The sequence below is a fragment of the Haliotis rufescens genome, unplaced genomic scaffold (genome assembly GCF_023055435.1).
Source record: "Haliotis rufescens isolate VD_foot unplaced genomic scaffold, xgHalRufe1.0.p SCAF_9, whole genome shotgun sequence".
NCBI classification, from domain to species: Eukaryota; Metazoa; Mollusca; class Gastropoda; order Lepetellida; family Haliotidae; genus Haliotis; species Haliotis rufescens.
In genome coordinates this window covers 36,032,635-36,102,026 of record NW_025964383.1, presented here as the reverse complement: position 1 = coordinate 36,102,026, position 69,392 = coordinate 36,032,635, and the positions used below count along the sequence as shown (strand labels likewise).

At 40.0% G+C, this 69,392-nt stretch overlaps 2 protein-coding genes across 4 annotated transcripts; one reads left to right on the top strand and one right to left on the bottom strand.

Annotated features, from left to right (window-relative positions):
• The first annotated feature begins 16,472 nt into the window (after positions 1–16,472).
• LOC124113159 lies at positions 16,473–17,651 on the top strand. The gene is made up of 2 exons (XM_046473411.2): positions 16,473–16,778; positions 17,071–17,651. Exons 1-2 carry the CDS (start codon positions 16,511–16,513, stop codon positions 17,283–17,285), a joined length of 483 nt encoding a protein of 160 aa, XP_046329367.2. The 5' UTR covers positions 16,473–16,510; the 3' UTR covers positions 17,286–17,651.
• A 19,024-nt stretch (positions 17,652–36,675) lies between these two features.
• Positions 36,676–64,173, bottom strand: LOC124113170 (monocarboxylate transporter 9-like). 3 transcript variants are annotated; one of them, XM_046473422.2, is made up of 8 exons: positions 64,075–64,173; positions 62,030–62,216; positions 60,313–60,382; positions 44,532–44,738; positions 43,679–43,822; positions 41,347–42,132; positions 37,834–37,884; positions 36,676–37,660 (listed from the first exon to the last, which is right to left on the bottom strand). In XM_046473422.2, exons 4-8 carry the CDS (start codon positions 44,713–44,715, stop codon positions 37,371–37,373), a joined length of 1,455 nt encoding a protein of 484 aa, XP_046329378.1. In that variant the 5' UTR covers positions 44,716–44,738; positions 60,313–60,382; positions 62,030–62,216; positions 64,075–64,173; the 3' UTR covers positions 36,676–37,370. The 3 variants fall into 3 exon arrangements, with proteins under 3 accessions (XP_046329378.1, XP_046329379.1, XP_046329380.1); XM_046473424.2 differs by having other exon boundaries at positions 37,441–37,660; positions 41,801–42,132; XM_046473423.2 differs by lacking the exon at positions 62,030–62,216 and having other exon boundaries at positions 64,075–64,167.
• Between the last annotated feature and the right edge of the window lie 5,219 nt (positions 64,174–69,392).

The window sequence follows — 69,392 nt, the reverse complement described above, 5'->3', positions numbered from 1 at the left end:
TGCCTCCAGCGTGACAGTACTTGGTGAATACGTCATGTGACAGGTCTCCAGTGTGACAGTTCTTGGTGTATACGTCATGTGACAGGCATCCAGTGCGACAGGACATTTTGTAAACATCATATGACATGCCTCCAGTGTGACAGTACTTGGTGTATACGTCATATGACATGCCTCCAGTGTGACAGTACTTGGTGTATACGTCGTATGACATGCCTCCAGTGCGGCAGTAATTGGTGAATACGTCATTTGACATGCATCCAGTGTGACAATAATTAGTGAATACTTCATGTGACAGGTCTCCAGTGTGACAGTAATTGGTGAATACGTCATGTGACATGCCTTCAGTGCGACAGTACTTGGTGTATACGTCATGTGACATGCCTCCAGTGCGACAGTACTTTGTGTAAACGTCATGTTACATGCATCCAGTGCGACAGTACTTGGTGTATAAGCCATAAGACATGCCACCAGTGAGACAGTACTTGGTGCATACGTCATGTGACAGGACTCCAGTCTGAAAGTACTTGGTGTAATCGTCATGTGACATGCATCCAGTGTGAGAGTACGTGTTGTATTCGTCACATGACAAGCCTCTTGTGTCACAGTACGTTGAACTATTATCATATCACGTCAACTTGTCCCCGGGTTATTGACACATTAAGCGATGTACAGTCTACTGAACCCTGTACACTGTCTTTCATATATTTGTAAACATCATCATTAAAAGAAGTACACGTAGATTTTGTTTGGCCGAATAGATGTACATGTGATGTTATCAATCGATGTGAATCTTCATCAGCATCAGGGGCGGTCGGGTAGCCTTGTGGTTAAATCGTTCGCTCGTCACGCCGAAGACCCGTGTTCGATTCCCGACATGGGTACAATGTGTGAAGCCCATTTCTGGTGTCCCCAACCGTGAAATTGCTTGAATATTGCTAAATGCGGCGTAAAACCATACTCACTCAGCATCAGACACAAAATTACCTTCCTCGTCAATTACTTCAGTGGAAATATGAGGAATTCTGTTGTTCGCGATGGGAAGTTGACAATCTATTCTCCCCGAGCCCCTTGTACGTTGCTGTCGTGTACTGTTACAAGTGCGTTCTGTATTTTTCTTTTAGGTGCGTTTTATCCTTCGAAAATTTGTCAAACATCTTTCTTTGATATTTGTAATCTCTGCGAAGTGTTGATTTTTTTTGTTCTCAATACTTTGAATGCGTATTTTGATTTGAGAATGATATTGGACGATAAGTAAAATCTCACCCTCGTGTCTTTTGATAACACTCGTTGATATATTTGATATCAAAAGACACTCGGGTAAGATTATTTATATATCAGTCTTCAACCGAATGTCACTCTCTCGAGCACATGCAGAATCATGATTTCTTCGACCATGTTGTGGCTGATATGACATCCCTATAATTTTGCACAATGACGTACAGTTGCGTCCGTTTTCCTTGCACAAAATACACGTTCACAATGGCCAGAGAATTAATTACTCAGCAATAGGCTGACGTCCTACACAATGCTTCAAAAAGCGAACATTGCGAAATGAATGGGTGTACTTTGTATAGGAGAAAACACTTCTCCTCGGTTTTGGTAGGCCCTCGGTATTTTACGACCCCGAGGGTTTACATTTTCTACCAAAACCGAGGAGAAGTTTCTTCTCCGGCTTATAAACCGTTTAGAACGTTCTTTAAAACATTGCGTTATAACGAAGTATTTACGAAACCTTTATAACGCGAACTGACGAATGCTCGCGCGAAAATAGGTAGCTGGCTCAAGACGAGACTTTGTTTATAGCACAGTCATGTTTCCAAAACCCTGATAATGATGAGTGTGCCTTTGCTTATCGCTTTGCTGACCCATTAACTGATGCAGAGGTCCAGAAAAAAATTGAAACATGCGTACCCATATCTTAAAAGTATAAAAATGACTGGGCGAAAGGGGGTTTAAAAAGTGGCAAGAATTGCGAAGTCAACGTTCTCTCGATGATAATATCGCCATTTCGCTGTCGGTATTGAAAGATGATCTGTTGGAAATGGACTCTGAAGATCTTAATACTGCTATGAAATACTTTGTGTTTGAAGCGAGAAAAGTTTATGCTAGGTCCTTTCCAGCTATAAAGGTGTATGGCCTATTTTCAGCAATAGACTCAGCTCTCAAACTTAACGGATCACCGTTCAATCTTATGGATGATGAGGAATTCAACGAAGTAGAAAAGGTCTAGACGCATGTACGAGAGATATTTGTAATCTCTGCGAAGTGTTGATTTTTTTTGTTCTCAATACTTTGAATGCGTATTTTGGTTTGAGAATGATATTGGACGATGAATAAAATCTCACCCTCGTGTCTTTTGATAACACTCGTTGATATATTTGATATCAAAAGACACTCGGGTGAGATTATTTATATATCAGTCTTCAAACGAATGTCAATCTCTCGAGCACATGCAGAATCATGATTTCTTCGACTATGTTGTGGCTGATATAACATCTCTAGAATTTTGCACAATGACGTACGGTTGCGTCTGTTTTACTTGCACAAAATACACGTTCACTATGGCCAGAGAATTAATGACTCAGCAATAGGCTGACGTCATCACAATGCTTCAAAAAGCGAACATGGCGAACTGAACGGGTGTACTATGCATAGGAGAAAACACTTCTCGGTTTTGGTAGAAAATGTAAACCCGAGGGGGAGGTTAAATCCCCCCAAAGGTTGTACATTTTAGGCCCTCGGGATTTTACGACCCCGAGGGTTTACATTTTCTACCAAAACCGAGGAGAAGTGTTTTCTCCGGCTTATAAACCGTTTAGAACGTTATTTAAAACAATGCGTTATAACGAAGTATTTACGAAACCTTTATAACGCGAACTGACGAATGCTCGCGCGAACATAGGTAGCTGGCTCAAGAGCTGAAACTGCACGAGATTTTCGTGATTGTGTCACGGTTATAACCACGTGGTTAGCTACCGCAGCTTACACCCGAATATGACTTGCAGGATGAGTGACGAAGACGAGACTTTGTTTATAGCACAGTCATGTTTCCAAAACACTGATAATGATGAGTGTGCCTTTGCTTATCCATTAACTGAAGCAGAGGTCCAGACAAAATTAGAAACATGCGTACCCATATCTACAAAGTATAAAAATGACTGGGCGAAAAGTGTGTTTAAAAGGTGGCAAGAAGAGCGTAGGCAACGTTCTCCCGATGATAATATCGCCATTTCGCTGTCGGTATTGAAAGATGATCTGTTGGAAATGGACTCTGAAGATCTTAATACTGCTGACCCGTGAAGATTCCGGGGTAAAATAGGTCTTCAGCAACCCATACTTGTCGTAAAAGGCGACTAACGGGATCGGGTGGTCAGGTTCGCTGACTTGGCTGATACATGTCATAGATCCCAATTGCTTAGATCGATGCTCATGATGTCAATCACTGGATTGTCTGGTCCAGACTCGATTATTTTACAGACCGCCGTCATATAGCTGGAATATTGCCGAGTGCGGCGTTAAACAAATAACAAACGAACAAATGCGTGGATCGATGCTCATGATATTAATCACTGGATTGTCTGATCCAGACTTGATTATTTACAGACCGCCGTCATATAGCTGGAATATTGCTGAGTGCGGCGTTAAACAACAAACCAACCAACAACCAAATCTTAATACTGCTATGAAATACTTTGTGTTTGAAGCGAGAAAAGTTGATTGTACGTCCTGTCCAGCTATAACGGTGTATGGCCTTTTCACAGCAATAGCCTCAGCTCTCAAACTTAACGGATCACCTTTCAATCTTATGGATGATGACGAATTCAACGAATGTAGAAAACGTCTAGACGCATGCATGAGAGAAAGATGTGCAAGTGGTTTGGGTGCAGACTGTCGGAAACCAACAGAGGTGAAATCCAGAGCCGGAGAGAATACTCTCTGGGAGAAGAAGCATTTGGCGAAGATAATCCACAACTACTCAACACCATGCTTGATCTTACTGGTGAGTACATTTACGTGCTATAAACCATATTGAAAATGCTTCAATTTAACTTTCTTTGAATAGATTCGCCGAATAAATTGTAACCCTTTAGCAAATAAGTTTGTCATTTAGTTCCATATAATATAATAATATTGCATGATACGTTACTTGCGCATTTTCTGCAAAAGACTAAAACAGGTTGGGGATACCCCTGAAATGAAGGAAATGGACCCACCTGAGTGAAACACCCCCAATTGAGTGAATACACGCACCCACTAAACCCTATAAAAAGGTGAAAAATCCACCTTGCGGCGTCTGAACAAAACGTCGCAAGATTGTGAGTCACTTTTGATCAGTACGGTACTACATTCTCCACTATGAACACGTGCCTCGGTACATGCGGTGATAAACATTTAGAAACAGACATTCACTCGTTTTACAATACTTTGACCTGTCACATAGCTATTACGCTACGATACAACTCTCAATATACACCAGAACGGCATTAATATCCCCTCTCAACACACACTAACCTGCCGGAAGCGATGGATTGGGGGAAGGTTGCTATGTGCCGTGTGCCGGGAGCCACAAAGAAGTGCCGGTAAGTAAACCCAGGAGAATTGGGTTACATAGACTGGCTGCAAGTCTCCCTCGCCGTATTACGGGACTGTGGGAATACGGGACGCCCCCAACTCACCATCTGTCTCCGGAACTCTCACGCCGACTTCTTGAGATAATTAAAATATTTTATCAATGTTCTGTACATTTTAATATAAAAATGCATTTAGTGTTTGTCAGAAGTGTTAGTTACAAACAATTCTAAGTCGATTAAATGGTTTGTTTACGATAGACGAATTTATATGACCATAGTGCCATTGCCAAACCCTTTAGTTCAGTTCTAATTGATCCACACTGCACAATATCGGGGGAAATCATCATTACATCTCTGTTCTTTTTGTAGTTTTGGTACCGTTAATGACGGAGAAAATATTGCATAAGTGAGATACACCATGTATCACGAACAATACACAATACAATCATAACTAAAAATACAACATCTGGCCGATTCAAATAACGGGGATTGCTAATTGTAACAACCTGTAAATACCTCCCATGGTCGGTGAGACGCCGTTTATGCATTTCAGATCGAAGTGCGGCGAGGGGGTTAAGAAAAGTAGAACTTGACATTAAATTAATGTACAAGCTTTTCAACTACTGCGTATATAAAATAAGATCTGGTGAAGCTACATCTTTCCCAAAGTCTAATATCAGAGTAAGATTGAAAATGAACTTCATCTTCAACATTATCACAATTACAGAATTTAAAAAAATCGTTCTTTAAGTGAAAATTTTAATGACATTTTTGTTTAAGTATTTTTAACAATCCTATTTCGTGAAAATGATATCTTAGTTATGCTTTTTTATCTACATTCGAAGGTATGTAGGTAGGTAAGCTGTCTGATAAAGACAGTGCTTTCTCACTTGATCAAATTCCGCCCCTCTTTGATGTTATTGTTAGAAATTGGGGAATTCGTAACTCGAATTGATAACGCAATCACGCGGCATACGGACGTTCATTAGGAAATGAAGGACTATTGGCTTGGTGGTGTTCATCCAGGCGTGATCACCCGCTACTAACAATATTAACCCGTGAAGCTCGAGTGTTAGAATTGGTCGTCAGCAACCCATGCATGTAGTGAAAGGCGACTAACGGGATCGGATGGTCAGGCTCCCTGACTTAGTTGATGTATGTAATCGTATCCCAATTGCGTAGATCGATGCTCATGATGTTAATCACTGGATTGTCTGGTGCTAGTTCGATTATTGACAGACGCCGTCATATAGCTAGAATACTGCTGAGTGCGGCGTTAAACAACAAACAAACAAACATATGAAGATTTGCAATCATCATTTATCACCATGCATTTAGTGTAGTCTACCGTGAGGACGAGCGCAATCTATGTGTACACAGCTTTGAAATTCCTTTTGTCGCCGACATTTGAAAGAATTACCCTATCGCATCCGCTTTACGCACTCATGCAAGAGGCTTTTGACATTCAATGTGTACAGTGTAGTACAGTGGAATATCTGCTTTGGACTTCATTTCGTCATTGATTTGAATCCAGGCGAAATGAACGTTTTACTTCTTGTGGGGCCGAAAGTTAGTCTGATTTAGACAGAAGTCCGGATTCGGAATATTATAACAGATGATAACACATGTAAATAGAAACAAAGTTCAAAGAAGTGTTATCATGAATCATAGTACATTCGGCACAATTGATATCGCCTTGTATTACAAAGGCTGATTAGTTAAAGTTCTGTCTCGACAGATTCCAGCGTGCAGGGTAATATTTGTAAATGTAATATGTGTGAAGAAAATCTGTCCACATTAGCGATAAGTGTTTCAATCAAGTTTTGGCACGTCACTCCGAAACTGCCGAGTTCGATTCCTTACATCGGGGTAATGTTTCGTTTGATGGCCATTCCTGCAGCCACCCGACGCCGTGATATAGCCGTTGAAGCGTATAACACCATGCACATGCATCAAGTGCACACCAAGAACTCAAACTATGGGGGTACATGATAACAAAGACATTTATTCATAACAGAATAATAAACACTTATAATATATCCATTGTAATCAAAAAGGTGTGTTGGGTATATACTTGCTTCACGTAGCCACGGCACGAACAAATATTAACACACTCGGGGTACAGAGACACTCAATCAACCGAGTCACCGAGTCCTACCACCCAGTCCACCTAAGTCGCCTCTAGCTTGCCACAGCTTGCCAATATTCGAATTCCTTCTACTTTTTCAGTTTGCAAAACAGTCATAGCCAGTGTATTGGGTGTAAAAAGTACAACTAACCAGGTAGACGGATTAGTTATGTCATTAGATAGTCATGTCGTGGCAACTGATGACGTCAAAGTAGTCTAGAATGCATTATGATGCAGTTTCATTGAAGCAATATCTCCTAAGTGATATCGCATCATTTCACCCAAGGAATATCACCTGTCGGATTAGAAATGACTGTTCACATTCATAAATCGGCTCTCATTTGTTAGAAGGAAATTTGCATTTGTTTGCATAAATTGTTGTAAGGTCACGGTCGCCATACATACCTGTATACACATGACCTTTATCGTATATCTTCCCCTTTCTGGTTACCAGATACTGGTCAAGTTCTCCATCTGCACACATTACACAATGTGTTTCGATAGGTGACAGGTTTTCTGGATGTCCTAATTGGGCATTTTCCGGAACTTTATAATCTGGTGGTATTTTCTTCCTGGACATTAGATAATTTGCCATTACACGTGCACCTTGTCCAGATGGTGGGTATGTCTTGCAGAAGCTGCTTCCGGAATCGTGTAAGGTTCGGGATTCAGTGGTGACCGCTAGGATAATGTCCAACTGATACCCCTTCATTTTCATATAACCGCTTCCCTTGGAGCTAATGTGCAGCAACTCTGGGTGTTCCCAGTTTTGTGTACGCAAGATTTTGTGGTTTTGCAGCAAACACAATTCAGGTGTCCTTTGTCCTTATTGAATGTCACTACAGCGCGACCGAGTTTAGCCCAGTATTCCTTCGTTCCATCATACACAGGGAAATAAACGCTGTTAACAGAGTGCCTCTGCTCCCATAAAACGACGACAGGTATTTTGCTTTGTTCTGCAGTGTCTACAAGCCTCTGGGCAACCTGCATGTTAGCAGCATGTATTACCTTCTGATGACAAAGATTTTCAGCATGTTCTGACTGGAGCTGTACTTCTTTCGGACATTCACTTGCAAACATAACTGATTGCAAATGGGGTCACAGATAAATACCTACAGTGCCCCTTGCTGCAACACCCAAAGCTAAATTGCAATTTTCATGTTCACATTGTATCTGCTGTGTGACAGTGTTCATTTGTACATGAAGTGGGTAATCTGGACCGATACTGGACTTGCTGATCATGTAGAGACCGCACTGTTTATCAACGCATATTCCACGTTGGCATGACTTGTTTTCCACTCCATCCGGTGCATTGTTCGCTCTACAGGTCTTTCGGAACTTGCTCTCTCTTCACTTTTTGGATGTTAGGGGACTCTGCAGAAGTCCTTTCCTCAGAAGCTTTCTGGTTTGTTGTCTGAACAAAATGGCAAACCGTGGTCGAGTGTCGAACAAAAGTGAACTTTCTTCGGAAGAGTTTACCAAACGGGCAGTGATAATGGCACCTGTCTTGTCTAGGAGTACAATCCAAAAAGCAGCTTAACGCCCATACATCTGCAAGGACTGTCTATGCAAACGTCTCTATGGAAAAAGCCTGAAAACTTAGTGGAACATCTCGGAGTCTCGCTCTTTTTGCATGCAAATAGTTTAAAATACGGGTTTGAAATACTATGCTCACCTTCCTTAACTATTTAGGTATAAAATGTCGTAAAAGGAGTCGCTCGATGCCCCCTTTGAAGAACTATACAGCTTCCCTCTACGGGGGGGGGGGGGGGGGGGGGGGGGGGGGGGTTGTTATCTACAGTAACGTCCCTATGGAAATAGCCTGAAAACTTAGTGGCACATCTGGGAGCCTCGCATTTTCGCATCAAAATACTTTAAAATACGGATTTAAAATACTATTTTCTCCTTCCGTAACTATTTTGGTATAAATTAACGTAAACGGAATCGCTCTGTACCCCGTTTGGAAAACTACAGGTAGGTGTGAGCCCGGATGTTCATTTTGGTGCCACTTTGGGTGCATGGGAGTTCATATTAAATCAACAAAAGACCTCAAACCATTAACAATTTACTGTCCTGCCCATAATTCATCATTAAAGTTATAACATGAATCACGTGGTTGTTGTTTGTTGAATTAATGTACTGTTTATTGTGCAAGGATGAGGGACCGCCACCGTAAACTGGTATTGCTTCATATGAAGTATATCATAAGTTTCGATGTGTTTTATGCATATTTTAAGTTGTAACTATATACACGTGTGGGCATGTGTTCTATATGAATCATGTTCATATTACATAATATGTTAATGTTTGTAATTCATGGTATTGCAGTAAAGTGTGTTAAGAAACACAACTTATACTCCTGAGAGTGACATTGTACCAGACTATTGTGTGCCCACTCCGACGTCCGCGCCTCAAATATTTAAGCCGGGGGAATTTTACAGAGGTCAGTCAGTGGTCATTTGGCTGGATGGAAGAACACGTGAGTTGAAATATGGCTTGTACAATAAGTCCTATACACTATCAGTTCCTTTCACAGTCACTGTTCATGAACGCCGTGACAATTACATCATATGTTAGTACAGATGATATATAGATATAGGTTTTTTACCTTTTCTAATCGGTGAAGATTGCGACAACTACGGAGCCAGCCGTTTTCTGTTGGTAGGCCTGCTGGTATCCACATTTTTATTTTACGGTTCCAGGCTTCAAGGACGAAATCCCCCCCCCCCCCCCCCTTCCCCTTTGCACGGGTAACCAGACTGAGAGAACTTCACTGTGATGACGAAATTCGGTTACCTCCGGTGGTGCCAAACATCGGAGGACTTCATCACGAAATTCAATCTGCTGATACGTTGTATTAAAATATTGTTCATTCCATAAAATAAAGTGGTCATTATGTATTTGGAGGCCAATATGATACGGCTGTTGTTTCTAAAAACAGAGGCACGAAACATGAAAAGGGGAATGACGAATGTTCTCAAAACTTCCAAGGCAAAGAAGTTTGGTCAATTGTACCTTGCTCCACACAGAGGACAAATGTACCATTTGTTTATGATATTGGTCACAATGTTGTACGGACATCCATCACATCCAACAGCTATCCATGTGCGAACATCACCTGTGCCAGTTTGCTGATGTAGCTCATGAAGTACCCTGTCTGCATTGTCATAGCTGTTTGGGTTTGTCAACACAGGATCGCCCTGGGGGTGCATGTCGACTTTCTATGAATGCATAGGGATCATGGGATTGTTTGAAGGAACAGGTGTCAATGAGTGGATGATCCCTATCAACATTGTCTGACAGAGTACCATCTTGTGAGAGGGACTGACCCTTCGCAACTTCATGTAGCCTGTGCTCAAGGAAGTCATACACAAGACTTGTCATGATGTGTTGACTTTCAGTGGCCATTTCATCTAATAGTGGGGAAATAACATCTTTTAGGTTCACTGAATACAACCACACATATGGTGACAACTGTGGGACTGATCGTATTTGGGAGGCTGGGTCATTTATGTAAATGATGTTTGTTTTAATGCTGCATTTAGTTTTGTAAGTTAAGGTGACACGCCAGTTCCGTTTAATCTTTTTATTGTTATAAAAAAAATGCCATGATTGACCCAACAGGTGGACACTTCAGTTTCTGTTGTGTCCCGCTATCAAGCCACTGTGAATTGATAGTATATGAACCAGATGGAGATGTGTGATTGTTGAAAACCGATGCCACTTTACTTCCGGTCATGAAATACATGAGCAGGTTGGTGCCAAATGCTAATGGGCCAATGATGTTGCTGGTCATCATGTAGCACATGTTTTCAATTATTCTAGACATGATGAAGGTTATTTTTACTCCATTAAATTGATCAGGCACTGCAAAATCGTGGCCTGTCGTGTGTTGGATGAGAGTAAGTATCAGGGGATTCCGTTGACTTAACCAATGTGTGATGTTGATGTTATTGTAAAAATCTGCTTCGCGGTATTGAGATTTTATTTTGTCCGATTCTGTTTTGAGAATTTCATGTAGATAGTCTCCAACGCTGGCAATGATGGATACGATGTTCTCCGTGTTTACATTCCATTCACGTAATCCGTTTGTGATTTTATATGCAACATCATTAAATTGATTGTTCACCGTCTGAAAAGTCATTCTTGACATATTCTGCACACCCATGACAGATATATTTTGAATCGTGAGTGAGTTGGCCTTGTTTTAAGAATGCATCAATGTTTTTTTTAGGGTGACGTCGAGATGATATTTCTGTAACTAGTGAGGTGTCTGTGGAATAGGCGTCATGAGCTTTACAGCTGCACCTGTGAATTTTTCGTTTAGGCATGATTCTTTTTTATGCTTTATATCCACATCTGTAAATAATAGAAATCTGATGAGCATGCAGCTTTAAATGTTTATTATCTGTACATATGTGTTGACGTTTATTCTGCAAATGCAGTAAATTGTGTGTTGTACTTTTATATGTTCTTTCATTAACTTGTATATATGTTTTTTCATTAAGTTGTAAATATGTTTCTGGAGTTACATTTTTATATTTCATTAAAACAAATTCAAATGCCCTTTTCATTTTTCATCCCTAAATGATTACATACGTGCAGGGTTAACTGCCTTGTCAGTGTATTCGTATTATGTCCTTTTCGCTCCAAAATCTCTGACGACGAGTGCTTTTTCGCAGTTAGCGAGTGACAGGGTCCGGCAGGTTAGTGTGTGTTGAGAGGGGATATTAATGCCGTTCTGGTGTAAATTGAGAGTTGTAGCGTAATAGCAATGTGACAGGTCGAAGTTGTTGTAAAACGAGTGAATGTCTGTTCCTAAATGTTTATCAACGCATGTACAGAGACATGTGTTCATGTCGGCATGTGTTGCATAGTGGAGAATGTAGTACCGTACTGATCAAAAGGGACTTACCATCTTGCAACGTTTTGTTCAGACGCCGCAAGGTGGATTTTTCACCTTTTTATAGGGTTTAGTGGGTGCGTGTATTCACTCAGGTTGGTCCATTTCCTTCATTTCAGGGGCATCCTCAACCTGCTCAATATAATACTCAATTTTCATAAGGAAATTAATCAACGCATTTCTGTTGGTTGTGGTTCTTTTCCACCGGTAGTGGATGTCATCAGTACTCTGTCAATGAAGGTTCTATGTTATGTTTTGATTTAATGGGTTTCCAAACGCATATATCATAGTACATTGTGATAACTAGAAAAATTGAATTGAGAAAAAAATTATATACTAAATATTGCCACATTTTAATACGTCTGTATAACCCTTAAAACAAACAGGAATTCTTTTAAATTTCTCCTGGATGATTTCCTCCTCCAAGGGCTTGCCTGTAAATGGTTGCTTTTTCGAAGCCACGATATCTACCCTGCTATATCCGGCGGCAGGGAATTGTCAGTGACAGTTTGAAATGATACTGATAACTCAGCACCAGCTGCCATCTGTATGTTGGTTTTCATCTGTTATACAAAATTATTGATTTTAGAGTATGTTTGAAGGTGGTTGATTTACATACAACAACTGGGGCTGAAGCCTACTTGGAGATCAAAGGATCTGATGCAAGTGATCCCCATCAGGTGGTCACACCTGGGTATTAATGGGTCCAAAAGGTATTTCATATGTTGTGATATATCAACTTTTGATAAATCGAAAACATATTACGTAGGTTTAATGAACCCCAAATATGCATATATTAATGCTTTAATTTTTTTCCAGCTTAACAAACGTTTTCCCATTACCAATGAAACTATTAATTTAACGAATCCCACCCATCTATCACAAACTCTGGTTTCACCAATTTCCACACACTCTCATGTTGGTACACAAACTTCTCCTGAACCACTTCCAAATTCCCAAACTTTTTGTTCTACTTCAAACCAAAAACCATCTACTTCTGTCACTAACTCACAACCAAGAACACCAACGGTTGAAACCACAACGGACACGACATCCCCCAAAAGGTCAAGCAAGAGAAGTAATCAAAAAATAATCAGTCAATAGCAAACTATTTGTCCTATTTGTGACAGTGTATGGGTGCCCTGAGGACAATAGCGCAAAGTGGATTGGTTGTGACTTTAAGAAATCCCATTGCAATTATTGGGTGCATTGTGAATGCATCGGGATTAACGTCAGGAAAGTGGCCGATTTAAAAAAAACATCACCTGTCTATGCCCAGAGCATAACAAAATTGAAAGGTGTAAATAAAAAATTATATTATTATCATGATTTTTGTTATTTTTGTCCCAGAAAAAAAATCTTTCTTTACAAGTATTACTATGAAGAAAAAGAAATTTATTATTTTGCATTATACATGTACTTGTATACATAAAAAAAATTAAAAAATCCACAAGAATCGGATCCGTACTCGCATTCCCTTCACCCGTAGTCAGCGACGCTACCAACGGAGCTAAACCTGCACATGTGAAATGCAGAACAATTAAAAGTACATAATTGTACAAGAGATTGCTAACAATAAAAAAAAAAAATACTTATACGCCGCTATGTACATAACGGCATGTCATAATTAAATTCATTCTTACCATTTTATGGTTAAGTAATTAATGTGTCTTTGTTATATTACATTTATACTACTTCAAATTACCCAGTATCCTTCGCCATTAGTACTTGAGACACGTGCTTGACCATTTCTTACCGGTTCCAATTTGGGAAGATTTCTGCAGCTCCTCAGCCATGCATCATCTGTGGGTACACCTGGAGGCATCCACATTTTCACTTTTCTGTTTATATTCTCCAATACAAAGTCACCACCTTCACCTTTACTGTGATGACCGGAGGGAAGAATTACCTCATAAGCATTAAGATAAGTTACAATTTCTGGTGGGGCTTGTAGTCTCATCATTTCATCTCGTAGAATAAGTTCTTGATAGGAGGTGTTATTCATTGCATTAAAAAGCCTTCAAAATGAATCCCGGCTGTGTGTCATTGCTTGGCTGCTGTTTCTCCTAACAGCAGAACGATATATGAATAATGGAATGGTGAGTTCCAACACAATGCCGGACAGGAATTCGACATTGGGATTTTTATGTTGCTTCAGCCAAGCATGAAATGCAGAGATAGTGCACAAATGATGCTCAGGTGCCTTTGACAGTCAGAAACTATACAAAAGTTCGTCTGTGGAACCATATAGAAAAATAAGGAGCATTTCCCAAGACTTGTGGTGGTTGGTGGCTGACTTAGCCATATTGACCGCAGCTGGTGAAGAGAAGCCAAGCAACTTTGCAACATGTTGTAGATATGGCCACCATAGAAATTTAAAAATTGACCTCACACCATTTATCTCAATGTGTCCTGCTCCAGGTACAACCAATATATGCTTATAAAGTTGCTGACTGCCATCTACAACAACATCATCATTGGGGTGCTCAATACCACAGTGCTTACTCAAAGCCTGCAAGCCCTTTTTGACAATAACCTGACAAACTGGACATTGTACCATTTAGTAAGCATTCTGCTAAATAAATTGTAGGGAGAACCATTGCATCCGACACTAACCACTTTCTACTTATAAGTCACTGTCTGAACATATCTTATCCAGAACAGTTTGAAGACTATCATATGATGCAGGATTGACCATGGCTGGATCACCCAGACTAATTTTAGGTTGAATAATTGGAAGGCCAGAGGTTAAAAAATCATAAGGATTATCCCTTTTCTTAAAGGAACCACTGGAAAATGAATGTGTACATTCATCAATATTGTAACCGACCAAACCATTTCTACATGTCAAGCTGTTAAGAACTATTTCCAATCTGCTATCCAAGAATGTATCCACTAATGAAGACAATTCATGATGAAACTTGTTACTAGCTACATCCAAAGCCTGTGCCATATCATCGCCCAAATTACATACTTGTAACCAAGCGATTGGTGATAATTGGGGACAACATTGGATGTCACTGCTGGGGTCAATTATGTACATAATGTTTGTCATGACACTGCATTTTTGGTCTATGATTTATTGATACATGCCAGGATCTACCAATCACTTGGTTATTATTAAAAAAAATGTTAAAGACCCTTTTTAGGGGCTATGGGAGGTGGTTCCGTGCCAACCTTCAACCAGGAATGGTCCCTGGTATGGTGATCTCCCTTTAGTTACTGACGATCTCAAGCCCATTTTTATATTGTGATGTCAACTCAATCTTTCTTCTTTTAAATGTGCCTCGACTAGTTTTAAATCTAATCTGTGATATGCTAGTTATCGTACTGTCCTTCGATGACAGGTTTTTATACAGTTTAAATATATGCATTATTTATGACCGACTTCTCGTCACGATATGGCTGCAATATTGCCGATGTGACGTCAAATTTTAACTCACTCACTCACTCACTCAACCAGGAATGACAACAAGAGAACATTTCTACTTTTCAACCAGTCGTGAATGTTTAAATTGTCATAAAAATTTGAAGATTTATATTGGTCTCCAACCTCGTTTATGTCATCTTCTACTTGGGAATGGATGTAGCTGCCAAGGCAACGTGACAAAGCTGTGAGTTCATACTCCTTCAGTTTCTCTGTTTCAGGAATGGAGATTAATATTTCATTTGTATACTTCGCACAGGCAGTACACAGGTAGGTTGATCTTGGATGAAGGTACTTTAGTTCTTTAAGTTTTTCTTCTACTCTTTTGGGGATTTCTTGATTTAATTAGATACACTTGGAACTCTCGATTTTTAGAAAAGATTCCGTGTTCGCTGCAACTGCATTTTCTGCCCATGTACTTTTAAGATATAAAAATGTAACATTACAATAAATAGTATTAACATTTTTTATATTTTACGCTTGTTTTCTTTTATGGCTTAATCCAAGGCAACGTAAAAGCATATGTCCAAATTACGAACGCTTCTTTCATTTCTGCGACCAACCACGGTTTCAACGTGGCATGTATTGTCTACCATAGTTTTAGTGGGCGTTGGCTCACGATTTGGGTGTTACCTCCCTTGCCGGGACTGCAGGTGGCGTGGCAGAGTAGAAAGCATGGTGGAAGGAGAGAGGGGTTGACAAAGTACATTTCAGGTATTTTTTACTTTCAATGTTGTCTTTTTGACTGATTTATCGCACAGAATGTGTCCAAATGGCGGAGGGGTACTCGGGTTCACAATAACCTGCGCAACAAACGGGGTTATGTGTGATAAGAATCGATGAATGAAAGAAGTTTTCGTAATGAACATTGACATGTATTTTATACCAACCATCATGCGCCAAGTAGTACAGACAACGCACGGAAAAAATCGCATGTTTTTATAGACACACAGGACCAGTTTATTCTGTCAGTTAGGGGTATTGATACCAGTTGGGTTCATTGTCACCATTTGGGGGTTTTCCCCGACCTGTAGGACTAAACTTTGCAGTGCGTGGTGGGAAGGAACACCGCAGTCTGAGACTACACCCGAATCCACAGATTACAGGACCACATACTGACCAGAACGGGCGCAGATATTTGCAGTACACAGATGATGTTTCTAAAACCAATCCAGGATGGATCAAACATCGTAAAATGCAAAAGAAAAAGGTCCGCGCCTATGAAAATGTCGAACACCCAGAAAGATGCTACCTTCCACTGTTTGAAAAATACAAGTCTTTTTGGTAAGTTTTCGATTTATGCCAATTTATCATATTTGCTCATAACCACGGTATTAAGAACTACGTGTAGACTATTTGTGAATAATCAGAAAATGCATGTTACTATAATTAAAAACTCTATTATAAAACGTAAAGAGATCACCTAATATAATTCTAGATTCATTAATCATTCCCGGATCTACCACATTCATGTTGACACTATGTGCAGAACTACATGTATCGATGTATATTTCAGTCCACCCTCTTCAACACGAGCAAACGCTTTCTACTTCACTCCCTTGAAGAAGACGAAGTACGGAAAATGGTATCTCAATCGCCCATCGGACAATAGCATACAGACAACAGTGAAGCGGATCTGTGCTATGGCCGGAATTACAGGGAAGAATACCAATCATTCACTCCGGTCAACTGCTGCCGACCGGCTGTACGAAGCTAACATCAGTGAGCAGCAGATGTGTGAACAAACAGGTATGTAGTGGAAGATAAATGGTATGCATGTCGGATAAAACCATTATCCAGTCTGTGCTGTATAAAAAAATAGTATGGTAATGCTAACTGATGGTAAGAAATTAATGTCTAATTATGACACGAATCTTAATTCTCAGAAGTATGATATAATCAAATTACTGATTATGTTTTATGGCTGTCAAAAGTTTAAATACCGATACGATGACACTTGCATCTCCATTTGAATTAAATTAGAATTTGCTCTTGAACAAATTTATACCGAAATAATTAAAACTGAAATTTTCACTTCCAGGGCACAGGAGTGATGCAGTGAGGGTCTACAAACGGACGAGTGATGAACAAAAGGCAATGGCTTCAGATGTGTTGGCTTGCAAAGTTCCAAAGAGCGAAGAAAACTCCAATAAGAACGTTAACGTCGCATCGACTGTGTCTGTCCCGCCTTCTGAACCAGAGTCAAGCATAACGGAAAGTCGCGGAAATGTCACAATGACCTTTAATTTTCATTAAGTGTAAAACCTCGTTCCTGTGATTGGTACCTGTAGAAAGGATAATGAGTTACAACGGCAGTTATCAAAATTAGGTTTATAAAGAAAATGTAAATTTTAATTATAGTTCACGCATTTCTGCATGTTTGTTTTTAGGAAGCTTTTAGCAATATTCCAGGAATTTCGCGGCGGGGGACACACTAAATAGGCTTCGCAAATTGTACCCATGTCAGGAATGGGTCTTCGGCGTGACTAGCGAACGCTTTACTACTTGTCTACCTGATCGCCCCTATTTCAGCATGTATCATTATATTACTGTATGTACTAATATAACATGTGTGTTCAAATGAAATCAGCACATCCTGTTGTAAGAGGAGACTAACTTAATCAGGTGGTCAGGCTCGCTGACTTGTTTCATGCATGTCATCGTATCCCAATTGCGTGGATCGATAGTCAAGGTATCAATCACTGGTCCAGACTTGATTATTGACAGACTGACGTCAAATAAATGAAAAATTGCTGAGTGACTAGCATACCCACAACATGTCAGTGTAGTCTCTTTCTCACAATCACAAACACACCACACACGTTAGTTGCAAAATCATTGAAACACAATATAAAATACATTCATTTTTTAAAGGAAACAAGAGTTGTTGTTATCATGTTACATACATTGTTGACTGCAATAGCATTATTAATATTATCACGCTCATATTATATTTTATGAGTCATGACTTCCAGAACACACCTAGGGGACCCATTGAATTCCTGTATGGATTTATGTCTGGTCTGGCAACTTCTATCCGGACTAGGCACTCGTGAAGAGCAACCTCCTCGTGGTGAGTGCTGGGTAACGCTAATCGCTCTTCCCCCGTGTGGAACCGGGGTAGAATATTTCCACAGCTTCCCATTGCTGGTCGTAAGAGGCGACCAAAGTGGGCAGCCCGTTTGCCGTGGGTTGCGTCCCTGTGTCGGCGGAGGACGGGAGTCTGGTAGTTGAGGGCACTGGATCCAGGAACAGTGTTCCTTTGCCCAACACACTACTTCGACCCTTACTTCGCCTAGACGGGTGGTAAGATGGGCCCGGTCTTATCAATCGGCTGGTCACGCCAAGCCCTGTGCATAAAATTGTGTATGCACACACGTGATTTTTATAAATGTATTATTTTGACTTGGTTGTGTATAACATGCGTGAATTCTCAAACTATTAATGTAACAATTTGCCTAGAGTCTTATGCCTGAAGGCGGTGGCTCATGGGCCAATCTGGTGATCTTGACCTCCAAATTCGGTATGTGTCCAATTTCTTGTCATGGGCCGAGCCAGCCTGGCATTTAATTTGGTATACAAATATTGCTATTTGCGTCATATTTGCTGGAGTATACCATCCCTGTATCCCTGGTGTTTGCATCTTGGATATCCGTTGCACCATAACACCGTTCTTTGTAACACTCCGTGGTGGGTGGGGAGCAGGGGTGCTGAATTATTTTTTTTCATCATGTCTCACCAATACCCTGGTTCAAACCGATCAAAACGTAGACATGTGGATCTAGATGACACTGATCAAAATGATAAATTATCTCGTGGACTGGACTCCTGGGCACGATTTATTGTGATAGAGGCAGCTGATAAAGAACCCTTGAAGCTTAATCCTTTCGCTATTTCAAAAGCTGTTTCAGGAATATGCGGAGAGGTTAAAAATGTGACACGGCTTCGTAGTGGCGCTCTACTTGTTGAGTGTTCACGTAGACAGCAATCTCTGAATCTGCTATCTTTAACTACATTTGCTAATATTGAGGTTGCTGTCTCCGTGCACAAAACCTTGAATTCTTGCCGAGGCATTGTTCGAGACAGAGCTCGTTGCCTGTCGGACATGTCGGAGCAAGACATTACAGATGAATTGACAAGTCAAGGGGTAACTGCAGTTAAGCGCTTTACAATGAAATCTAGAGACGGTGGCACCATCCCGTCTAACACCTATATGCTAACTTTTGCACTGTCCACCCTACCTACATCTATTAAAGCTGGTTATCTTAACATCGGAGTGGAGGTGTATGTCCCCAATCCACTCCGATGTTTCAAGTGCCAAAAGTTTGGACACGGATCGAAATCTTGTGTTCACTCCGTCGTCTGTCAACGCTGTGGTGACGGCCACGAAAACACCGACTGTACAGCTGACATAAAATGCGTAAACTGCAAAGGTCAACATCTGGCTTCATCAAGATTATGTCCTGAATGGCAAAAGCAATCAAAAATCCTGAAACTCAAACATGAGAACAATATCTCGTTTTACGAAGCTAAGAAGCTTATTGAAAATCAATCTCCTCAAACTCCGCTGACCAGAACCTATTCTGCTGCTACAGCTATCTCTACTCCTTCAACTCCTCCCACAGTGTCAATTTCTATCCAGACTGATTTGACATGGATTACGTCAGATCAACCTGTTAGGATATCTTCTGTCATTACCTCAAATAGTTCTTCGACTCAAACAATAAGCTCATCTGAACCGTTGACTGATGAATCTGATGTTGAGTCTGGTCCTAAAGAGCCAGAGGCTGCAGAACCAGCTACTATCAAATCTGCCGTTCCTACTCTAACAAGAAAAGAAAGAAAAAAAATAAACAGAAAACAGACTAACATAAAATCCTCGTCTTCAGAGGTTCTTCTCCAAAACTCCTTTGGTGCTCTGGACATGGATGTAACCCCATCGTCCCAGAGCAATAGTAGGAGTCCTTCTTCCTCACGTGCCCGTGAGAGATCCCCCATAGAACCACCATGACACATTGTCCTAAATTAATTCAGTGGAATTGCAGAGGACTTAGGAATAATTTTAATGAAGTTCAATTATTAGCACAAGACTATAACCCATCAGCTTTTAGTTTACAAGAGACCTATCTTAAGCATACTGATAAATTTGAATTGCGTCAGTACAATTCTTATCATTCTTTTTCACCTCCAGGTGATAAAGCCACTGGCGGTGCTTCCATTTTGGTGAGGCAGGGCATCATCCACAGTCCTGTTCATCTCAAGTGTAACCTTCAGGCTGTTGCTGTCCGTCTTACTCTACAAATAACTTTAACACTTTGTTCCCTATATATTTCTCCATCCTCAAATTTGCAGCAGTCTGACCTTCAGGATTTATTTGACCAACTCCCTAAGCCCTGTATCATCATGGGTGATCTTAATGGGCATAACCCTCTATGGGGAAGTTCCACTTCAAATAATAAAGGGAAAATCCTTGAGGATTTTATTGCTAACAATAATCTTTGCATCTTCAACGACGGCTCGAACACATATTTACATCCTGCAACAGGTACGTACACTGCATTAGATCTGTCAATCACAGATTCTACCTTATATAATGATTTTGAGTGGTCAGTCCATGATGACCTTTGTGGCAGTGATCATTTTCCGACAGTGCTTACAGCTATAAACCCAACTGATGATCCACCTATAACAAGATGGAATTTTTCTAAGGCAAATTGGCCGTTATTTCAGAACATATGTACTGACAAATTGCAACATGAACTTTTTATGGATGTACCTGACCCGATTCAGTTGTTTTCCGATCAACTGAAAGGTATAGCTGATGAAACTATTCCTAAGTCCTCTGTGAACCCACATATTCGTAAACCATGGTTTACTTATGAATGCAAACAAGCTAGGAAGCGTAGGAAGAAGGCCGAGAAATACTTTCGACGCCATCCTACTGTTCATAATTTGAATACTGTAAAAATTACTTATGCCAAGGCTCGACGAACTTTTAAACTCCATAAACGACAGACCTGGAAGGATTATGTTTCCAAAATAAATTCTCACACGCCTATGTCAAAGGTGTGGAACATGATCCAAAAAATCAAAGGCAAAGGTTCCAAATCAAGTATTCATCATCTCAAAGATGACAATAATTTATTGACAGAAAAATCAGATATTGCAAACAAACTGGGTGAAACTTTAGCCAATCATTCTTCTTCGTCAAACTATAATCCAAAGTTTCAGAAGTATCAACAACAACAAGAAAGGAAAAAAGTCAATTTTATTTCTGACAATGGCGAAGATTATAACGAAGTATTTTCACTACATGAGCTACACACTGCTTTAGCTCAAGCTCATGATACTGCAACTGGTGCTGATGATATCCATTATCAGCTTCTAAAACACTTGCCTGAATCTTGTCTTACAACACTACTGAATATTTTTGATGATATTTGGACAATGGGACATTTTCCTCCTTCGTGGAGAAATGCCATCGTTGTACCCATACCAAAGCCTGGCAGGGATCATACAGATCCATCCAATTACCGACCTATTTCATTAACTAGCTGTGTTTGTAAAACCATGGAGCGCATGGTGAATAATCGCTTAGTTTGGTTTTTAGAAACCAACAATTTAATCAGTGATATCCAATGCGGTTTTCGTAAAAACCGAAGTACAATTGATCATTTGGTTCGTTTAGAATCATTCATTAAAAATGCTTTTATAAACAAACAACATGCTGTATCTATCTTTTTTGATCTTGAAAAAGCTTACGATACCACTTGGAAGCATGGTATTTTAAAAGATTTACATGACTTTGGTTTAAGAGGCCGCTTGCCTCAATTTGTATCACAGTTTTTAACTGACAGACAATTTCAAGTTCGTGTTGGATCAACCCTGTCTGATCATTATAATCAGGATCAGGGGGTTCCACAAGGCAGTATTTTGTCTGTGACCTTGTTTAGCATAAAAATAAATAGTTTATCTAAAGTATTACATGACTCAATCGATGGGTCATTGTTTGTGGATGATTTTAATATTTCATGTCGTGGTAAAAATATGCGTACAATTGAAAGACAGTTACAGTTGTGTCTTAATAAAATTCAGAAATGGTGTCTTGAGAATGGCTTTAAGTTCTCACAGACAAAGACAAATTGTATACATTTCTGTCGGAAATATAAAACCCATAACGACCCAGAGCTCTCTTTAGATGGTACTCCAATTAAGGTTGTAAAAGAGGCCAAATTTCTGGGATTGATTTTCGACCACCATTTGACGTTTTTGCCACATATTAAATATTTAAAGACTAAATGCCTGAAGGCCCTAGATTTGTTGAAAGTCGTCTCGAATTCTAAGTGGGGAGGGGATCAGACATCCCTCCTTCACTTATATAGATCATTAATCCGCTCTAAATTAGACTATGGCTCCATTGTGTATGCTGGAGCTTGCAAGAGTAATTTAAAACAGCTTGATTCAATCCACCATCAAGGACTTAGACTGTGCCTTGGTGCTTTTAGAACTTCTCCTGTTGACAGTCTCTATGTCGAGGCTGATGAACCCTCTTTGAAACTACGCCGTATTAAATTATCTCTTCAATATATCACAAAATTGCACTCTACCCTTCTAATCCTGCATATGACTCCGTTTTTCATCCTCAATATGAAGAACTGTTTCTGAGGAAACCAAAGCTGGTTCCCCCACTTGGAATTCGGATTAAATCAAATGTTATTGCTGCCCATATAGATTTAGATCTCATCTCTCCTTACCGCCTTTTGTCTTCTCCTCCCTGGCAGTTGGTGAGGCCAGAAGTAGACATTTCCCTCACACGTTTTATAAAATCTGAGACCAATCCACTCGTATATCAACAAGCATATTTACAGTTAAGAAGTAAATACGACACTCACCGTTCAATCTTTACTGATGGATCCAAGGATGGTGGCCAAGTAGCATCTGCCACCGTCATTGGATCAAAACATTTATCGTCCAGAATACCAGATAATAGCTCTATATTCACTGCTGAGGCCAATGCTATCCTTACAGCCTTGGGATACATTCAAAAACAATCTGTATATAAACGATTTATAATCTTTTCTGATTCTTTATCTTGTCTTCAGGCACTAAAAAAAGTCTCTTCTAGTCATCCAATCATTTTAAACATTTTAGAACTTTATAATGATCTTTCAACTGGCCAATACGACATCGTCTTTTGTTGGTTGCCCAGTCATGTGGGCATAAAAGGCAACACAATGGCTGATGCTGCTGCTAAAGCAACCCTCAACAAATCTGTGACACCACTTCTACTTCCATACAGTGATTATAAACCTGTGATCAGATGTTACATCAGAGATCTTATGCAAATGAAGTGGGACACCCAAGTAGGTATCAATAAATTACATCAAATTAAGCCAACTCTCGGTTACACCTACTTGGGGTGTCAGTCCAGATTTGAAGAGGTCATTTTACGACGGTGTCGTATTGGCCATTCAAGATATACACACGAATATCTATTAAAAGGTGAGGATCCTCCGTTTTGTATCCCTTGTGATGAGAGAATCACAGTCAAGCATGTCCTGCTTGACTGTATTGATTTTTCCATTACAAGGGATAAGTATTACAAAGTTTCGTCCATCAAGGATCTTTTTAGTATCAGTGCTCATTTACTCATCGGTTTTTTAAAAGAAATAGAATTAATGGATAAATTTTGATTATAATATGTATAGTATATAGAAAGTGATTTTAATTTGGTAAATTGAATTAATGACTTGGATTGTTAGTGGCTGTATCTTCACAGGGGGTTAAAGTATCGTAAAACAATTGTCCCCCTGGGAAGGTACGTAAGTCCGGTATCATTCAAAGTATCTTTTCATTTCGCTGTGATTTTAATCGTAGCATTTTTGTTGATTTTAACTTTTTGGCTAATCTTTCTGATCATCGCCAGTAGCCCGAGGGATGGTGTAAATCCTGCTGGGGACCATGTAGGTAGCAGAAGTACCGTAAGTCCCCATGGTCCCTAGTATGGTGGCCTAGCTTCGGTTGCTGGCGATCTACAGCCCGTTTTTATACTGTGTCGTCTGATTTAATTTGATCGTTTTATTGCTCTAAAATTAGTTTTTAAAATTATAATCTGTGATATATTGCTAATTGTTGTACTGTCCTTCGGCGACAGGTTTTTATATATAATATAAATGTTTAACTTGTTCAAGTCACGATATGGCTGAAATAGTGCCGATGTGACTTTAAATATTAACTCACTCACTCACTCTATCCGGACTAGCAATTATCTGACATGATAATCCGGCTGTTTGCATTGAATGTCCTGAATTTAAACATTGCACTAACAGTGTTGTCATAGCCACTGATTTAGGACAACTTTGGTCTGAATGAACATTTAATTCCAAAGGCTAATTACAATATAGCCATGACATGCATTTGTCTGGACTCACTTAATCGCAATCACTTATAAGATTCTTACACTTCAAACCATCAGCGGCAGAAACTCAAACTCAGACGAAACACATTCGTCATGTGGAGCTGTATTGGATTCCGTATAGATATTCATGGAAATGAAAAAGCAGACACACTAGCGAAGCTAGCTCAAGACAAAGCAGATATACAGCCTTTTCCCTTTAGTAAACTAGAGATAGAAAGCAAAATCAAAGCCTCCATCGCGCAAAGATGGCAAGCCCAATGGGACGCAAGTAAGATCGGCAGATGGCTATACAGTAAACTACGGTTATAACGACCACGCTTATAACGAACTGGCGGATATAACGAACTGGTTTTTAGGTCCCTGCCATTTGCTGTATATATGCTTATAACGAATTACGGTTATAACGAACTAGAATTTGTGGTCCCTTCGCTATAACCGTAGTTTACTGTACAAAATTCAACCCAAGATCCACCAAAAGCCATACTCATACTCAAATGAAAGGACTGCTGAAGTAGCCATCCCGCGCCTCAGACACTGTCACAAAAAGCACAATGCCAAGGTATACCCATCTTGCAGTCAACCTGAATCCATCGCTCACTTAGCCGGGTAGCCTAGTGGTTAAAGCGTTCGCTCGTCACGCCGAAGACCGGGGTTCGATTCTCGACATGGGTACAATGTGTGAAGCCCATTTCTGGTGTCCCCCGCCGTTATATTGCTGGAATATTGCTAAAAGCGGCGTAAAACCATACTCACTCACTCACTCACTATTACTGGAATGTCAAGATCATGCCCCAGCCCGGGCTCGGTTAAAACAAGAATTGCAGTTGGATCCGCTACCTATCGTAGATCTTCTAAAGCCAAGAGATGCAATAGCGAAGTTCAAACTATCTCTATTTCTGAGAGATGGACAGCGCCTCGAACGTACATAAACAGGAGCCAAAGATAATAATGAAATAATCTCAATACGAGAAAATACAATTTTTATCAATACAAATACAGATTACTAAAAACTCACAAAAGACATGTGTACTCTACTCACACACATGAGTCCCAAAGAGAGACAGGTCGGCCGAAATTGCTAAGACAGAAGGCAACCTCTTTAAAACTTAAAACAACAACAACAACAACAACAACAACAACAACAACGAAGAGAAGGTACCGACCTTAGCCTGGCAAGGGTGAGGATCGTGCTCGTATGTACTAACACAACAACCAGCACACTATATACCTGTGTGTGGTAAATACATGCCCATCGATTTGATGTTATCTCTTGCTACCGAGACTCTTCCACCGATCCATTGCATGTAGGAATATGCAGTAATCCCAATCGATATTACAGGCATGTTTAACACTCGCCTTAGGGCCGACAACAACTCGACATATTTTGTTGTGTATTGACAAATATAGTGAACATGCTGTGAGGATGTCATTTCTATTCCTTACCATCGTATGACCTTTTTTTAAATATAAAATCTAAACCCCAGTTGAGCTACAGTATGTTGAGACTCAAACAGCCTGCAATTTGGATTTTGAAACTATCTGAGTGTACATATAAATGTTTGAAACTCGTACTTACAAAAGAATTTCAATACAAAAATAAGGTTGCCAACATATAAGAGATAACATACATCAAGTCAATGCATGGATTGAGAGTGCCATTAGATAACCAAAGAATGAAATAGTCGGGCCACTTATTCCCTAACACTGAATGTAATGACACTGACCAACGACGACCGCCGGACTTTGCCGAGATGTGCCGGAAACAAAGCAGAGCGGTCACTACACCGTGACATGGGTAGATTCGAGCGACGGTGACAGTGGTGCCTCCTTGGGCAAGTGAAGTTAAAATGTGCCTCTGTTCACCCAACAGGGAATGGGTACCAGATATGTGAGGTGGATGTTAAATTATCTAGCGCCCGTAGGCATCTTGGGTTGTAAACGCCCCTGGAAGTTGAGAATGATGACAGTAATGAAAACGGAACCACTGGTCGGGGAACATAAACAAATCGCATTTGAGCAGATAGAGTACCTAGATACCTGCGGTATATAATACAAGAAGAAGAAGAAGATCCTGGACCTGCTCAGCATTGATCCCCAATATTCCTTACTCACCTCCTTTACATGGACGACCTTTAACCTATTGCCAATGGAGGATCCACACTAAAAAAACAGATTCTCATAGTGTCGAGTCCTTTTCTAATGATATCGGCCTGTCATTTGAGATCGACAAGTGCAACATGCTTCGTCTGAAACGTGGCAAGGTAGATGAGGGAGGATAAGTCAGCTTAATTGGGGGAGAACCATCTCGTGGAAGATCAGGCCTACATCACTTACATTTACCAATCAAAATGGGAGGGCGTGGTTTGATTAACGTGGATGCTCTTCATGATAGAATTAGTTTGTGCAAAAATTTATTTGTTTGATGATCCTCTTGAGAAGCATATCAAGAAACGAGCCAAGGATGTGGGTCATAATCTCAATGCCGGTGTTGATTTTGTTAATGGTTCTTTACTGCTGGAAGCTATCTGGAGGACCACTGCATCGACTTTATGTACAGTGTGTTGATAAATCAGCAACCCTGCAGAGTCCTTTGTTTCGATACGGTATATAGTCTTGATTTTCCTAAGAATGCCTAGGAAAACATTATTGGTGCTGTGGAACTCAATGTCTTGCAAACTATTGATATTTCTCTGAAATGGTGGTGATCTCAGGTGCCGATGGATCGTCCATCAGATGCGGAAAAAAGAGGATTTGTCATAGAATCGTCCGTCGGCAGTGCGAAGTTCCTACCGCATAATAGTGTCTAAGGTGTAATAGTGTCTAAGGTGTGACGCCAATTCTTCTGCAGGAAATGTTTCCAACGTATCGGATAACTCATGTTGAGTCAGCCATTCTAAAGAGAAACAAACATACAGTTTACCAGGTATGCAAATATATATTTCAGTTTTGCTGTTACTTAGGCATAAATAAATTTTAAAAATTCCTATTGTGCTATTGTTTACACATTGTAATTAAGTTTGTGTAAAGAAAAGCTCATATGCTGAGGAGATTTTCGGATAACTGTTGAGGAAAAAATAATATAATTGTATTTCCGAGACAAAAGTGTGATTCAATGTTTCATTTTTAATAATTATTTTCATAATCTTTAGTTCTCCTACCAAAGTTCAATTTGTCAACGCCGATTATTGTTTTAATTATACTGAAGTTTCTGGGTTTACTTCACCAGAACTGTTTAGTTTGGCGAGGATAGAGATAGAGTTTATCTCATCATCACTGAATTCTGCCAAGTTCGGACCAAATACATCGGAATAATTTCCGATTTAGACAATTCCGGAAACCACCGTCTGGTGTGTTGATATCAGACATGTTGGTGATCAAACGGAAGCGCGACATCGTTGGCGGTTCTATATGTGCTCAGTGAAGCGGTCATAAAATCAAACGTATTTTTTCCATTTAAATTGATTAATATGTATACTTGTCTTGTGATTTTATTGATTGTTTGTTTGTTTGTTTGTTTGTTGTTAGGCACTCGTGAAGAGCAACCTCCTCGTGGTGAGTGCTGGGTAACGCTAATCGCTCTTCCCCCGTGTGGAACCGGGGAAGAATATTTCCACAGCCTCCCATTGCTGGTCGTATGAGGCGACTAAAATGGGCAACCTGTTTGCCGTGGGTTGCGTCCCTGTGTCGGCGGAGGACGGGAGTCTGGTAGTTGAGGGCACTGGTTCCTGGAACTGTGTTCCTTTGCCCAACACACTACTTCGACCCTTACTTCGCCTAGACGGGTGGTAGAATTGGCCCGGTTCTATCAATCGGCTGGTCATGTCTAGCCCTGTGCTGGAAAATTGTTTGTATATTCTACTACATTATATTGTATTTTGGCTTTGAATGTTAAACATTCTGTAAATACGTTTGCCTAGAGTCCTATGCCAGAAGGCGGTGGCTCATGGGCCAATCTGGTAATGTCGACCTCTGAGTTCTGTATGTCTCCAATTTCTTGTTATGAGCAGAACCAGCCTAGCATTATTATTGGTAGACAAATATAGCTATTCATGCCGTATTTACTGGAGTATATCACCCTGGTATCCCCAGTGTTTGCGTGCCGGATCTCCGCTGCAGTGAAACACTGTCCTTGTTGACACTCCATGGTGGGTGAGGAGCAGGGGTGCTGAATGTTACTACTACATCATGTCACTTACACATTCTGGTTCCGTTAGAAATGACATGAAAAGGAGATTAGAAGCTGATCATCTCTCATATCATGAAGATGTTTCAGTTTCAAAACAAGAAACTTGGGCCAAGTTTATTGTCATTGAATCTACAAATGGAGATCCACTTCAAATCAATCCTTTCGTTATCTCAAAGACTATTCAGTCCATCTGTGGAGAAGTTAAGAACGTTTCACGTCTCCGAGGCGGTTTGCTACTTGTTGAGTGTGATAGACGTCAGCAATCTATAAATTTGCTAAAACAGCATCAATTTGCAAACATCAGTGTCGCTGTTTCAGCGCACAAAACACTAAACTCTAGTAGAGGCATTGTTAGAGACAGAGCCCGTTGTCTGGCGGACATGGCTGAGGAAGAAATAGTTGCCGAACTTAAAGACCAAAATGTCACGTCTGTTAAACGCTTCACTGTCAAGAAACAGGATGGTAGAATTGTACCCAGCAACACCTACCTGTTTACATTTGCTTCGTCTACTGTACCCAAATCCATAAAAGCTGGCTATTTCAATATCGGGGTGGAGGTGTATATCCCCTCTCCACTCCGATGTTATACATGTCAAAAGTTTGGGCATGGTTCCAAATCCTGCCGTTACTCTCATCGTTGTCACCGCTGTAGCAAAGATCATCAGGACTCTGATTGCACTAAAGATCCTAAATGTGCAAATTGCAGTGGTGACCATCTGTCGTCCTCTAAATCTTGCCCTGAGTGGCAGATTCAAACAAAAATCTTGAAATTAAAATATGAAACCAATATCCCTTTCCATGAGGCTAAACAACAAATTCTGAGCCAGACTCCAGCAAAGTTATCTACTTCTATCTCCTACTCAGCTGCTGTCTCAAACAAACCAAAAACGGTTTCTATTTCGTGCCAAACGGATTTGACGTGGGTTACATCTGACCAACCAGTGAATACAGATACTACACGATCTCAATCTCTCACTTTGGCAACATCTTCCTCCCAGACTGCCACTCAGTCACAAGCTGAGGTTGATCAAGCTGCTGTTGATATTGCTGTACCTGTTGAAACGTCACAAAAACAACGCAAACGCCTAAATCGTAAAAAACAATCATCACAGAGCTCTTCTCCTTTAGAGGTACCTGTAACTGTTGAAGTTCATAACTCATTTGACCCTCTGGAGATGGAGGTGACTCCATCGTCAGAACACAGAAATAGAAGTCCATCTTCCTCCCGTGGCCGTGAGAGATCCCCCATAGAACCTCCATGAACCAATCTCTTAATGTCATTCAGTGGAATTGTAGAGGACTTAGGAATAATTTTAATGAAGTACAGTTATTAGCACAAGATTATAAGCCTTCAGCATTTAGTTTGCAGGAAACCTATCTTAAGCAAACTGATAAATTTGAAATGCGTCAGTACAATTCATATCATTCTTTCTCCCCACCAGGTGATAAAGCCACTGGGGGTGCTTCAATTTTGGTGAAGCAGGGCATTATCCACAGCCCTGTTTCTCTTAACTGTAATCTTCAGGCTGTTGCTGTCCGTCTTACCTTACACATTACCTTCACACTTTGTTCAGTATACATTTCTCCATCTTCGAATCTTCAGCAGTCCGTTCTTCAGGATTTATTTGACCAGCTCCCTAAGCCCTGTATCATCATGGGTGATCTTAATGGTCATAACCCTCTATGGGGCAGTTCAAATACTAACACTAAAGGGAAAATCCTCGAAGATTTTATTTCTAATAATAATCTATGCATATTCAACGACGGCTCAAACACATATTTACATCCTGCAACTGGTACGTATTCTGCATTAGATCTGTCAATCACAGATTCTAACATATATAATGAATTTGAATGGTCGGTCCATGATGACCTCTGTGGCAGTGATCATTTTCCGACGGTAATTACAGCTGTAAATCCCACAGATGCTCCACCTTCAACACGATGGAATTTTTCAAAAGCCAATTGGCCATTATTTCAGACTATGTGTATTGACAAATTGAAACCAAACCATTTCATTGATGTCCCTGATCCAATTCAATCATTCTCTGACATACTGAAGAACATAGCTGATGAATCTATTCCTAAGTCCTCTATGAACTCACATATTCGGAAACCATGGTTTAATGACGAATGCAAACAAGCTAGGAAGCGTAGGAAGAAGGCAGAGAAATACTTTCGACGCCATCCTACTGTACATAATTTAAACACTGTGAAAATTAATTCTGCCAAGGCTCGACGAACATTTAAACACAATAAACGTCAGTCTTGGAAGAAATATGTTTCTAAAATAAATTCACGCACGCCTATGTCAAAGGTATGGAACATGATCCAAAGAATCAAAGGCAAGGGTTCTAAATCTTGCATTCGTCATCTTAAAGATGACAATAATTTATTGACGGAAAAATCAGATATTGCTAATAAATTGGGCGAAACTTTAGCTAAACATTCTTCTTCGTCAAATTATAATCCAAAGTTTCAGAAGTATCAACAACAACAAGAGAAGAAAAACGTTAATTTTAATTCTGATAACGGCGAAGATTATAATGAAATTTTTTCACTACATGAACTACACACTGCTTTAGCACAAGCTCATGATACTGCGACTGGTGCTGATGATATTCATTATCAGCTCTTAAAACACTTGCCTGATTCTTGTCTTACAACGCTACTGAATATTTTTGATCATATATGGACAACTGGACATTTTCCTCCTTCATGGAGAAATGCGATAGTTGTACCCATACCAAAACCTGGCAGGGATCATACCGATCCGTCAAATTATCGACCTATTTCATTAACTAGCTGTGTTTGTAAAACCATGGAGCGCATGGTAAATAATCGATTAGTTTGGTTTTTAGAAACCAATAATCTGATTAGTAACATCCAATGTGGTTTCCGTAAAAAGCGAAGTACAATTGACCATTTGGTTCGTTTAGAATCATTTGTTAAAAGTGCTTTTGTAAATAAACAGCATGCTGTATCTATCTTTTTCGATCTTGAAAAAGCTTATGATACCACTTGGAAGCATGGTATTTTAAAAGATTTACATGACTTTGGTTTAAGAGGCCGCTTGCCTCAATTTGTATCACAGTTTTTAACTGACAGACAATTTCAAGTTCGTGTTGGATCAACCCTGTCTGATCATTATAATCAGGATCAGGGGGTTCCACAGGGCAGCATTTTGTCTGTCACTTTTTTTAGCATCAAAATAAATAGTTTATCTAAAGTATTAAATGACTCAATAGATGGGTCATTGTTTGTGGATGATTTTAATATTTCATGTCGTGGTCAAAATATGCATACCATTGAAAGACAGTTACAGTTGTGTCTTAATAAAATTAATAAATGGTGTCTTGAGAATGGATTTAAGTTTTCACAGACCAAAACAAATTGTATTCATTTCTGTCGGAAATATAAACTCCATAAAGATCCAGACCTCTCTTTAGATGGCACTCCAATTAAGGTTGTTAAAGAAGCCAAATTTTTGGGATTAATTTTCGACCACCATTTGACGTTTTTGCCACATATCAAATATTTAAAGACTAAATGCCTGAAGGCCCTAGATCTGTTAAAAGTCGTCTCGAATTCTAAGTGGAGAGGGGATCAGACAACCCTCCTTCACCTTTATAGATCATTGATTCGTTCTAAATTAGATTATGGCTCCATTGTATATGCTGGAGCTTGCAAGAGCAATTTAAAAAAGCTAGATTCAATCCACCACCAAGGACTCAGACTGTGTCTTGGTGCTTTTAGAACTTCTCCTGTTGACAGCCTCTATGTCGAGGCTGATGAACTCCCTTTGAAACAACGCCGTGTTAAATTGTCTCTTCAATATATCACTAAATTACACTCTAATCCTTCTAATCCTGCTTATGACTCCGTTTTTCAACCCCTATATGAAGAGCTGTTTCAGAAAAAAACAAAGCTGATTCCACCACTTGGAATTCGGATGAAATCACATATTATTGCTGCAAATATAGATCTTGATATTATCTCACCATATCGTGTCTTGTCTACTCCTCCATGGCAGCTGGTGAGGCCAGAAGTAGATGTTTCTCTAACCCGTTTTATTAAATCTGACACCAATCAACTTATATATCAACAGGAATATGTAGAACTAAGAAATAAATATGACACCCACCGTTCAATCTTTACTGATGGATCCAAGGATGGTGGCAAGGTGGCATGTGCCACTCTCGTTGGATCAAAACATATCTCATCTAGAATACCAGACACTAGCTCTATTTTCACTGCTGAGGCCAATGCTCTTCTTACAGCCTTAAAATACATTCAACGACAGTCTGCATATAAACAATTTATCATCTTTTCTGATTCTTTGTCCTGCCTTCAGGCACTGAAAAAAGTCTCCTCTAATCATCCAATTATTTTAAACATTTTAGAACTTTGTAATGATCTTTCAACTGGCCAATACGACATCGTCTTTTGTTGGTTGCCCAGTCATGTGGGCATAACAGGCAACACAATGGCTGATGCTGCAGCTAAAGCAGCACTCAACAAATCTGTGACACCACTTCTTCTTCCCTACAGTGACTATAAACCTGTTATCCGTTCTTACATCAGAAATCTAATGCAGAAGAAGTGGGACACCCAAGTGGGTATAAATAAATTACATGCAATAAAACCAAATATCGGTTATACCTACTTGGGTTGTCAGTCCAGGTTTGAAGAGGTCATTGTCCGACGATGTCGTATTGGCCATTCAAGATATACACATGAGTATCTATTGAAAGGTGAGGATCCACCGTTTTGCATCCCTTGTGATGGAAGAATCACGGTCAAGCATGTCCTGCTTGACTGTGTTGATTTTGCCATCACAAGGGATAACTATTTCAAATCTTCATCTCTAAAGGATCTTTTTAATAGTATCAGTTGTCATTTAATTGTTGGATTTTTAAAAGAAATAGAACTTATTGATAAATTTTGATTGTGTACATAGTTGATTTTTATAATATTGGTAGTGTTTAATGAGTAACATAGATGGTTAGTGGCTGTATCCTCAAAGGGGGTTGAAGTAGTGTAAAATTATTGTCCCCCAGAGAGGATATGTAAGACCACGTCCTGAAAGTACGTTTATTCATACCACTGTTTTTAAACGTAGTATATTTGTTTTGTTTTAATTATGGCTTAATCGCGTACCATCGCCAGCTGCTGAAGGGATGGTGTAAATCCTGCTGGGGAGCCATGCAGGTAGCAGAAGTATTGTAAGTCCCCACGGGCCCCAGTTAGGTGGCCTAACTTTGGTTGCTGGCGATCTCTAGCCCGTTTTTTATGATGTATTGTTGAATAATAGGTTATTCTTTTAATTGTTCTAAACTAGTTTTACTTCTAAACTGTGATATGCTAGTTGTTCTACTGTCCGTCGATGACAGGTGTTTTATTCTATGTCAGTATCATAAATGTTCTCGTCACGATATGGCTGAAATATTGCCGATGTGACGTAAAGCTTTAACTCACTCACTCACATTGTTTGTTGTTAAACGCCGCACTCAGCAATATTCCAGCTATATGATGGCGGTCTGGACCAGACAATCCAGTGATTGACATCATGAGCATCGATCCGCGCAATCGGGATCGATGACATGCATCAACCAAGTCAGCGAGCCTGACCACCCGATCCCGTTAGTCGCCTTTTACGGCAAGCATGGGTTGCTGAAGACCTATTCTACCCCGGAATCTTCACGGGTCTTTTTTTGATTGCCCAATCAAATTCGAGTATGGTAGAATTGGGATTTAACGTCACACGATGTGTGCTTTATCAAGGTCACCAGATGTTGACAGCATAACTATTGATCCAGTATGCCAGAGTGCTATGTCAGCTCACCAGTGGTTCTTGGTGTAACTAACCATTTCCGAGACCCGTCATGTGTCTGGGATGACTCCCGCTGACACCCCCGTTAATGTCGTACAGCATGATCGTTTTGGGGGTGGGTCCGTAATAATATGTGGTGGTATCACAATAACTGGCGCTCCATATAGTCCATGGCATAGTCTCAGGTCAATACTACCTGGACAACATGATTGCACCATTGGTGCCATTTGAACAACGTGTTGGGCAACGTTTCATCTTTCAAGATGATAATGCACGTGGTCATCGGGCCAAGCTTGGGACCCAAAACATCCATGTCATGCGATGGCCAGAAGTCAGTCCGGACCTTTCCCTCATTGAACACGTCTGAGACGTCATTGGAGAGAGAAACAGAGAGTGAGAGGGTATAGCGTGGGTGCGAAACAGAGACAGAGAGAGGTGAAGTGTAGGCGCGAGAGAAGAACAAATGTAAAATTGGGTGAATGAAGTGTTTGTCCACATGGGAATTATGAACTGACAAGAAAAATAGAATGAAAGAAAGTGAGTGAAGCAGAGCATAAGTGAAAGCGTTATTTGTGAGGAGTGGAAATAACGAGAAGATGGAATAAGAACAAGACAGAACAACCGCTGTTATATGCATCAATGTCTTTGTTCATTTTTTTTTTCATTGTACATATTCATGTATTGGTATATTTGTAACGTGTAACTTCCTTGTCTGTATGGATAGCAATGCATCGATGTAACCACGTATTCATTGTACGTATGTAGTCATATTGTCGTTACTGGAAATATTTCTGTGTGAAATTGTATCCACTTCGACAGCAGTGTTTGTAGATAAAAAACAAATCGTGGTCCACACACAAAATGCTGTACATTACATGAAATTCTCAGTTTAAATTTTGTCCAGTTAAAAAAAGAAAGAAAATTGCTTTATGTACTTTTTGCTTGTTTATACATTTCATATTGTTTTAAATATGTGGTTATATTGATTGATTGTCCACTGTACCTAATTCCCAATTCCTTAGAAGGACGTGGGACACGTCCTTCTTTACAGAAATGGCATATATCATATGTAGTTTGGCAGGGTATATAGGTTTTAACAGGGAGTCTATATGTTTTAACAGGGAGTGTATATACGTCTTATATATTCCCTTAATTAAGTAAGTTGATTATATCTATTTAAATAAACAGAGTGCTGCCAATACAAATTATAACAGCAGCTGGGGTATCATTACCATGGCCAGCAGCACAGAGTCATGTGCGGGTCAGCGGGTTGTAGTTAATGCCAGAGAATGGCCGGTTGGCCACTGGAGCTTAAGCTTAACTTTGTGGATGAGGTGCGGGATACTGCAGGCTGACCATGTATGTAACGTAACACGATACATTGCAGTCTGACAGTGAGGGTTAAAGATAGTACGCTTTCTGTTAGTCGGGACTTGACCCTCGGACAGCGGCTAGGCAGGTTGGCTCTCTTACGCCTCAGAGATCCTGCTTGGCCATACTACTATGTAGTTATATAGACATATTAAGATCACGAATAAACGTTGTGGACCCACAGACGGACTTGTGTGTTGTCATAAGAGAAATATCCGGTAGAGCACCAACGTCTACCTAGGATACTAAGGTACTGTAGGTCCCCATGGTCCCCAGTATGGTGATCTCCTTTCAGTGGCTGACGATTTCTAGCCCCTATTTATGTTGTGGTGTTCATTAATGCTTACTGTTAATATTCACAACTAGTTTTAAATCAAGTCTGTGATATTCTAGTTATTCTACTGTTCATCGTTGACAGCTTTTTATTTAGTCTAAATATATGTATCATAAATGTAACTTCACTTCGATGACAAATATTTATTCCATTCGAACATATGTATTTTATGTCAGTTCTCGTCACGATATGGCTGAAATATTTCCCATGTGACGTTAAATAATAACTCACTCACTCACTCACCCAGCGGATATGATCATGTCATTTCCATTTGCAATACCACATAGATCAGAAGATAATGCCTTGATGATTCCAACTATCCCCTACTTTTATGGCATAGTATATGGGGGAAGCAAGTATCTCCTGGCCATTATCCTAAAAAGGTCATACACGTGAGGTTAAGATATCTGTAAAAACTATGTACATTGTATAAATAGAATAGAAGCATGTGTAAACAAAATCGATTAAAAGCTTGTGTTCAAGACATTTCGATGGAAGAAACTGTTCATTTTGATACTGTTTTATGGCATTCCCAGTTCTTGTACATGATGTCAGTTGCATACATGTCGTCACAATTGTATTAGTAGCAACCCGAATCGTATATGTTGTATCCGCTTTTGTTTTGAGTGTTATGAATACATGTGCATACCATTTTAATGTATGCACATAAAATAAAGGTTTACCTTGGGGGTAGTCAGAGATATATACACATCTATGTAGATCAGTTTTGTCAAACATTGATGTCATGTGTAAAATAAAACAAAAATTAGCAGGGTCGTTTTACGCTCTGGCTGATTTTAAAGTTAAGCACTTATTTCCCGTGAAGGTTGCTTCGGGGTGTGATATCAGTGCGGATGAACTTCGGGATTGTTACTATTTCATCTGGGGGCAGGGGATACGATGACATGCATCCACGCAATTGGGATCGCATGCAAAACCAAGTCAGCGAGCCTGACTAACCGATCCCGTTAGTTGCCTCTTACGACAAGCATAGTCGTCTTTTACGGCAAGCATTGGTTGCTGAAGACGAAATCCACCCCGAATCTTCACGGGCCAGGGATAGTGGTGGATGAGGAAGTGTTGAGTTTGAACAAACAAACAAAATTTTTCAATTGTTGATATCGCTGCTTGATTTTTTCCGCTTCAGTATAATCACCATCATAACTTGACTTGTATTTCTGTATCAGTTGTTGGTATCTTTATTCCGCGTCAATGTAGTCATCATGGCCACACTCACTTGGATTTTGTTTTCTGTCGGTTGTTGCGATCAGTACTTCCATTACTGTCGCTTCAGTAGTATTGGCAGCACAACACTCACTTGGTGTTTGTGTTATTTCAGTCGTTCGTATCGATGCTTCTATTAATGCCGCTTCAGCAGCTTCCTTGTTGGGTATCGTCACGTTTAGATGCAAGTCTCCTGTTTGTGGTAGTGTCCGCTTGCTGAGAGTTGACAGAAATCCGAAGACAGTGGTCGAGAAAAACATTGCACCTGAAACGAAACGTTCCAAAGTCTTTCAACATTTCACTAGTAATATAATATATATTACTGTATATATATATATATATATTCCAGCTATATTAGTTTCACTGATTTCACTGATTATACACTACTTGTATTGATGTGGAAGTATGTATCAATTCGCAACTGCCACTGTGACATACCAGAAAGGAGAAAAACGCTGTAGTACGACCCGCTTGCTTCCAATATGGCTCCTGAAACAGTACAGACATGTGTGCTTAAAGGAGAAGAATATTCGGAAAATGACAACCACATCTACTTCCAATCTTCCTTTATGGTTTTCATTAGCTTTGAAACAGATGGTTCTTAAAAAGTCTTCGATGGACATTTAGAATCCAGAAGAACATGAGTGAGTGAGTGAGTATGGTTTTACGCCGCTTTTAGCAATATTCCAGCAATATCACGGCGGGGGACACCAGAAATGGGCTTCACACATTGTACCCATGTCGGGAATCGAACCTGGGTCTTCGGCGTGACGAGCGAACGCTTTAACCACTAGGCTACCCGACCGCTCCCAGAAGAACATGAAGTATTGAAACGCTTTTGGATGGCGACAGAGTGCGTACTTAAAAGACTACTAAGCCGATGCACAATGGACACCAGGCACGGAGCTCAGCTACAGGTTGCAAGCGTTGTTTACAACATGAACAATGATTTTGTGGACTGGAACTTGTGTTATCAACAACTACCCATTTTATGAACAATATCTATATGAGTTTTACAAGCGTCCACCAACAAACCATTTTCTTTGTGAAGCATGGCAATATCGGTATCCGTGCATGCGGGGTCCGTACGGCGAATGGTTGAATGCAGTTTTCATTTGACCAAGTTTGGAGACTCTATATGTCTGGTGATATGGGGTTAGATTCAGGGCCAACGTCGGCAAGAAATACAGAACAGAGAAAGAAGATCAGGATATCGCCAGTGCCTCATTAAAGGACTCTATTGAAGAACTATGACATTTGACAACAACGTTAACTATGATAACACTGAGTGAAACACTGACACCCCTGAAACTCACAGTTAAGGAAAATAATGCATGTGTGAGCTCACGGCCCGATGATATGCAAAAGATTGTCTCAAACAATCAATTGAGATATTTTGCGGCCTTACAAAGTAAATTAGATAGAAGTGAGAATTACTCCAGGAAACATAATCTACTTTTCTTCGGCACTGAAACTCTCGGGAAGGACGAAATGTATGAGGCCAGGGAAAAACTAAGCAATTTCTTGAAAGAAAAGCTTGAAATAAGTAATTATTACGAGATTCATTTTGATACTGTTCATAGACAGGGTACTAAACGTGAACAAGGATCGAACCCGCCTTAAATAAGTCATGTGTAATGATATAGTACCTGTAAACTTCAAGGCCAAAGGGCAGTTAAAGGGAAATGCCACGTGTCGTGTGTTTGAGGACTTTTCGTTTAAAACCATGGAAAGAAGAAGGAAACTCCCCGTGTACAAGATAATTCCTAGAGAAAAAGGTCAAAGTGCATTTTTGAAGACAGACTATTTATTTATCAATGGTGAAAAGATCTATTTGATGGCCACACAGAAGATCTCAGGAAAGTGACAAAGGACAGAGATTATGGGAAGTGGCTGACAATTGATCTCTCATCTTACACCAGTTATGAAACTTTATAACGAGGAGGAACGACTTCACCAGCTGACATCAGCACGAACTGCTCGTGCATTTCTCCAGCAGGGCAACTCACTACTGTATTATGTTGGCATCGGAATAATTTTCCTCTTAGGTTAACAATAATGACTTCCATGACTTTCTGTGTAAGCGGAATAATATCTGTTTAACTGAAACGTGGGCAAAATCACTAAACAACTTTAAGTTTGTTTTTCCTGATTACGTTTCATTTCAATCAGTTCGACCCAAAGACGCCGCGATATAACATGAATACTGTTAAAAGCGGCGTGAAACCCAACTCACTCGCTCACTCGACCCAAAGAGAAGAAAGCAGATGCTACAGTGGAGGTGTCGCGGTATATCTTAGTGATAAACCTGCATTGTATTTTTCAAAGATACATGAGTGAGTGAGTGAGTTAAAGCTTTATGTCACATCGGCAATATTTCAGCCATATCGTGACGCAAATATACATGACGAATAGTTTGCCTGGGTTTTAACTGTTTCAAATGATGTACTCATTATTGGTAGAGGGCTAATATTCGGATATGTATACTTGAAAAATGAAACATTAGGCTATAATGAGGGTATTTAAGCTTTAGAATTTGTTCTTGCAGTGCTCATGGACGAGTTCCAGGTCAGTGACTACATCTTGTGTGGAGACTTCAACAGTAGAACTGGCTAGTAGTTGGATGTGTATACTTAAAACCTGAAACATTGGGCTATAGTGAGGGTGTTGAAGTTTTGGATTTATTTCTTGCAGTGCTCATGGACAAATTCCCGGTGAGTGACCACGTCTTCGTGTTGAGACTTCAATAGCATAACTAGAACCGAATTATGTTATATTGGTTTTGATGCAGTTGATCATCTACCAATGGATGATATTGTGTATGATCAGTATGACAGCCCTGCAGAACGAAAGAACAAGGACCAAGTTGTTACCAATTATGGGAACGATTTCTTAGAAGATCGTAAAACGTTTGGTTTATATTTACTAAATGGCAGGTTTTCTTACTACATTTGTGTGTCAGCATATCTATACAAGTATGTAAAGGACTTTAAACTTATAAGTCAGACCATCTTCCCCTATTTGCTTCTTTCTCATCATTGTTTAATGTAGAAGACACTCTAGAACAGGATGTTAATAAATATCGAACAGGGATACGTGTGAAGACTATATGAATCATGTTGAAAGTGCATTAATACAAGAAACGTTTACAGAATTCATTATCTGTGTAGAAAATGATATGATAAAGCGACAGGGATGGTACAGCGTATAAGACAATACTGTGGAAGGAATATGAAAGTAAAGAGGTCCAAATATAGGCTTTAAGAAACAAGTAGAATGGTTGATGTCAACATTTGAAGAGAGAAAAATATAAACTCATGAATATATTCAGAAATGTGTCTTCTCCGGAAAACTATAACTTATACTAGAACATTAGAGACAAATTTCAACCTTTATGTTAACAATAACAGACTTATTTTAAGCAGAACATTACAAACGCATTAGTTAAAATGCTTTGAATAGTAATGCCACTGTGGAAAAGGTAGTAAAAGTGAACTTAATAACTTTCGTGGTATATCACGTCTAAATACAATCGGTAAAATGCTTTGAATTTAAGACCAGAATGTTTCTTAGACTACCAAGGCATAATTGGTGAATATCAAGGGTGGGGGGGGGGGGGGGGGGGGGGGGGTTGGTTAAGAGAGATCATTTCACTATTGATAACTTTTTGATTTGTGGAAAAAATGGTCTTTTTAATGGTGAGCGTATGAAAACTGTTAATGCCTATATATATTTGTGACTTTTTTCACTCCCAAATTAATTTGGACTAATTATATAAAGCCTGTAAAACTGTGAGCAGTTAAATCGTCAATAAGACGTTATTGCGGTTAAGGAAGCATTTTCTGTAATACTTGATAAGAAAATTGTTCTGATATTAATGTATGGTGCTGAGATTTGGAGACACCAAGAGGTATGGCAATTTGTCTGTTAGTTTAATGTATATGTACATACCCGCAATTGGGGGACCTGTAAGATAGCCGACTCCACAAGAAAATAAAGTTGCACCAACACCTGTGGCGAAGTCTTGAAGTCCAAGAATTTCAAGTGTCAGGGTCTGAAGGAATACCCACGTGCCTCCACTATACAGTCCAAGAATGAAGCCATAAACTATTCTCAGAACAGAGAATGTGTTGAACAGTAGCAATAAAAACGTGCAAATTGCTACTATGCCATTCACAGAGGAATACACAGTGGCACTGTCAATCTTCTCATCACTCAGAGCAAATCCTATGAGAATACGTGAGACGATACTTCCTATGCCTGAAGCTGATATAACAAAGGCTCCTTCCTGGAATGTAGATCCCTGTTTTATAAAGAAATCCGGCAGAAAGAGATATTCTGTTGACATAGCAATTGAAAAGCACAGTACACTGCATAAAAAGAATATAAATGAAACATTGCTCACAACATGACGGAACCTCGTTAGATCCCTACATATTGACGTAATCTTTCTCTGAGAGGGTTGACCCTTCCAAGCTTGTTGTGTTCTCTTGCGCTCAAATTCAGGGGGTCGCATAAGCATTCCAGCAGCACATGCATTAAGTGTCATTCCTCCAATGATAAGAAAGGCGCCGTGGACTCCATATGTTTCCATCAAATACTGAAAAAGTGGGGGGTGTATGAATATACCAAGTCCAACTCCTGAGATAGATATTCCTGTAACCAGTCCTGGTTTGTCAGGGAAGTAGTATCCAATAATGACAACACTTCCGGCTTGTGCCAAACCTGTGCCAAGACCTGAAGTATGAATGGCAACATATCACAATCGTTTCTTTTTTTATCATTTTATATTTATTTTATCAAGTGCTGTATACAGAGGACATTAAACACAATAAGGAGACCCAACACTCACTGGCATAATATCAGTTTATCTATCCTCCCATCCGACAACCTTTCACTTGACTAATGAAACTAAAACATTGCAATAATGTCTCAAGTTTCCACAAAATGAAATGAGATGAAATGGGGTTTAACGTTGCGCTCAAGATTATTGCACTTATATAGCCACGTGCATGAGTGCATGAGTGCATGCGTGCGTGCGTGCGTGCGTGCGTGTGTGGCTGCCTGTACTAGTCCGCACTAATGCCGACTTTATGGCGTTTGTCCACTGATATACAATGCCGCAGTTTAACATGAAAAACGAGCCGATCAGTCCTTGTTTTGGCCTATTCATTCCGAGCGCCAAGCAGGGTAACAATCCTTATCCTATTTCAACGTCTGTTGGTATGACGCGGCCGGAGATCCAACCCTGGACCTTCTGCTCACCGGGCGGACGCTCTACCACTAGACAACAGAGGCGATCCTTCCACAAAGCACTCTTATTAAATTGCCAATGACTGCTTTCTGAATAGTTTCTATAAAACAGCACAAACAAACGTAAAATGATAACCCCCAATTCCCTGGAGCAGCACATCGATGTATAATCATTAAACAGTCAGGGATATGGATATAAATTGTTCAGGTGAACATTTGACATGTCTTTGTATGTGTTTGTTATGGGTGTCACTAGTGAGGAGGGATATGCTTATCTATTCGTTAACACCTGGTATTATCACTATTTGTTAGTGATTCATAAACACTTCATATTGTTTAGCTATTTTGGGTTATTGGTTTGGTTTGGTTTGGTTTGTTGTTTAACGCCGCACTCAAAAATATTCCAGCTATATGACGGCGGTCTGTAAATAATCGAATCTGGACCAGATAATACAGTGATTTATATCATGAGCATCGATCCGCGCAATTGGGATCGATGACATGCTTCAACCAAGTCAGCGAGCCTGACCACCCGATCCCGTTAGTCGCCTTTAACGACAAGCATAGTCACCTTTTACGGCAAGCATGGGTTGCTGAAGACCTTTTCTACCCCGGAATCTTCACGGGTCATTTTGGGTTATTGTGTCCCTCAGGCTACAAACAATAACAATAAGCAGTTGTAAATTTCATTTAGATTGATAATACCCTTTTTTATGTCTGAATACCTTCATTTTATGTGAGCCTTTCAGTTACCGTAAATTTACTATATATAACATTGCCATTACCATCTGAATCGTGCAGTAAGATACAAATAAGACAACTTTAAGTTTCGAATGTTTTGCTTAAGGAAACACATCTAAGTAGCACACGTCAACAGCTTTTGGCATGAACTTCAATATTTCTCATTTTCATATCCGCTAACTTTACGGTCAACAAGAAATTAAAAAGAAAAACATCACCTTGGCTGACACAAACAGTTAAGGGTTAAGAAATCGCTAAATAGCAGTGCGACCATTTCAGCCGTACATACCTGCAATTAAGGAATATGTTAAGAACAATATCCTTATTTCGGTCACCAGATAGCTGGTCGCAAACCCAGTCATCATCAAGACTCCAGACATCACCACACACGTTCTACAGTCAAACACGTTGATAACCAAGCTGGCAATTGGACCTGAAGAGGATGACAACATGTGTGAAACATGTTCGAACATTTCTTTTTGTTATGCTGTCGATATATATTTCAATGTCAAGATCCTAGCAGAATCCCTTTATCGAACTACATATAACTCGAGCTATTTTCGATCGAAAACTCGACACATTGTATTTCCCTCCAAACAAATCCCAATGTAATCTCGCCGACACAGTTTCGAACTCTGAAGAGCACAGCAGCCAAAGAAGGATTTTTGGTTGTTTGCTTATTACATAACAATAGCAATATTTTCGCTGCACGTATATGACGGTGAAGTATATGTGATATACCACTGTGTGCTCTAAGAAAGTGAGCGGAAATATTTAATTCTCAAAACTATAAATGATATATATTATTATTTACAAAGAATATGTCAAACAATGTCTACAAATGCTAAATGTCATGTTAAACTTTGCCAGATTCCTGTTGTATGGGGGTTTTTTTTACAGAAAGATAAATTACTTGTTTTATCTTCCCTTAAGAGATAATTCTCTCTCAAATCGTAATTTGCACTGTGGGTCTGATGGCCTTCGTGCAGATAAATAAGTTAACTGTCAATTCGACCTAAAGTGGATAGGAAATATGTACAAAAAAAGTGTCAAAGTAAACCATGAGCAGTGGTTAAGGAACGTAACATAAATACCTCAGTGATCACTTTTTTATTTCATGATCAATGTAGTCAGTTCCTTACCTGTCAGAGCAAACATGCAGGAAAAGAGAGATCCCATCCATGCTGTCATCGTCACATCCTCCTGGAACTCTTTGAGCAAAGCTACGTGGATTACTCCGCTTGCATAGGGAAGGGATGGGCCAAGGAGCATCGTCGTAAAGGAGGCAACAAGAACAACTGCTGGATACATGCTCTGCCTCTCCATTTCTCTAGTTAAGGGTTTGCGTTCTGAAAATATTCACAATTTAGAGAATGGCGGACAGGCTCGGGGGAATTACAAATTATCTAGCCAGGGTGGAGTTTGGGCGGGGGGTGGTAGTGGTGCACGGGTGGCCCAGTTGCGTCCCTCGGGCCAGAAACCTATGATCTTCGGTTGGAATCCCGGGTTCACATCTTAGACCTGCAACGCTTCCGTCTTAACTCCCACATCACGCTGATACGCTGTGTTATAAATGGAATACTGCTAAAAACGCTGTGTTATAAATGGAATACTGCTCAAAATGACTTTAACTCCACTCATGCCATAATTCGCGTGGCATAATGTAATCAATATTTGAATGTGAACCATAGCAAACGTTATAGCGCATTGTTCTCAACAATGAAGCAGGGTGGCATAATATCGCTTCATTTGATCAATCAGCATTGACACGTGCCTGTCTGTGATGTCTGGTCATTGGGATGCGAATGTTTGCCCTTTGTGAAGGGAAACCAGCCTCACAGAGACGATTACGCACTGAATAGAAATGTTAACGCCCCTGGCATTCCGCTGGTCATTTCTGAGTGTGGTGGCAGTCACGAAGTGATGACCTCCGGCTGCAATCAGGAGAAACCTGTTTGTGGCGGAATGCTGTCGACCACCTGCATGTTGCTGTGAAGCTGTTCAAAGGTCTGGTATCGATTCCATGCCCTGCTGATCTCACTTTTGCTGATACCAAAGACGTTTACAACGTTCATAGTGTGGTGACCCAGTTTCAAGCATGCCTATGCATCTGCCTATTTATTCAGTCGTTTAACGACGTCTTTGACGCTGAGGCACTCGTGAAGAGCAACCTCCTCGTGGTGAGTGCTGGGTAACGCTAATAGCTCTTCCCCCGTGTGGAACCGGGGCAGAATATTTCCACAGCCTCCCATTGCTGGTCGTATGAGGCGACTAAAATGGGCAACCTGTTTGCCGTTGGTTGCGTCCCTGTGTCGGCGGAGGACGGGAGTCTGGTAGTTGAGGGCACTGGTTCCTGGAACTGTGTTCCTTTGCCCAACACACTACTTCGACCCTTACTTCGCCTAGACGGGTGGTAAGATGGGCCCGGTCTTATTAATCGGCTGGTCATGCCAGGCCCCTGTGCGTAATATTGTATATGCACTCCTGTGTTGTATTATAATGTATATTTTGGTCTTGGCCATGCATACTTTGTATGAATTATCAATTTTTGATGGAATAAATTGCCTAGAGTCTTACGCCAGAAGGCGGTGGCTCATGGGCCAATCTGGTGATGTTGACCTTTGTATTCTGTATATCTCCAGTTTCTTGTCATGGACTGAACCTGCCTGGCACTACATCTGGTAGATAAATATAGCTATTCAAGTCATATTTGCTGGAGTATAACACCCCTGTAGCCCTGGTGTTTTGCATTTTGGATATCCAATGCAATGAAACACTGTGGTGACACTCGATGGTGACACTCGATGGTGGGTGGGGAGCAGAGGTGCAGAACCACTTCCTTTCATTATGTCGACACAACACTCTGGTTCGAAAAGAAAACACCTAGATGCTAGCTCCTCTGATGACGAAACTGATCTCAAATTAGATTCCTGGGCTCGATTCATAGTAATTGAGGCTTCTGATCATCAACCTTTGAAATTGATCCCGTTCACTATTTCTAAGGCCATCCATGGTTGTTGTGGTACAGTTAACAATGTTACCCGCCTCCGTAATGGCTCCATACTAGTGGAATGTGCCAGGAAACAGCAATCTCTTAATCTGTTATCAATCAGCCAATTTGCAAATGTAGAGGTTGCTGTCTCGGCACATAGGACTTTGAACTCGTGTCGAGGCATTGTGAGAGACAGAGCCCGATGATTAGCTGACATGAGTGAAGATGAGATTGTGACCGAACTAACAAATGAAGGTGTTACAGCTGTCAAGCGTTTCACCAGAAAACAGGATAATAATATCATCAAAACCAACACCTATCTCTTTACTTTTTCCCTTTCCAAAATTCCTAAATCTATAAAAGCTGGGTACTTTAATATCAGAGTGGAAGTTTATGTACCAAACCCACTCCGATGTTACAAATGTCAACATTTTGGACACGGTGCCAAGACCTGCACTCTCAGCGTAGTTTGTGTGCGCTGCAGTGGTTCTCATGAGAGCACTGAGTGCACTGATGCCACAAAGTGTGCAAATTGCGATGGAGACCACTTAGCCTCATCCAAACTTTGTCCACACTTTATCCGTCAATCTCAAATATTAAAAATTAAACACACTAACAATATCTCTTTTCATGATGCTAAGAAGCTAGTTCAGTCACAATCTCCAAATAACTCAACAATATCTTACTCAGCAGCAGTAACTGTCACTCCTGTTGTCAAGGCCGCCACAGTATCTGTAGGATGCCAAACAACCATCTCTTGGGTTGGTAATCAGCAGATGCTAGAAGACAAGTCAGCCCAATCATCTCACGGTGTCACAACAAGAGTAACATCAGCTTCACAGACGGAGCTAGTGAAATCAACAAACATAGTAGAACCAGAATCATCTCCAATTCATGGAGACCTCCATTTAACAAAAACGGAAAAAAAGAAACGGAAAAAAACGGCTAGGGCCCTCCAACACTTGGAGGTGCCTTCTTCTCAGCCTACACCTGTTAAGGTTCAAAATCAATTTGAACCTTTGGCGAGGGAGATCACTCCATCTCCAACAGACCATGGGAGTGGACCTCCCTCTCGGTCCAGATCCCCAGTAGAACCACCATGACCTGTTCTAACCCGATAATACAATGGAATTGCAGAGGACTAAAAAACAATTTTAATGATTTACAGCTATTAACACAAGATTTCAAGCCAACAGCCTTTTGTCTACAGGAAACATATTTTAAAAATACAGATCAACTCAACATCAGACAATATGATTCTTATCATTTCTTTTCACCTCCAGGAGCTAAAGCAACTCGAGGATCTTCAATCCTGGTGAGGCAAGGTATTATTCATAGCCCTGTTCCTCTGAATACACCTCTACAAGCTATCGCAGTTCGTATCACTATGCACATTGTTTTTACTCTGTGCTCTCTTTACATTCCTCCATCTGCATCTCTTCAGCAATCCGATCTTCAAGCTCTCTATGACCAGCTTCCCAAGCCCTGTATTATAATGGGCGATATGAACGGACACAATCCACTTTGGGGTAGTGATCATACCAACGGTAAAGGCAAGCTCTAAGAAGATTTTATTTCGAACAAAACTCTGTGCCTTTTTAATGATAATTCAAACACATATTTACATCCTGGTACAGGCACATACTCTTCTCTGGATTTGTCTGTTACAGATTCCAACCTGCTAAATGAATTTGAGTGGTCAGTCCACGATGACCTCTGTGGAAGTGACCACTTTCCAACCATTCTACACCCTATTGCCCCATCTGATGTTCCTCCGTCCTCTAGATGGAACTTTACCAAAGCTAACTGGCCTCTGTATGACCTTCTATGTACAGCAAAGTTAACACCTGATCACTTTACTGACATTCCTGACCCGATAACATGCTTTTCTGATGGACTCATCAAAATAGCTGAAGAATGTGTTCCCAAGTCCTCTGGAATTCCACACATACGTAAACCATGGTTTACTGATGACTGCAAGCGAGCTAGGAAGGCGAGGAAAAAGGCGGAGCATTATTTCCGCCGCCATCCTATGGTTCATAACTTAAATAAATTTAAAATCTTAAACGCAAAAGCACGGCATACATTTAAAGAAAGTAAACGCCAATCTTGGCGAAATTATGTGTCAAAAATAAACTCAAGGACGCCCATGTCCAAGGTATGGAACATGGTCCAAAAAATCAAAGGTAAGGGCACTAAATCTAGTATTCCCCATCTTAAACATTGGGACCAACTACTAACTCATAAATCAGATATTGCTAATAAACTTGGCGAAACTTTGTCTAAACACTCTTCCTCATCTATCTATGTACCTCAATTCCAAAAGTATCAAAAACAGCAGGAAAAGAAACCTATAAATTTTAATTCAGATAATGGGGAAGATTATAATGAACTATTCTCTATTCATGAACTCCACACTGCCCTTGGACAAGCTCACGATACTGCTACAGGAGCTGATAACATACATTATCAACTCCTGAAGCACTTACCAGAATCATCCTTAGAAACACTTTTGAATATTTTTGATGTCATTTGGACCTCAGGGAAGTTCCTTCCTTCGTGGCGTGATGCCATAGTTGTCCCGCTACCCAAACCCGGTCGAGATCATACTGACCCATCAAATTACCGACCAATATCATTGACAAGCTGCGTTTGCAAAACCATGGAACGCATGCTAAACAATCGTCTCGTTTGGTACCTGGAATCCAATAATCTTATTACTAATATACAATGTGGTTTCCGGAAAAACAGGAGTACCATCGACCATTTGGTTCGCTTGGAATCATTTGTTAAAAATGCCATAATAAATAAACAACATGCAGTGTCTATCTTTTTCGATCTAGAAAAAGCATATGACACTACATGGAAACATGGTATTTTAAAAGATTTACATGGTTTTGGATTACGAGGCCGTTTGCCTCAATTTATATCCGCATTTTTAACTGACAGGCAATTTCAGGTCCGCGTGGGTTCTACCCTGTCTGATCATTATAATCAGGATCAGGGTGTCCAACAAGGAAGCATCTTGTCTGTCACATTGTTTAGTATTAAGATAAATAGTTTGTCTAAAGTTTAAAATGATTCGATTGATGGATCGCTCTTCGTGGATGATTTTAATATTTCTTGTCGTGGCAAAAACATGCATACTATTGAAAGGCAACTACAGCTCTGTTTAATTAAAATCCAGAAATGGTGTCTCGTAAATGGTTTTAATTTTTTTAAAATCTAAAACCAACTGTATACATTTTTGTAGAAAATATAAACCCCATAATCATTAATTTTAGATAACACTCCCATTAAAGTTGTAAAGGAAGCCAAGTTCTTAGGTCTAATTTTCTATCATCATATGACATTTCTGCCCCACATTAAATACATAAAGAATAAATGCTTGAAGGCCCTAGATTTATTAAAAGTTGTCTCAAATTCTAAGTGGGGTGGGGATCAAAAAACCCTCCTCCAACTATATCGAACACTAATCCGCTCTAAACTTGATTATGGCGCCATCATATATGGTGGGGCTTGTAAGAGCAATTTAAAATTACTTGACACCATTCATCATCAGGGTCAGGCCTGAGGCTTTGCCTTGGAGCCTTCAGAACTTCGCCTGTTCATACTTTGTATGTGGGGCACTCGTGAAGAGCAACCTCCTCGTGGTGAGTGCTGGGTAACGCTAATCGCTCTTCCCCCGTGTGGAACCGGGGCAGAATAATTCCACAGCACCCCATTGCTGGTCGTACGAGGCGACCGAATTGGGCAACCTGTTTGCCGTGGGTTGCGCCCCTGTGTCGGTGGAGGACGGGATTCTGGTGGTTGAGGGCAATGGAGCCAGGAACCGGTGTTCCTTTTGCCCAACACACCACTTCGACCCTTACTTCACCTAGACGGGTGGTAGAATTGGCCCGATTCTATCAATCGGCTGGTCACGCCATGCCCTGTGCATGGAAAAGTGCCACTTTAGATCTATATCATATTCAACAAGTTTTCTGATGTAATATGATCTTCCAACTTATGCCAATATACTTATTGCCTAGAGTCCTATGCCAGAAGGCGGTGGCTCATGGGCCAATCTGGTGATGTCAACCTCCGATTTCTATATGTCTCCAATGTTCTGTCAAGGGCCGAACCAGCTGGGCATTTCTTTTGGTAGACAAATGTAGCTTTTCGTGTTGTATTTACTGGAGTATACCACCCCTGTAACCCTGGTGTTGTAGACTGGCTTCCTCTTCGGCATCGTCCTTTTTGACACTCGATGGCGGGTGGGGAACAGGGGTGTTGAATAAATTCCTGTCATTATGGCGCAACAAATACCTGGTTCAAATCGTGAAAAAAAGAGAAGACTGGAAAATGACAGTTCAACTGAAAATGTTTTTCAAAACAATGATTCTTGGGCTCGCTTCCTGGTAATCGAGGCTGCTGATCATCAACCATTAAAACTGAACCCATTTGCCATTTCAAAAGCTGTTTCTGGAATCTGTGGTGCAGTCAAAAATGTAACCCGTCTTCGGTCTGGCTCCCTACTTGTGGAGTGTGCACGGAGACAGCAATCTCTGAATCTTTTATCAATTACTCAGTTTGCCAATGTTGATGTTGCTGTGTCCGTGCACACTCGTGTCGGGGAATTGTTCGCGACAGAGCTCGATGCCTGTCAGATATGTCGGAACAAGAAATTGTTTCTGAACTGGATGATCAAGGTGTTACGTTTGTAAAACGTTTCACCAGAATCACCGATGGAGTTGTCACGAATACTCATACTTACCTGTTCACTTTTGCGCGTTCTTCTTTACCGCAATCAATCAAAGCTGGTTATGTTAATATCGGAGTGGATATGTATATCCCAAATCCCCTCCGATGTTTTAAATGTCAAACCTTTGGCCATGGTTCTAAATCATGTGCTAAACCTGTCAAATGTCATCGTTGTGCTGGCAGCCATGAGGGTAGAGATTGTGAGGAGGACATTGTTTGTGCAAACTGTGGTGGCCAACATTTGTCTTCTTCCAAGTCGTGTCCTGTTTGGCAACTTGAATCAAAAATCAATAAAATGAAATATGAAAATAACATTTCTTTTGCAGAAGCAAGAAAGCTGTTAACTAAACAATCCGCTACTCCATCACATCTTACTTACTCTGCCGCAGTTACACGTTCTGCAACTATATCTACTGTCACTGCATCAATCTCATGCCAAACGGATCTGTCATGGGTCCATTCTGATCAGCCCCTTAATACCGCTGGAATCAGTCCACCAACTTCTGATAATCAGACCAGTTCAGCAACCCACACTTCAACACAGACTGTCACTCAGACGGATACTCTGACTGCTAGTCAGCCTGACACAGTTGTCCCAGTTGTCCCAGAAAATAACAAAAACACTGAACCACTTGACAGCTCACTTGAGAAAAAGAAAAAAAAGAAGTTAAATAGAAAACAAACATCTCCGGCAGCCTCGCCCGCAGAACTATCTCTTCACAACTCCTTTGAGCCTCTTGACATGGAGGTAACTCTGTCTGTAGAGGACAGTAGGAGTAATTCGTCCTCACGTTCGCGTGTGAGATCCCCAATTGAGCCTCCATGACTCAATTGTCCAATATGATACAATGGAATTGCAGAGGACTTAGAAACAATTTGAATGACATTCAATTATTGATACAGGATTTTAAACCGTCTGCTTTATGTCTTCAGGAGACATACCTAAAAAGTACAGATAAATTTGATATCAGACAGTATAACTGTCATCATTCATATTCCCCCCCAGGTGACAAAGCAACTGGGGGGTCGTCTATCTTGGTTAGACAGGGCGTGATTCACAGCCCTGTTGCGCTCAATTCAAATCTTCAAGCTGTTGCTGTTCGTTTAACTTTGAACATTGTCTTTACGCTGTGTTCCTTGTATATTCCTCCATCTACTTTGCTTCGACTATCTGATCTTCAAAATCTGTATGATCAGCTCCCCAAGCCATGTATCATCGTGGGTGATCTGAATGGACACAACCCCCTCTGGGGAAGTGTTACCACAAATACTAAAGGGAAAATACTTGAGGAATTCATTTCTGATAATAATTTGTGTATCTGTAATGATGATTCAAACACCTATTTACATCCTGCCACTGGTACATACTCAGCTCTTGATCTGTCAATCACAGACTCAAATCTATTTCACGAGTTTGAATGGTCGGTCCATGATGACCTCTGCGGAAGCGATCACTTTCCCACCATTCTTAAATCTGTGAACCCGAATCCTGAAACCTCCACGTCCAGGTGGAATTTTACAAAGGCCAATTGGTCATTGTATGAAACATTGTGTGCTGCAAAATTAATCCCTCATCATTTTCAAAATGTTGAAGATCCCATTCAGTTGTTTTCAGATCAGCTCAATGAAATAGCTGATCAAACAATTCCTAAGTCCTCTGCAAATCCTCATATTCGCAAACCGTGGTTTACCTTGGAATGTAAACAGGCACGGAAGTGTAGGAAGAAAGCGGAAAAGTACTTCCGCCGACATCCCACAGTTCATAACTTAGATCAAGTAAAAATTACAAATGCAAAAGCCAGGCGAGCTTATAAACAAAATAAGCGTCAATCTTGGAGGAACTACGTCTCCAAAATAACTTCCCGTACTCCTATATCCAAAGTTTGGAACATGATAACAAAAATTAAAGGCAAAGGATCAAAGTCTTCTGTTCACCATCTTAAGGAAGGTGATCAGTTATTAACTGATAAATCAGACATTGCCAATAAACTTGGTGAAACATTGGCAAAACATTCATCATCATCTAATTATGCCCCTGAATTCATAAAATATCAGAAACAACAGGAAAAGAAAACTGTTAATTTTAACTCTGATAACGGGGAAGACTATAATGAAGTGTTTTCCTTCCATGAGCTACTTACAGCCCTAGGGCAAGCTCATGATACAGCGGCTGGTGCTGATAATATTCACTATCAGCTCCTGAAACATTTGCCTATATCATGTCTAGAAACACTTTTAGATATATTTGACCAAATATGGACGTCGGGGAATTTTCCTCCTTCGTGGCATGATGCCATTGTAGTCCCTATCCCAAAACCTGGTCGGGATCATACAGATCCATCAAATTACCGTCCTATATCTTTAACCAGTTGTGTCTGTAAAACCATGGAGCGAATGGTGAATAATAGATTAGTTTGGTTCTTAGAAACCAATCAACTACTCACAAATATTCAATGTGGTTTCCGCAAAAATCGAAGTACTATTGATCATTTAGTACGTTTGGAATCGTTTGTGAAAAATGCTATTGTTAACAAACAACATGCAGTGTCAATATTTTTTGATCTTGAGAAAGCTTACGACACTACCTGGAAGCATGGCATTTTAAAAGATTTACACGAGTTTGGTCTGAGAGGCCGCTTACCACATTTTATATCACAGTTTTTAGCCGGCAGGCAATTTCAAGTCCGAGTGGGTTCAACCCTGTCTGACCATTATAATCAGGAGCAGGGTGTGCCACAAGGAAGTATTTTGTCAGTTACTCTATTTAGTATTAAAATCAATAGTCTTTCAAAGGTTTTAAGTGATGCAGTGGATGGATCACTTTTCGTAGATGATTTTAATATATCTTGTCGTGGTAAAAATATGCACACTATTGAGAGACAGCTACAATTATGCCTTAATAAAATACAGAAATGGTGTCTAGAGAATGGGTTTAAGTTCTCCAAAGTCAAAACAAACTGTATCCATTTTTGCCGCAAATATAAACCGCATAAAGACCCTGAACTATTTTTGGCTGGTTTTCCTATTAAAGTTGTCAAGGAAGCCAAGTTCTTGGGTATTATATTTGATAATCATCTCACATTTTTACCACATATAAAATATCTGAAGACTAAATGTCTGAAGGCAATTGACTTGTTGAAAGTCGTTTCTCATTCAAAATGGGGAGGGGATCAGACTACTCTACTTCATTTATATCGTTCTCTCATCCGTTCCAAACTCGATTATGGCTCTATCATTTATGGTGGGGCCTGTAAAAGCAACTTAAAATTATTAGATTCAGTACATCATCAAGGCCTGAGACTTTGTCTTGGAGCCTTTCGAACATCACCAGTCGATAGCTTATATGTAGAGGCCGATGAGCCATCTCTAAAACAACGTCGAATCAAACTTTCATTACAATATGTGACTAAATTGTACTCAAACCCTTCGAATCCAGCTTTTGAGTGTGTGTTTAATCCCATTTATGCCAAGTTATTTCAATCAAAACCAAAACTTGTTCCTCCTTTAGGGTTCAGAATTCAGCCACATATTACAGCAGCTAATATTGATCTTTCTATTATCTCACCTTCCCGGCTACTGTCTACACCTCCTTGGCAACTAGTTAAACCAGAGGTAGACCTAACACTAACTACCCTTAAGAAATCTGACACAAACCCATTGGTATATCAACAAGAATATGCCCAATTAAGGTCAAAATATGATTCTCATCGATCTATTTTTACCGATGGTTCAAAAGATGGTGGCAAAGTTTCAAGTGCCACTGTCATTGGATCTAAAAGAGTGTCTTCGAGAATTCCTGGTCCTAGCTCTATTTTTACAGCTGAGGCCAATGCTATTCTTATAGCATTGGAATACATTCAAAACCAATCATCTCAACAGTTCATCATCTTTTCTGATTCCTTGTCATGCCTTCAGGCCATACATAATTGTTCTTCAGATCATCCGCTGATTCTTAATATTTTAGAATTGAATAATACCCTCGCCACTGCCCAATACGACATCGTGTTTTGCTGGCTGCCCAGTCATGTTGGAATTGCTGGTAACACTATGGCTGATACTGCTGCAAAGGCAGCACTCAACAAATCAGTCACACCACTTCTTTTACCTTACAGTGATTACAAGCCAATAATTAGATGCTACATCAAAGATCTAATGCAAATTAAGTGGAACACCCAAGTAGGTCTAAACAAACTTTATGCTATAAAACCAACAATAGGGTATACCTACTTGGGTTGCCATTCGAGACATGATGAAGTTGTTTTGCAACGATGTCGTATTGGACACAGTCGATGTACACACGAGTATCTTTTAAAAGGTGAGGATCCTCCATTTTGTGTCCCTTGTGATGAGAGAATCACAGTCAAGCATGTTTTGCTTGACTGTGTTGATTTTTCTCTCATAAGGGACAACTATTATCATTCAACGTCTTTAAAGGATCTTTTTTATAATACCAGTGCTCATTTAATACTCGGATTTTTAAAAGAAATACTATTATTTGATAAATTTTGAATTGTTTTAGAATAGTTGGATATTCTTGTCAACTGAAATGTATGAAGGCGGTGCCACTCAGGGGGTTAAAGTAGTGTAAAATTATTGTCCCCCTGACTGTGGCACATAATTCCATCTATATTGAAGTACTTAATATCAACTAGTGTTTTAATTCCTTGATTGTGTTTTGCATTTTTAATATTGGTTAATATTTCATACAACCACAAGTGACCAAAGTGATGACATAAATCCTGCTGGGAATCATGCAGGAAGCAAAAGTATTGTAAGTCCCCATGATCCCCAGCTAGGTGGTCTAGGTTTGGTTACAAGTGGTCTATAGCCTGGTTTTACTTTCAAATAACTACTACACTGAAAACTTCTTTGTTTTAATATTGCTCAGGTAAGTTTTATGTCTACACTGTGATAATTCCCTTACTGTTTTACTGTCCTTTGTCGACAGGTATTTTTATAACAATAAACTTGTTCTCATCGCGATATGGCTGCAATATTGCCGATGCGATGTAAAATCATAACTCACTCACTCACTCACTTTGTATGTGGAAGCTGACGAGCCTTCCCTAAAACACCGTCGCATTAAATTAGCTCTACAATATATCTCTAAATTACGTTCTAATGACTTCAATCCAGCATATGACTGTGTTTTTAATCCCCTTTATGGTAATCTCTACAAAACAAAATCTTCTCTTCTTCCACCACTAGGGATACGACTACAAGCTGATACTTCTGCTGCTAATATAAACCTTGGTAATATAGCCCCCACTCAGCTTTTCTCTTCTCCACCATGGCAGTTAGTACATCCAGAGGTGGACCTAACTTTAGCTAAACTGAAGAAATCTGACACTAATCAACTAATTTATCAACAACAATATAATGAATTAAGGAACACATATAATACTTACAAATCCATATTTACGGATGGGTCCAAGGATGGTGACGCTGTTGCCAGCGCCACTGTCATTGGATCCAGAACCATATCATCTAGATTACCGATTGACAGTTCCATTTTTACAGCGTAATCACAGGCAATATTAACTGCTCTCAAATATATAAATACCCAATCTAAACATAAACGGTTCATTATCTTTTCTGATTCACTTTATTATTGTCCCCCTACGAGGGTATGTAAGACCACATCATTCCAAGTACATTTATTCTTACATCGGTTTTAAACGTAGTATATTTGTTTATTTTAATTGTTGGCTTAATTGCATCCCATCACCAGCAGCTGAAGTGTTGGTGTAAATCCTGCTGGGGAGCCGTGCAGGTAGCAAAAGTAATGTAAGTCCCCACGGTCCCTAGTGAGGTGGCCTCACTTTGGTTGCTGGTGATCTATAGCCCTTTTTTATATTGTATTGTTGAATGAAAATGTATTCTTTTAACTGTTCTCAACTAGTTTTAAAATCGAAACTGTGGTACTCTAGTTATCTTACTGTCCATCGTTGACAGCTTTTTAATTAAATCAAAATATAATTATTATAACTGTTTCGTCACGATATGGCTGAAATATTGCCGATGTGACGTTAAATTTCACTCACTCACTCACTCACTCTTTGACGCTGAGGGGGCATACGTGCATTTGGTTGCAATCATTAGTACCAAATGGTGTTGTGCTCTGTGATAATGATGTGCATTTGTCACGATACATCCAAACACAAGTCTTCAAGCACCTCGCCTACATCGTGTCCATGAGTATATGCCTCTATCCGTTCATCGTGAAATTGAGTTCCAACAGGGGTCACCGAATCATTGTGTACCATGATATTTAAATCTTTATTTGTTGAATGATTTCTTGATATCATCAAAACTTGATCATAAACAAACGTTGGGTTGTATATTACACTCGATATCCCTACCCTGAAGGGTAACCTGTTTTTGTTAATTTCATACAGCAAACAAATAGAAATCAATACAATGTATATATGATGTTAACGTTGTCCATTCACAAATGTTTATGTATTCTATAACAGCTGATATACATTGCAAGTATATTATAAATTGGGAAATATTAACCATGTATTTGTTAGTCGGTATTTGTCTTGTGATAAACAAGTTGATGTTCATAGTTTCGATATTGCAAAACACTTGCTGCCAATACTTTATCATATATTTTTTTATATCCCTGGGGTTGTTTTTAATATTCTGGTATACTGCGCATAGAGATTCATTTATTCAATTGCCATGTGTAGCTAAACAGACACTATGTAACAACATTACCAATCAGTCGTTAAATATAGACATAGATATACAGTAAAGTACGGTTATAACGAACACGCTTATAACGAAATGGCGGATATAACGAACTGGTTTTTAGGTCCCTGGCATTTGCTGTATATATGCTGTATATATGCTTATAACGAATTACGGTTATAACGAACTAGAATTTGTGGTCCCTTTGAGTTCGCTCTAACCGTAGTTTACTGTATATATATTATTTATGTGTCACATGTTGTATGTGTACACATTAGTCATAAACACTTGCGTAAAAACATACAACATCAGGCCATGAAAGGCCGATGAGACACAATGGACAATCAAAAACATTATTCATATAAGAGAATTATAAGTTATAGGATTGCAAAGCCCAATAAAAATGAATTACAATTTTAAGTAAGGAAAAGTTGCCTACATTTTTTAAATAAGTGCGGCAAGAGGTTTTATATACGTGTTACAGTTCATTAAGAACACTGACTGGTCCACAGGAGAGAAATAAATAAATATGGGCTTAGACTTTATAATTCTCGACCATAAATCATATCTCAAGTCAGAATAAAATGGACAGTTAATGAGAAAATGTATTTCATCCTCTACAGCTTTATTATTACATAATTTACAAATTCTATCCTATAAAGGTGTGATAGGTTTAGCAAATCTACCAATTTCAACTTGTAAGGGTAATGTGCCGCAGCGTAACTTGCTAAGGATACTACGATGAGACCTGTTCATAATACATGTAACATAGTGTTCAGCAGACGAGTGTTTGAACAATCGATAAGTACGAAGCTTATTTCCATTTTGTTAACCTCTATCATTCCACAATTCTGAATATCAATTATGCTCATCTAACGCTAATAGCTTATATTTTAGACGGGTAAAATCGAATTGGGTTAAGTGCAGACCGTCAGAGACAGTTAGATCTAAACTATTAAGCGAATCCAAAACATTGTTTACACAGGATTTACGGAATTTTGTAGACCATTTACTAATCCAATAAAGAAGTCTATTAGGATCGACCTCTTGAATTCGCCGCCAAAAACGAAATATTTCAATATGCTGTTTAGTAAGTGGGCTCGTCCACCCCATTTCGCCGAGGACGGATAAATTTGGAGTTTTGTTGTTAACCGCAAGGAAGAAACGAACAGCTCTGTTTTGAACAGAATTAATACAGCTGAATTGCTTGAGGCCCCAGATAGCCGAACCGCACGAAAGTATAGGCTGAACAAGATTATCATACAGTTTATTAAAAACTGAAAATGACAAACCACCCGCTAATTTAAATTTACAGATAAGAACACCAAGAGCTCTATTTGCTGATTTTGCCAATTCCTTAACAGAATAAGTGATATCCAAATGCTCATGAAGCCAAAATCCTAAATATTTATAGGCGTTAATAATGTCAATTAGAGAATAGCCAATAGTAAAGAAATATTCCGATCTTTTAACAGATGGCGGCCTGAAATGAACAACCTTAGTGTTTTTCACATTTACTTTTAAACGCCATTGTGCTGCCCAGCGAGAGACACAGTCTAACATACGCTGTAAGGAAATTTCAGCAATCAAAGCTACGTCGTCCGCGTACAGTAAAATACATAACATATTATCGTCTACCTGAATACCACACTTAAGTTTATTAATTTCTTCTGCGAGATCGTTAATAAACACAGAAAACAATGTCGGAGATAACACGCATCCTTGTCTAACTCCCCTGGAAACGGATCTGTTAAGCAATTATTTATCCTTACACGTGACCAGGTGTTATCATACATTGCTTGCACAACATGAAGAAATCTACCATTGACACCAAGCCGACGAAGTTTATACCATAAACATGAACGATTCACTTTGTCAAACGCCTTCATCGCGTCAATGAAACAAACATAAGTGGATTGTCTATTATTGAAAAGGGAAAATAAACTCAATATATGCTCTTGAGTACCTCGCTTAGAACGAAAACCGTTTTGTTCATCAGCAAGAACGTTACTAGTTTCTAACCAGCGGCTTAAACGAGTGTTAAAAACATCGGCGTATAACTTACATGGGAAATACCTCGATAACTTAACGGATCACGTGGATTGGTATCAGTTTTTTTTTAATCGGGTTAATAACACTAGTGCGCCACGTTTCTGGGCATGTATTGTTTTCGAAGCAAAAAGTAAAAAGTCTGAAAAGAATGTCGGTACATGTGCTGTTCTTAAGCGCCTCAACTGGGAGAAGGTCAAGGCCAACAATATAAAACGTCAACGCCAGAGAATAACCAGTCTCGATTATCCGCCGAAACAGATTCCATTGGGCGTAAAAGGCAAAATAGCGGTGACAATTATATGAATAGACAAAATTATTGAAAATCAATGATGAAATAATGTGTTCGTGAACAGGATTGGAGTGTTCTGTCCTACCGGCATTCGGCAACACTGTAGCTCTACCCTTAGCATACGTTATGTTGTTTGCAAACATCTACTCACATACACCGGTGTAAAGGTCCTGTGTCAAGCCACGATGACAGTATCACACACTGTGACCTTCCGTCCCACTCTGAAACAACATTGCAAAGCAGGTCGGCATACATTGTCGTATCATACCTTTCTTGTAACACCAAATTCCCATTAGAAAATATAGGTTAATCAACTAATATCGGTAAACTCATATGACTATTCTCAAAGTAAATTCAATGTAGTGAATGCACTAACTGACCGCCGCATACAAGATATTCTATGTTTCACATATGCGGCTAAACACACGGTCACTCCAGCTGTTGGGCAGTGGCCCATTATGCTAGTCTGCCCAGGCATGCTGACACAAAGGGTCACTCTCTCAGGGAACCAGTGATTAGTGGGTTAACTTCACGTCACAGGGCCGGCACACATGGTCAGTCCGACTGGGAGATAAGGGTCAGTTAGGCAAGATGACAACCTACTTGAACATAACCTCAAAAATGACACAACCATCCATGGTTACATCTGATCAACCGCAGACACCTTGTGATCTTTAGTTATGTCATTTAATGAAGGCCTGAGTTGTATACTAGTAGTGCGGTCGGTGGTAGCAACTTCACTCTGCTTCCACCGATTAAACGCCAAGAACCCATCAGCCTTCTCTGTGTTTCAAGGTCAAACATTATTGACTTTAAATGTTAACTTATTCTGTCAGCTACGATCTTCATACGTTAGGTGTAGGTTAGGTCTATTTCGAGTGTATCGTAGCGATGTGGAAATTATCATTGACTAAATATGTAGCTGACAATGCTTCCTTCGCGAAGGTATTTTTTGTGTATTAGTATACTAGTTGCACGGTAATATACCAATACGAGTATGTGTACCAATGTCAATAACAAGTAAGTTCCTACACTAAGAGACACATACTCTTAACAATGTCTTGCAACTTAGTAGCAATGAAAAATGAGTCTGCTCCATCCTTGTATTTTATTGTTTGTTATAACAATATGTTTATCCAAATATCCACGCATGACAGCGTGTGTACTGTTTTCCTGACATATTGTCTATAAAATAAACCCTTAAATATGTATTATACATATGTATAGTCATTTCATTGTTGTAAACCGATATTATTAATATCGAATTATCATAACTTTATGTATAGGATAATATGTATATGACTCTGCCTCTGCTTGGGCGGATACAGCTTTTTTTAAAAAGGGGGGGGGGGGGGGGGGGGGGGTTGCACAATTAAGATCTATTTATTGTCCTTGGTTGTAATTTATACAGAAACAAAGATTTTTTTCGAAATAAAAAGGGGGGGTGCGCCCCCCTCTGTATCCGCCCATGCTCTGTACACCTGTTGCACACGTATTATAATATTTTGTTATTATACGTATATGCCCCTCACATCATTCCATAGTTACGTGCTGTCATAGAAGTAGGTGTTCTGTTCTGTCGTGGGTATATAGATAACCTAGAAGGAGTACAGGCGGCCTTTTCACGAAGCTGTCTTAGCTAAGACAAATCTTAGCGACTTACGACAAAAAATACGACTGTAATAAGAGCTATTCTTAAACCTATCGTAACCGTGTCCCGGCGACGACAGCTGTCGCGGCTTAGACAGGGAGCTCTCTTCTGTCGAAGATAGAAAGCGTCGGGTGTTTTCCCGTGACGTCATCAGGGAATTCCCTTGACCTACATTGACGGGCAGACGATACCTGTCATCTGTGCGCCATGGACTCACCTCCGAAACATAAACGCTTCCACCGATTAAACACCAAAAACTCAGCAGACTTCTTTGTTTTTCGAGGTGATAGCCAGTTGTGACCGCTCCAAACTGCTAATTCCCCCAATGAACTAGTGACACTCAAAAGTCGTCTACGTCACACAAAATACCCTCTACGTCAGTCGCATGGTGATGGTGCAGGGCCCTATAGATAACAATATGCGGAAATGACAATCATGTATTTGAACATGTAAGAATGTCAGTGTGAGTGAGTGAGTTGGGTTTAACGCTGCTTATAACAGTATTCCAGTTATATCACGGCGTGTCAGCTTAATGTGGGAGGAAAGCCCGAAGTGATGCAGGTCTCAGACGTTTACAAATTCGGGGAAACCCACGAGCACGGGTATGGTGCTGACAAACCTAAAAACATAATCAGGGCGAACCGGGATTCTAAGTCACAATCATAGGTTTCCTAGTGTGTTCCAGGGACGCAACACACCCGCACCCCTTCAACCGCCCACCCCTACCCCAACCTTTAAATCCGCCCCTTGCATAGATAGCTCTTTTATTATTTTTATATGACGATATTAAGATTACGAATTTTTTAATTTTTTTTCTGTAAAATATTTTCTTATCAGAGACTATAGATGTGTATCTATGTATATGTATATTCATTATATCTTTCTCATGCTTCTGGGGCGGTCGGGTAGCCTAGTGGTTAAAGCGTTCGCTCGTCACGCCGAAGACCCGGGTTCGATTCCCGACATGGGTACAATGTGTGAAGCCCATTTCTGGTGTCCCCCGCCGTGATATTGCTGGAATATTGCTAAAAGCGGCGTCAAACCATACTCACTCACTCACTCACTTCTCATGCTTCTATTAATTTGAGCAGGACAACTTTTGTCACATTAAAATAACTGCTCCACATAATTCCAACAGTGAAAAATCTCAGAACAACCACAACAGATGCCGCCGGTCATAATGACCTATATAACGATTTATACTACATTGTGGCAAAGTGGGATAATTCGACTACACTCAGTTATAATGCACAGATCCAGACAAAAAACCTAAGTACATTTCAAACGTGAAATAATTCCGGTTATTTTAGTATAAAAAACATGAAATCACTGATCAAGTTGAACATGTGGTTTAAGTACTAATAACAATGAAAATATTATGTACTTGCAATTATGGGAGTTCATAGCCATATTAACTATATAGCCATATAAGAAGGTCCCGTGATCCCCAGTTATAGGGTCTAGCTTTTGTTGCCTGTGGTATATAGCCCAGTTTTACCCTGTACCAAATCTACTGAAGAATTCTTTGTTTTTATTGTGAACTGGTTTGTTTTATACCTTAGCTGTGATACATGACTTACTGTTTTACTGTCCTTTGTCGACAGGTATTTAATAATAATTAACTTGTTTTCATCGCAATATGGCTGCAATATTGCCGATGCGATGTAAAATTATAACTCACTCACTCACTCACCATATAAGAAGGAACTTCTACCCTTTCATATTTCTGAAGAAAACAGCTGAGACAATCAATTATCAGGAGATATGTTTTAAATAACTTACTATAACTGAGAGTGAGTGAGTGAGTATGGTTTTACGCCCCTTTTAGCAATATTCCAGCAATATCACGGAGGGGACACCAGAAATGGGCTTCACACATTGCACCTATGTCGTACATCGAACCCAGGTCTTCGGCGTGACGAACGAACGCTTTACTACTAGGCTGCCCAACCGCCCACTTTAACTGAAGGAATATGTTGATCTATAAGGATGACTAACCCGCATTGTGCAGAGTATGTTGTTTACCGACAAGGAGGAAGGTCATGCGTTAATTACAGCCTAAGCAAAAGGCGACCGACATGTGTCCACGTGACGAACGTTATTTCACGTTTGAATGATTATCTGGGCTATGTACGCTTGTTGTTTGAACATACGTTGAACCCAAGTGTCATGAGCAGAATAACTAGCTAGAACAGTATAATCATCCACACAAATGTAAACCGAGTCATCTCACAATATAGTTACACACGTCTCGAGCGTTACCTGTTAAACGAATTGTTTAGAACAGTATCCACACAACGCAGTTGTGAAACTTGTAAAAAAGCGCTGCTTATGATCGACGCTCGGCAGTGGGAATCACACACATGCGCAGTGATGACTCCACTGCTAAATCACTGCCACGAACAAATTTGGGTATCACGTGACCAGATTATTCTCTTGTTTGTAAACATGCGTGCTTATTCTGAAATCAGAGCAGACTTTTACAGGCCTTTTCAGTGCGCTTTACATATTCATTATGTGTAATTTAATACATATCTCACTACAACAGTGAAGAGCACGACAATGTGCACTGGGGAATTGTGGGGAGCAGTAATTTTTATGTGGCTAAAGTTTTCCTTCCCAAAGCAAAGACAGCGAGAGAAAAATATACTAATACAATACTATACTATACTAGGTGTAGTAAAGTAACAAAATGCATTAATATTTTTTCAGTTTTAGAAATGTGATTGTTTTGGAACGATAGCAATACATATCTTAAGTTAGTCGTGAACGGACTGCTCCCTCAGGCTAATACGTGGGGGCTAATTCCACGTGAGTAGTTATCCTTTGTTAACATTGGATGTGGGGTATCGAAGCCCAACGGAGAGCAGGCGTTACGTACACTTTGATCTATAAAGTTTGTTTGTGTTTTGAGTCCCGTGTCTTGTTTAACGTCACACTCAGCAATATTCCAGCTCTATGACGGCGGTCTGTAAATAATCGAATCTGGACCAGAAAATACAGTGATTGAGATCATGAGCATCGATCCACGCAACTGGGATTCGATGACATGTATCAACCAAGTCAGCCTGACTACCCGACCCCATTAGTCGTCTCTTACGACAAGCATTGGTTGCTGAGGACCTATTCTACCCCGGATCTTCACTGGTCGACATCCACTGACATTCCTTGTAATGGATTCAAAATCTGCATACATCACAAAAAGAGCCCTAAATTGTTTCTGGATGCTCTTAAATGTTAGCCAACTTTCTTCCTCACTTTTGGGTAATTTCACTTTTTGAAGACCATGGTTAAAACAATATGGAATTTGGTTTTCTAGAAGATCGTTCCTAATGAAGTCATGTAGACAGCATCGGCAATACATTGTTGATGTACAGTGTTTAGTCCTGTCCCCAATGAGACGCCTAAAATGTCAGATCAAACAGTAATGTCTCTTTTCCCCCTGACTAACAAGTTGGTTGGTTTGTTCTTTAACGCCGCACTCAGCAATATTCCAGCTATATGACGGCGGTCTGTAAATAATCGAGTCTGGACCAGACAATCAAGTGATTAATGTCATGAGCATCGATCCACACAAGTGGGATCGATGACATGCATCAACCAAGTCAGCGAGCCTGACCACCCGATGCCGTTAGTCGCCTCTTACGACAAGCATGGGTTGCTGAGGACCTATTCTACCCCGGATCTTCACGTTTCTCAGAAGAAAGACGACAGTTCTCTTGAAATTCTGTGAACTAATATGGCGGGGAACGACTCCGTCTTCTTTATCATGGCCAAACACGTTGATTGAAATTAGATTTTGTTTTTCAAATTTAGGAATTTGAGATAAAGATACGGGCATCTCAATGCCAAGTAGAGAAAACTCGGAATCGCATATGATGTATTTACTCACTCTGTATGCAACATTCGATTTATTTACAGGATATAAGGCTGCAAGAACAAAGCAAATACAACATTTTGTATCTTCATTCTTAATATTCAGAATGGCTTTTTTTATCAGCCAGGTATTTAGGTAAGGCAAATTACACGTAACTAGATGTTATCAGAGGAGCATACTATCTATATTAAGCCTCAAAGTGAGATTGACCAATCGGAGAGCAGAACTACTAACCCACATGAGCCCGTATACTGTTAGTAAAAATCCAAGATGGTTGATACTGACTTAATATGAGACCGTATACCGTCAGTAACAGCCATTTTGGATATTCCAACACCCACCTCACATATTTCACATGGAAATTCTGTTACCGAAATTCGTTATTTGACACTATTTTGTGTTTTACTATCATTAATTGTGATGTTCCAGTTAAAGTTTTCAACAAGGTTTGGCCTCTAAGGTTTGAAGAGTGGTCTCCCTTTGAGATTACTTGAGAGGGAAGGAACAGGATTTAGACTTTGAAAATTTCGATGTTATGCGTCTGGATGTAGTGTTGTCTTATTTCTATGTGGATGCGACCGGCTCCGTGGTCTAGTGGTAGAGCGTCCGCCCGGAGAGCGGAAGGTCCGGGGTTCGATCCCCGGCCGCGTCATACTAAAAGACGTTAAAAGATGGTACTTGTGTTACCCTGTCTGGCGTTCGGCATTAAGGGGCTAAAACAAGGACTGGTCGGCTCGGAGTCAGTATACTGTGTCTGAGTGGGATATTCATGTTAAACTGCGGCTTGGTATCTCAGTGTGCTAGCACTATAAATCGGCATCAGTCCGGACTAGTACAAGCAAACCACACAAACCCACACACGTGCATGCACGTCGCTATATAAGTGCAATAATCTTGGACGCGACGTTAAACCCTATTTCACCTCACCTCTATTTGGATGCGAGGAAACCGGACGGTGACCACTATATACAAGGCAAGTTGTTTGAAAACTTCAGTCACTCTCTAAATTGCTATCTAGGTACCCCACATATCAACAAAGTTATTGATATTATTAAAGATGCCAGATTCAATGATGCTAACGCAAAGTTCAAAGCTGCCTTGGCTGAACGGAAGAGAATGGGAAAAGGCAATATTGATCACCATCCAATGATCTCAGGAGACGACAGACAAAAGCTGTTTCAATCTCTGTTTATGTCAACAACTACACCAACAGGGCTTCTCAACAAAGATTCAGTTTGATATTAGGTTGTATTTCTTTAGACGTGGAACAGAAAACATGCAGGCAATGACAAAGGATACGTTCAAGATAGAAATCTATCATTCTGGTCTGAAATATGTTGAGAAACAAGAGGATGAACTTACCAAAAATCCCCGTGAAAGGGACTGTGAGACATTTTCTGCAATTATGCCTGAACCTCCTGGCAATATCTACTGCCCTGTTGCTTCAGTTGAGAAGTATCTCAGTCTGCTTCATCCCAACTGTCCACGTCTGTGGCAAAGACCCAAGGACGTCGAGGGGGGCATGTCGGGGGAAAACGCTCAGCATATTTATGTCAAAGCTCAGCAGAGATGCATAGTTGTCAGCGATCACCAAAAATAACTCCACTGGGGCGACTGGGGCAAGTGTTTCGTTTGGCCCGAATAATGACTGTGACAGGCCATAAATATGTTTCTTCTCTGGCTGTGTACCAACAAGTGACCCACAATGAGAAGTTTGATATGGGACGCACCATGACTGCCTCAATAACAAAGGACACAGATTCTCCTGCCCCACTGTCGTCATCCACTCATACATAGCCAGCACTACCCGCACCACCACAATCTAGGCCAAGACAACCAGCATCCAGACCAGCCGTCACTGCACCGATAGTCGTTACGTCTAAAGCGTGTGCCATGACCGATTTCCCCGATGATGATGATGATGATGATGATGATGATGATGATGATGACGACGATCTTGCTCAGCCTGATATTGACAGTATATTTCAGTGTAACCAAGTGTCTCTACAAAGCACACATACAATACGTATGCCCATCTTTCACAACTGCAAAATCGGCAGTTTAAACATCACCATGTACAAGTAACTCACTGTACTGAATATCAAGACAACAATATCAATACATTGAATATATAAAACGTAGCTTTAACCTTCATTTCTCTGCATCCGCTTCTTAAAAATCGCTTTTACAAATAAAAGGGTATAAAAAACTAATATATAAACTCTATAAGTTCTTGTCTTATTTAAACAGTTCATCATTAGTGAGAGGTTGGAAAGGAACGTGTATGTGTATTGAATAGTATTCATTTTCCTTAGCAAACACACACTGCGTACCGTGAAGAAACACACACAGTGTACTGTCCAAACGTCCGACTCGGCTACTGGCAGACACCATAATGAGGTTTCAATACCGCTGGTCCGGTTATATAGGGCTTCAGCGGTTGAGTTCAGTTTGTGCTGATGAACATGCTTTCCATTAAATCTATATAATAGTTAACGTTTAAGTCAAACAAGGGGTGACAGGTGCGGTTACATTGCATTTTAGACTGAGCCTGTGATGTGTTTTGTGAATGAATCGCCCCCTTCTCACAGACTCATCTGGCTGGCATCTGGCATACACAACATTGTACTGTCTCTGAACTTTTTTATATTGATTAAAAAACACAAAACTAGAGAGAAAAAACAACTTCAACGTGCTTCTTGTTGTCCAAATACCCGAGAGGACAGTCAGCTATAGAAATACAGACCTATTCAAAGTTCAGGGAAAATCTTTGAAGATAGTCATCGAGTCATGCAAAAAGACCGGAAGATCTAAAGTAACACGTGGCCCAGTTACTTCACAAGGGAATTCTCTTCACACATGACAGCAGAACAACATGAAAAAACGTATTTCGTAAAGCAAACAAATCTCAGAAAATATTTGTTACCCGGAGTCGTTAATTTAGACTATAATATCGTGTCTTCCAGACCCCACCAACAATACACGCACTATTTGTCACTAGGTTATATGAAGAAAATACTCGATATGCATCTTAAATAAACAAGGTTATAATCACTCGGTTTACATGTTGTTGTTTTTCCAAAATCATACAAAATCGTGGTTTAAATCGAGCTGCAGTAATCTCAGTCGGTAAAACAACAACACCCCAGGCATATTAAATAAAACACTCTTACGAAAGAAACATAACTGTTTTATAATTTCAAGTTTTATTCTACATTTGTGCACTTTTAGCAATCGTCAAACTTTGCCCCTTTCCCTAACCGCCAAGACTATGCGGCTGTGAGGGTAACATATCCCCCTACTACAGCACATGGGCCTCCGCCCAAATAAAGTCGTTCGCGGATGAACGTTTTTTGGTGCCTTGTTTGTGCACTCTTTGGTTTTCGTTTTTACATCACGTGACGGTCATGTGCTGGCGAGATCGAAGGGTCAAATACAGTCACGGCAAACAATAGCTTCGAGTCACATCCGAGGTCTATTTTAAGCGGAAATGGTCGATCGTGTTCAGAGTTCATTTTGAGCGGATCAGTTGTAGTCAAAGTTCACTTCCCTGTGGTTTTAGTTTTACCGTTACAACAAACGTTGTCATACTGACGTTTGTGGTAAGTCAATATGAGGATGGAACGATTAAATCTTTTAAGGCTGAATTTGTTCACATGTCAAGGCGGACCCGTGAAGATCCGGGGTAGAATAGGTCTTCAGC

Coding starts and splice junctions, on each gene's coding strand:
- LOC124113159 (XM_046473411.2), top strand. CDS start 16,511: ATGTGCAGAACTACATGTATCGATGTATATTTCAGTCCACCCTCTTCA. Junction 16,779..17,070: donor GCAGATGTGTGAACAAACAG/GTATGTAGTGGA, acceptor TTTCACTTCCAG/GGCACAGGAGTGATGCAGTG.
- LOC124113170 (XM_046473422.2), bottom strand. CDS start 44,715: ATGGAGAGGCAGAGCATGTATCCAGCAGTTGTTCTTGTTGCCTCCTTT. Junction 37,885..41,346: donor TACAGGTCCCCCAATTGCGG/GTATGTACATAT, acceptor GTACTGTTTCAG/GAGCCATATTGGAAGCAAGC. Junction 37,661..37,833: donor CAGCGTTTTTCTCCTTTCTG/GTATGTCACAGT, acceptor GTTTCGTTTCAG/GTGCAATGTTTTTCTCGACC.